Below are 72,089 nucleotides of genomic sequence, written 5' to 3' on the forward strand. Positions count from 1 at the left end.
AGAAATGCACATGATGACATGGCAAAGTGCAACACGCAAGCGAATGACATGGCAAGGACAACGAATAACTAGAAGACACCTGGCGTATCGGTCTCGGGGCATTACAATCTCATCTGGTCTATGACGTTCAAAACGTCTTTGAAGTCCCGATTCTAAGCCATAAAGCATGGCACACTGAACTATTGAGTAGTCATCAAATCGAGCTTGCCAGACGTTCATAACATCAGCATCTGCTCCTGCAGCAGGCCTTTCACCTGTGCATCAACGACATAATTCTTCTGTGCAGCAATGATGATAATCCTCAAGTGACGGACCCAGTCTGTGTAGTTCCTACCATCATCTTTCAATTTAGCTTTCTCTAGGAACGCATTAAAGTTCAAGGGAACGGTAGCACGGGCCATTGATCTACAACATAGATATGCAAAAACTATCAGGACTAAGTTCATGATAAATTAAGTTCAATTAATCATATTACTTAAGAGCTCCCACTTAGATTGACATCCCTCAAGTCATCTAAATGATACGTGATCCAAATCAACTAAACCATGTCTGATCATCACGTGAGATGGAGTAGTCTTCAATGGTGAACATCTCTATGTTGATCATATCTACTATATGATTCACGTTCGACCATTTGGTCTCCAGTGTTCCGAGGCCATGTCTGTACATGCTAGGCTCGTCAAGTTTAACCTGAGTATTCCTCATGTGCAAAACTGTCTTGCACCTATTGTATGTGAATGTAGAGCCTATCACACCCAATCATCATGTGGTGTCTCACACTACAAAAAAAAGACACATCCGTGACATTTTGGGCCGAACGATTTTTTTTCTGTCATACATATGACACTTCTATGATGATAATTGTGACAAAACCCGGTATCATCATAGATGTGGTGGGCTCCTACTTCTATGACAAAAAATCATGACAGAAAATGGGCTTTTCGTCCTAGGCGGGCCGGAGAGGCAGCTACATGACATTCTTTGGGCGGTCCATGATGGAAAAAACCATGGTAGAAGCGAGGGCGAGGAAAATTTCGGGGAGTTCCCGGTTACGGTGGGAGGTCGGGGGCCGAGCGATGCGCGTTTCTCTCATACACGTACGCGCGTGTGTGCGAGGCGTTGGCTCTAACTGAACCCGAGCGAGGCGTTGGGCTCTAACTGAACCCGAACGATTGCACTGCAGGCTACGCGTTACTGAACCCGAGCGATCGATCGATGGCTGTTAACTGAACCCAATCGAGCGATTCCTTCACTACTGCTGCTAACTGAAGCCGATCGATGCTGCCTCTGGGATGAACAGTGAGCGTTGCGGGGGGGGAGGTTGGATGAACAGTGAGCGGTGGCGTTGCCTCTAGATGAATAGGCCCCCATGGTGTGCAGGGCTGGATGAAGAGTAGACGGCGGAGGGGTGGTTGAACAGGACCCCGTGGTGTGGAGGGCTGGATGAACAGTAGATGGTGGAGGGGTGCCCGTGGAGGGGTGGTTGAACAGTAGCCGGTGGAGTAGCGCGGTGGAGGCTGGATGAACATGAGTCCGTGGAGGCTGGAGGAGGTCGACAGTGGAGATGGACAGTATCCCGTGGAGTCCCATTTTGCGGTACGCCACACCCCTTCTGATGAACAGGACCCCGTTTCGAATGTAGGAGGTCCATTTCGTCCGTTTTGCGATACGCCACACCCCTCCCTATCAACAGGACCGCTGTTTCGACCGTAGGAGGTCTGTTTCGTCCATTTTGGGTTACGCCACACCCCTCCCGATCAATAGGACCCCCATTTCGACCGTAGGAGATCCGTTTCGTCCGTTTTGCGGTACGCCAGACCCCTCCCGATGAACAGGATCCCGTTTCGAACGTGGCCGGTCGAACACAAGGCCGTTTCCTCCGTTCTGCGGTACGCCAGGCCTCGTTTCCATTGCCTGTTCCGTCCAAGCCCTCCCGATGAACACGACGATGCATTCCGTTCCGACCCAGCCGGTTGGCTCCCACGCGTTCCCTTGCCTCCCGATGAACACGACACATTCCGTTGCCTCCCCATGAAAACGATGCATTCCGTTGCCTCCCCATGAACACGACGACGACGCTGTTTCTCCATTCCGACCCAGCCATGTCAACGAGCCCTCACCGTACGTATGCGCGAGTAGGCGTTCGAGACCCTGACCGTATGTACACATACGTGGCCGTATTTTCTTTGTTGCACCCTGGCCGTTGTACGTACGTGTACATGCTACGTTCGCGCCTCTACTACGACACGTGCGCGCCTCTACATCCACCAGTATATATGTACGTACACGTTCGCGACCAGAATGACAACGCTACATATGCTTTGAACAGGTGGGTCCCGACTGTCAGGCACTTCCTTGCGTGCGAAGATGTAGCTGGTGGGTCCCAGCAGTCAGGGGTGGAATCGTTTTGTTTTTTTTTTGCCCGGACGCACTTCCTTGCGTGCGAAGGTATAGCTGGTGGGTCCCAGCAGTCAGGGGGGAAACGTTTTTTTTGCCAAATACGGTGGCCCGTCCGGTGGGTCCCTGCTGACAGGTGGAGGAATAGTTATTTTGCGCGTAATAAGGAGGCACTTCCTTGCTGCGGCCGTGGACCCAGCTGTCAGCGTCTCCACGCACAGTACTCTTCCGATGCAAGTCGGTCGTTGACCACATTGACCACGCCGCGTCGAGAGCACCACGGCGGTGGACGACGGCGAGCCCTAGGAAGGGGACGACGCAGAGGTAGGGAAGACTCGGCAGTTGTTTCCCACGCGGAGGGGAGTATGACTGTACGAGGTTTTACTGGTTCGTCTGCCGTCACCGGAGAATAACAGTAGGTGTGTGTGAGTAGAGGGATGGCTAGGCCAGCGATGGGAGTACGGTGGGGCGGTGAGGCCTGCGCGGCAGCACAGTTGGCCGCGGGGAGGAGGGAGCAGGCAGTCCCGCCGGCGCTTGTTTGAGCGGCTGGAGAAGGAAGAGCAGAGATTGAAGAAGCACGACGACCGTTGGATGGACATCCAACAGTCAGTGCTTGTGCGTCAACCTTTGTTTAGGAAAGCCTCAAATCTGTGGAAAACAGCATACAACCCATCTGCCATTATTTCTAATAATTTACAGCCCATTTGCTAATTCTTAAGGTTTTTTGGAGCCCATATTCTTTTTGTTAGCATTGCAGCCCATATTGTGGCCACGGTTAAAAAATTATATGAAATTTTGCATATTTCGGTGCGGTCCGAACTGTTTTGAATGCCGAAATTTCGACTCACATTCAAACTGATTTTAAAAATAAATGTATATCAATATAAAATCCAACAAATTCCCCATGCATAAAAATTAATGTAATTTAAAATCTTGAAATGAAAAAAAGATATTTGAAACTAATTGCCGGTTTGAGGTGTTTTAAAGATGTACAACCCATTTCTCATTACTGATGGGCCATTTTATCGGCCAGCCGAATGAAAGCTCTCCTCGTCTTGAAAGATTTGCAGCCCAACAGGCCTGACAAAGCGACTTACTTGGCAAATCACAAAAAAACTGGGCTGTGGCCGTGGACCCAGTTGTCAGCCTCTCCACGTACAGTATTCTTCCGATGGAAGTCGTTCCTTGACCACGTTGACCATGCCACGCAGAGAGAACCACGGTAGTGGATGGCGACGAGGCCTAGGAAGGGGACGACGCGGAGCTGGGGAAGACGCAACAGTGGAAGCCCACGCGGAGAGGAGTATGAGGGTTCACTGGTTCGGCTGCGGTGTGAGCTGCCGTCGCCGTAGGGCCTGGCCAACGGTGGGAATAGTAGGGGGCGGTGAGGCCTCTGCGGCAGCACAGCCGGCCACGAGAGGCAGGAGCATGCGGCATGACCGGCGCTGCTTTGGGCGGCTGGAGCAAGAAGACCAGAGGTTGAAGAAGCACTACGTCCGTTGGATGGACATCGTACGATCACTGGAGCTAGAATTGTTCATATTGACTAAGTTGACAAAGCCCTTCGTCCCCGTCAACTTAGTAGGCCCACAAGTCAGCCTCCCACCAAGGTGGGTCCCAGCTAGCCGGGGGAGTATTCATTTTTTGTGCATAATAAGGAGGCACTTCCGGTGGGTCTGAGCTGACAGCGGGGGGTACATTTTTTCGCGAAATACGGTGGCTCGTCCAGTGGGTCTCAGCAGTCAGGGGGAAACGATTTTTTTCGCAAATTACTGGTGGCCCATCCGGTGGGTCCCCGCTGTCAGGTGGAGGAATAATTATTTTCCGCGTAATAAGGAGGCACTTCCTTGCGGCTGCCGTGGACCCAGCTGTCAGCCTCTCCATGCACAGTACTCTTCCGATGGAAGTCGGTCATTGACCACATTGACCACGCTACGCCGAGAGCACCAAGGCGGTGGACGACGGCGAGGCCTAGGAAGGGGACGCTGCGAGCCGGGCAAGACGCGGCAGTGGATGCCCACGCAGAGAGGAGTACGAGCGTTCTCTAGTTTGGCTGCGGTGTGAGGCTGCCATCACCGCAGAATAATAGGGGATGTGGGTGAGTGGAGGGATGGCCTGGCCAGTGGTGGGAGTAGTATGGCGGAGGTGAGGCCTCCGCGGTAGCACAGCCGGCCACGGGAGGCAGGAGCAGGCGGCACGACCGGCGCTGCTTTGGGCGGCTGGAGCAAGAAGACCAGAGGTTGAAGAAGCACTATGGCCGTTGGATGGACATCATACGGTCACTGGAGTATTGACTAAGTTGACAAAGCCCTCCGTCCCCGTCAACTTAGTAGGCCCACAAGTCAGCCCAACAATATGGTGGGTCCCAGCTAGTAGGGGGTATTCATTTTTTTGGGCGTAAAAAGGAGGCACTTCCTTGCGTGCGAAGATATAGCTGGTGGGTCCGACCTGTCAGCGGGGGGAACATTTTTTCGCGAAATACAAAGGCCCTTCCTGTGGTCCTAGCTGTCAAGTGAAGGAATCATTATTTTGCGCGTAATAAGGAGGCATTTCCTTGTGTGCGGCCGTGGACCCAGCTGTCAGCCTCTCCACGTACAGTCCACTTTCGATGGATGTCGTTCATTGACCACGTTGACCAGGCCGCGCCGAGAGCACCAGTGCGGTGGACGACAACGATGCCTAGTAGGGGAACGACACGGAGCCAGGGAATACTCGGCAATTGTTTCCCACGCGGAGGAGTACGAGGGTTTACTGGTTCGTCTGCCGTCGCCGTAGAATAACAACATGTGTGGGTGAGTAGAGGGATGGCTAGGCCAGCGATGGGAGTACGGTGGGGCCGTGAGGCCTCCGCGACAGCATAGCCGGCCGTGGGAGGAGGGAGCAGGCAGTCCCGCCGGCGCTTGTTTGAGCGGCTGGAGCATGAAGAGCAGAGATTGAAGAAGCACGACAGCCGTTGGATGGACATCCAACAGTCACCGCTCTCGTGTATTGACTAAGTTGACAAGGCGTTGCGTGTGCGTCAACCTTTTTTTATGAAAGCATACGCGTCAACCTATAGTAGGCGCACAAGTCAGCCTCAAATCTGTGGAAAACATCATACATCCCATCTGCCATTATTTCTAATAATGTACAACCCATTTGCTAATTCTTAAGAATTTTTTGGAGCCCATCTTCTTTTTGTTAGCATTACACCCCATATTGTGGCCACGGTTAAAAAGTATATGAAATTTTGCATATTTCGGTGCAGTCAACTGTTTTAATCCAGAAATATCGATTCACATTCAAAGTATTTTGAAAAATAATTTATATATATATAATCCAAATAATTGTCCACGCATAAAAAATCAATGGAATTTAAGATCTTGTAATGAAAAAAATTGAAACTAATTCCCGGTTTGATGTGTTTTAAAAATGTACAGCCCATTTCTGGGCAAACCGAATGAAACTCTCCTCGTCTTGAAAGATTTGCAGCCCAGCAGGGCCGATAAAGCAAGTAGGCCTTGTTTGGGTATTTCTTAAAAAAATAGAACTGGGCTAGCCATTTTCAGCAAGAAAAAAACACGACTGGGCTCATGATGTGGTAAACATAAATAAAACCCTGGCTAGACGGGCCATAGCCCCCGCACAGCCCCGTTGTTACCCTGATGCGTCGCTAAAACTAGTATAAATAACAACTACTTGTTCCTAAAAAAAACTGCGCACCTTGCTGGGTCCCTGGTGTCAGCCGCTCGTAGTGTAATTCTCTCGTTTATTGACTATGTTGACAATGGCGTGAGCCCCCGATGTCCAACCATTAGGAGGAACCATATTTTTGGGCTTGTACTATAGAGGCACTTGCTTGCGTACTGCCATGACGCTGGTGGGTCCCTACTGTCATCCTCTCCACATACAGTCATCTCCTTGTTCCTCTCGGTTGTTGACGACTTTGACAGCGCAAGAGGGCGGCGCACCGCGCACGGCGAGGGAACCAAGGCCACAAGGCGGAGGACGATGGCGAGGCCTCGGACGGAACGAACAGGAGCCGTTGAAGATGCGTCGGTCTAGTCGCAGGCGGAGGGGAGTACGAGGGTTGACTGGTTCGGGCGTGGGTGCGTGTTGGGGCTGACATCGCCGGATAATAACAGGACGTCTGGGGGAATAGAAGGAGGGACTGGCCAACGTTGGAGGGTACATACGGTAGGGCGGCGGAGGCGCAGCCAGCCATGGGAGGCGGGAGCAGGCGGAGCCGACGAGGTGGTTTGGTTTGGGCGGCTGGAGGAAGAAGACAAGAGATAGAATATACACGATAGATGTTGGATGTCAATCCAACGGCTGGTAGGTAGAATCGTTTGTTGACTGGCTAGTAAGTTGACACCACCTTGGATAGGCTATTTCCTCACGGGTCCCAAATGTCAGAATCCAAATCTGTCACGATCATGCAGCCTTTCCTATGAAAATTTACAGCCCATTTGATGTGCTAGTACGAAATAACTTTGTGGGTGCTGGTGGGGGCTAATCACTTTGCTTCTGTAATGCACAGTGAGCTCAAGCAGCCGGCGAGAGTGATGTTATTTCCCTTGGTTGGGATTTGTTATAGTATTTCACTCTAAATTAAACGAATGGCAAGCCATTTTCCTTGTTTCAAAGAAAATATGATAGTCACAACCGAGTTGAAAAGGGCAGAAACATCTAACTCCAGCTTACAAACTGTACAAAAGCACGAGGGTTAATTGTTCATCAGGTTTACAAAAAAAACCAGATTGAAAAGGGCAACAACATCTAACTCGAGCACTGTTTTCGGCAGGCACAGTCAAATGGATCGGTCAGGTCCGTAGAATGAACATCCTGGGTCGTAAAATTTACTGGATTATGACCACAATATGTTGTAAATAGAAGCCCGGCACGTTCAGAAGCTCTTTTGCCCACCTGGAACTCCTTTTTTTGCTCTTCGACATACCCATCTGTCAATTCAGTAAATATATGGGCTTTTGAATTGATTTTACTATTTACTAGTGTGGATGGGCTGTTTTGTCTTGGGCCCAGAGAAACAATTACTACTAGTAAAGTGGAGACACTCTACAGCTACCCAGAAAAACAATTACTACTAGTACAGTGGAGACAATCTACCGCTTCTGGCTCCTCCTAGGTCATTGAAACGTCTCCCTCTACTGAATGCCGTTATACTTTTGTTCACCAACATGCGGGCTATGCAGCGCGCGGGCCCAAATGCCATCCACCAAATTAGAAGGCAGTATGCAGGCGGAGAGTCACCCCGGTGGTAGCACGGCAGTAATGAGCCGTCGTATCACAAAACCCCACCTCCCCGCAGTCTAAGTTTGATGGACGAAGCAACCATCATTTCACTCTTCGCTAAATCCCCTTCTCCCTCACCGTCTTCAAGAAAGGCAACACTCGCATTTGCCACTGTTCTTCTCTCCGAACGAAGGGAAGGTAAGCGGATCCGTGATGTTGGTATATTTTTGTTCAGAGAAAAAAAGAACTTTTGCAAAGCAGTAACCGATCCTCACTCTCTTTTTTGTTTCATTGTCATTGTGATTCTGTTTTCCTTTAAGTGGTCTCCTAGTATTCGTCAGTTTCATGATGGACCAAGGAGAACCAGGCAAAGATCTGCCGATATTGGAGCAGACGCGGGAGGCTGATCCCCACGAGATAGAGAGCTCCAAGAAGATGGAGGCAACCACCGAGCCGACCCCAGATACGCTCACGGCCCGTTTGAGGTTACAGCCCCCGTGGCACTACAGGAGCAGTTTTCCCCCTTCGAGGATGTCTCCCTCCGCTGAGCTGCCCAAGGTGATTTCCTTCTTTGCCGATCTCGATTGTGGTTTTTCATCTAAGTATGTGGTGATTTTTTTAGAAAAGGAAGTATGTGGTGATTAATAATGCAAAATTTTATTAGCTTCGATGCCATGCTATACATAGTGGTTTAAATAACTTGTGTTTCTTATACTAAAAAGTAATTTAGAATTTGTTTCTGTTTCAATTAGAGCCCTGATGCAGACAAGGATTGTGTGGTTGTACATGTCACTCGCTATGAGGCAGACGACCTGAATATACGCACTGGGAAAACAGAGTTCTTAGCCTGTTGGATCCTGGAAGCCATTTGCGGTTATACCAATGAAGAGTTGTATTCCAGCCTCACTGTTGTCACGCGTGTTGTCCAGGGTGTACTGAAGCACAAGAAGTTCAAAGCTACTCCTTCATTTGTGAGGCATACTGTTCTTGTCAAGCTTACGCAGGAAGATGACATGGCATGCCTCCACAAACAAGTATATCAGGGGCAAGGCCACAAGGTTGTCTTCATGAAGGTTCACAGGATTGAGCTGCTGCGGGACGTCCTCAATGATGTTCATGGCAAGGTCCGTCTTGTGTCCAGCCCAAATTAGATCGAGGCATGAAATAGTTGCCCCATCTAGTGTTTAATAGTAGTTTGGATTGTGTCTAATTATCCGAACCTTGCCTGTTATCGACCCCTCTGGGGCTAGTACTCTGTTTGAACCCGTCTATGGGAACTGCTGCTACTTTTGTGTGCCCGTGAATCATGTGAGAACCATTGTAATTGTTGCCGAAACAGATGCGTCCTCACTAGTTTTTTCATGAATATGGCATGGTAAGACATAAGTTGTCACGGTTTATCATATGAGCAGTGTGTGTTTTGATGAAATAGAGCACTCGTTTGAGAACTGTGCGCCGACGTATACATAAGTACTTGTAAACACTATTGGTGCTACCCCACTTGTAAGCAGTTGTGCAAAACACGACACATTGGCTCAGCTCGCTTCAACACTAGGCTATCGACCAGCTAACAATCAACAATCTGCTGTCTGACATATAAGAAACTATGTATCTTGTTACAGTGGTTCATGCAGTTAATTGAGGCCACAATGTAATAAATTCCAAACGTTCACATGCTAGTCCAGCGCTCATGTGGAACACTCACATTAAACTCGTCTTCATAAAAAACTTGAAAAGTATAAGTTAAGCAATTTTATACATCTCAATGATTCATAGAACATAACAAACATATACTAGTTCACAGCAAAAGACAAAGTTGTGAGAAGGTTTACAAATCAGGAAAAAACAAGCAAGGCTTCTCTGAGCAAAGGGCCTCCCGGCAGGCTTAAATTTCCTGGAGTTCACTCTGGTTTTTTCTTGTTGCCACCATCTAGGGTTAGGTTCTCTTATTCCAGAATAACCAATTATAATTGTGGTCTCAGCCGGAATGCTGAACTGAATCATGCAGTGTACTAACCAGCTGAAATGCTTGTGCATTTCACTAAATTTAAGCACCGCTATTTGCAGAAATAAGCAGACCACAATGCCTCTTGTCCGCGCACCTGTCCAAAAAACCGCCGTGCAGCCCTGCCGGCTAGTCCTCGGTCCATGGATGAACTGGTAGAAAGTGCATTCCAGACTAGGATGCAGTTGTTTTCGCTCGTCCCTGCACTGCAATCAGGAAGTAAAACGTACGAATCAGCTTCTTTTAGATTGCGTTGGTCATTCTACCTTAGTTACTACCAATGTAGGGATACCTTGAAGACGCGAGGTTAGACGATGGCAACAAGGGATATCCATCTCATTTTGCGCAGTTGTAATAAAACTGAGGTGTGTGCTTTTGATTGCGCGGATAGAAATGATACGGAGACAGACATCCCGAAACGATATGGAGACATACATCCCTGTTTGCGCAAATACGAAATACGGTTATTTAAACAGTGACAGATATTACTACTTTCCCCCGTTTCCTCTTAGAACCAAGTCCTAGATTCATGCTACAGCTTTCCCACTTTCTTCCCTGTTTGAACCAACGCTTTGAGTCGACTGTATGAACTAGCTTTACTTCTAATAATAGTCGAAGTCTAGGTGGCTTTGGAACAGCGGACGGAAGTAGAAAAGGATCCACACGAAGGGAGCTGGGGCAGTAGAGCAAGGCAGGTTTTGAAGGAATATATACCTGAGGGTCGTCGGCATGTGGCAAAGACGGCGTCGGAAGGCCGCATCTTGGCCACAATACCGCAGGGAGGAAGAAGGGGTCAGAGGCCCTCCCGAGTCGGCGCTCTCCCGGAGAGAACGGCACGGCCGCCGATCGGGACGCGCGGGCAGCCGTTGGTCTCCTCCCTCGCCGCTGACGACAGCGTGAACGATGCACCTACACCCCTCCCGCGGTCGAGGTTGTCCGACGGGATTTGTGACTGGCCGTGAGCTGAGAGAGAGTGTGGCCACCTATGTGTTGCTTAGATCTGTAGAGCATGAGAGAGTGAACGAGAGGAACCCTAGTAAAGCAAGCGCTAAGGCTCCTGCTTTTATATATAGTGGAGTGATTTTGTTGTACCAGCTTCAAAAAAATGCGCTCCTACGTGTACCCGCGAGTGGGTGTGAGAGAACTAGTGCGTGCAACACTTCTCTTCGTGAGAGTACAATATACTATGCCCAAAGAACGTTTGCCGCAAGAGTAATAGTATAAGTGTGTGACGTGTGAGCTAAAATAAAATGTGCGCGCCGTCTTTTGTTTTTTAGAAGTTCTGAGGGTAGGGTGTGAAGAGCACACATATGTGCGTGACGTCTACCTGCAGATAGACGGTGGGTGCGACGTGCGAGTCTGCGAGAGGACTCAGGAGAGTCATGACTCATGAGGGTGCGTGTGCGTGAGAGAGAGGGGGCCACGGATCAATGCAATGCATGTGTCCGTAAATCATTATCCGACAAAAGTTCGCCACAAGCCTTTTCCTTATGAACACCGTAAGAACCGTTAGACCGGCATCCGACATTGTCAGTTTTACCATGTCATTTAACAGAACAGCCACTCCTCCTACACACAAATCTTCCACGTGAGTGTTAGCAACTGCCGTATGCTCCCTCCGTTCCGAAATGCAGTGCATATAGCTTTATTGAAAATTCGAACCTTGCAAACTTTTACCGAGTTTTCGTGTACCAAATTGCACATGTAGAATACCATATATATATATATATCATTTCATTCATCTTCGAGAGGTAACTATAAAGATGGGTGAGGAGTCTACAAAGAAAGACCATCGTATCACCCGCAGCAATTTCAAGCATCCTTTAGTGTCGAGGAATATCATAGGAACCCTATATGATATGATTTTTATATGATTTTTTCCTTTAGAGCCAATTGGTTCATAGTAATAGATTCATATACTCCACATTTCAAAGGAAATAAACATGATATCATTTCTATAGCTTTAGAGCCACTTGGTTCATATGAATGGATTCCTATACTCCCTTAATTTCAAAGGAAAATAAACATTAGCGTATATTCAATAGAAAAGTTCCTATGATATGAACCAAATTACATCTCTTTTCTAATCCCTCCTCATAGGAATTGAGATACATGTCATCTCTAGATTCAATAGAAAAGTTCCTATGATGTGAACCAAATGACATCTCTTTTCCAATCCCTACTCATAGGAATTGAGATGCTCCATGTCATCTCTTTCCCTACAACTTCCATGTATACATCTTCTATTCCTAAATAGATAGTACAACCCACTAGTAGCTTTTTTCCAAAACATGCAACTATGGCACAAGAACTATATAGTGTGCCAATAACTTTGAAAGATGGTCGCTGGATGAAGCTAAGCCGACAGTGCAGGGATAGGCAAATCCGAGCACTACTGGCCGTTGGATATCATCAACATTCCACCAGATCTGCCACATGTACAATTTAGGAGACTCCATGGTTGAACTTAAGCATAATGCACAAACTTCAAAACACAAGCACTTCTCCTTTGTTCTAGAATCTTCTGTATCATAATTGATTATTTCTTTCTAAATGAATTGCCATTATTTGTTTTTTACTTTATGATTTACAATGCACAACCCCATGAATCTTAACATTTTTATAAAACTAATTGATTTTGAATGAGATGAACTATGAGAACTAAACGAACATCTACATCATGCATATATGACTCAAAGCTTTACATGTTGTAGTGTGTATTTATTCATAATTTGGTTTCGAAATCTTATGCGTTCAACACATGTGTACCTTACTAGTTTTGAGTAGAGTAGCAAATTTCACACGGCCCCGGGTATATCAAAATGCAGGGCCCATGCATCATTGCCTTTCGGTCGAACTTACGTCCACAATTGTTTGTACGTACTATATCTCCACTGGTCCCTGAACCCAAAATGCTGCCTCGTTCCCGTAAAACCAAGCGGCCCACACATATTTAAGGCGTCGACTCGAATCCGTTTACTATGACGTGGCCCCGCACGCCGTAGTACTCCTACAAACCCTACCGCCGCACTCATCATCGGTTTTCTTCAAGAGAACGAGGGAGAAGCCAATTTGTAGAGGAGGCGCTTTAAAAAAAGGATCTGTAGTGGAGAGCCCTACCCTAGGGTGCCCTAGGTAGCTGTTGCACGCATTATTGTTTTCTCTTTTCTTTACGCTCTTGTGCACTAGAGTGAAATGATGGTTGCTTCGTCCGTCCAGCTTAATGCGGGAAAGGTGGGGCTTTGTGATTTGACCCCTCATCGCTCATTTTCTACTACTGCGGCGCTACGACCGAGGTGCCTCCAATTCCAACCACTGCTCCGAACTGTAATTTGGTGCATCACACGTGGAACAAGACGGTGGATGAGCCACATGTCGGCCAAAGGGGTCCTGTTAAGTGTGTCGCCATTTCGTGTGCGGACTGACCCTGCTTGAGTTGCTATGCCAACACGACAGGAGCAGCCTACCACTTGGTTTTGCTCCTTGGTGAATCCCGACTATATTGATCTAAAAAGATACGTGCTGAACTACCCTCTCCATCTCGTTTTTTTATTTTTAGGCGTCTCGGTTTGTAGGGCCTGCACGTAGTTCTAGGTCATCCATTTGACTAACTAAATATGAGTTACTATGTCACAAAAAGTATATCATTGGATTCTTTAGCGGATGTAGTTGTATTTAAAAGTCGAGGGTGGGGCTTTTCCTGCGCGGTAGGCGGGGCAGTTCCGCCTAGTCGGTTCGACAGAGACGCGAGAAGACGAGGGAGTAGGCTGCTGCAAATGTAGGGCTGTGTGATTTGACAGCGAGTTACTGCTGGACATGTGGGGCCCCGTGATTTGACTTGCCATTATAATTTTAACTGCGGCGCTACGACCGGTGTGAGTCTCCCGATTCCTGACCACCTCCATACAGGTGCCTCTCCCAATGCTCCACCATGTAGTAGAGGCTGGCTCTTGCATGAGAGCCCACTTCTCCACTTTTTCCTTGCCTCTCTTTCCTCCACATATGCAAAAATGCCATGTAAAGCGCACTATTGCACTTACTTTTACTTGCTCCTATAGGTGCTTAAGCTTGCCACATAGGCATAAAGTCTGATGTGGCAAGTTAATCAAGAAGAGACAGACTAGTTTGGTGACCCAAGGAAGAAACAGTGGTAAGTGCGTGTACCTAGGTGAAAAGACAATTTTGAGTCTATTGCTAATTAAATGAAGCAAACTTAGCGACACCATTTCATTGGAAGAGGTCACTTCTTGGCAAATGCAATAAATACTAGTACTCCCTGTGTCCCATAATAAAAGAACGTTTTTGGCACTACACTAGTGTCAAAAACGTTCTTATATTATGGGACGGAGGGAGTACGAAGAAAGAGATAGAGAGGAGTAAGAAAATACACTAATAGCCAACCTTATAGCCAACCTTGTTGTAGTATGAGTGACTAAGTGATGACTATGTATGACATGCCAACATCAGATAGCCTAACGCACCATGTTAAATCTCCAAGGGCGCGACCGTGCGAGCGACGTGACGGTCGTGGTAGGCGCGACACCATGATACAGGCTGCTGGCAGCCCTTGGATCTGAGATCAAACAGTCGCATGCTAAGTTGCTGAAAATTTGCAGAATAACCCTCCAGGATAGGATATTCACCCATAGGTCTAGCATCACGCCATGCAACCGTTCGATCTCAGATCCAAGGGCTCTCGGAAGCCCGTATCATGGGAGAATGGAAAGCCACTACCCTGCCGTTTGCACGCTAGCAGTTCGCTCCTACTCATCCCTGCACGTCATTCAATACTATGGCGGTTCGCTCCTAGTCGTCCCGTCCATTCACATTACGGCAGTTCCACTAATCCTAACCCTCCTCCCAAATCCATGGCGTCCCAAATCTCCATGATCGGCAGTGAGTACAAGGTTAGAACCATCACCGGTGATCAGTTCGACATCATCTACACCCGTTCTTCCGCGACGGTGAAAGGATGCCTTTCTCGCTTCGGCCGCATGTTCGAAAACTCAGATGATGAGTAGGTCGCTGGGCTAGATGTTGAGTACACCACAGTCCTAGGACGAGAGAAGGATCTAAAGGACGAAGAGAGGAAGAAGCCCGTCGTGATCCAGGATTGCATACATAATGTTTGCTTGGTCTACCACATATGCCATGCCGATGTTGAGTGCCAGGATTTTAAGAACTTCCCCAAGGACAAAACAATGAAATTCGTTACTTTACACTTTAAGAACAACAAAGAAGTCCTGGGTCGGATAGGCCTCGTTGTAGGCAACCCCTTCGACCTCCTGAAGAATCGGCTGGTGCCCTCTCGTCAGCCTTCAATGCTGACCCTGGCAGGAGCCTTGGTTCATCCTTAGTACCGTAAACTGGAGAAACCTCATTACACGTTTCATCGTCATGCATGGCAGCGGAATGTACTAGATAGACCACATCCACTACACTGCAATGGAAGGCAACCTTTGTTTCAATATCTACAAGGGTTGGATGAAGAGCAACAACCAAGTGTGCGGTTCAAGCAAAGAAGTATCGACCAAGAGGAAGAGGGACAAGGACGAAGTCGAGGACGTGGATGAGGACTCCGAGTAAGGTGGCAGTGTCATTGCTCATGGTGGTTCTAAACTTCTAATGCAATGTCTACCAGATTAGTTGCATAGTTTAATTTCAGGTGTGCTTAGTTTAATTTGAGGGGTATGTTGTGCTGAGCCCCCAGCAGAACTATGTTATGTTTCTTCTTGTTAATTTAACTCTTCAGTATGTACATACTACTAGTATTTCTTTAATAGAATTTAGCACCCCAATTAAGCACGTACTAGCTTTTTTAATAGTAATATATGCATAATTTGGCGACGAGCGCTCTCTATATGTACAACCTTGTTTTTAATTTCAATTTTTGCTCCATGGCGCAATCCATTGATAGTACTACTGTACAAAAGTATACATTTTTTTAAAGGCCAGAGTACTGTTCATCACATATATAGCCAGTTAAATTCTCAACCTAGAACGACGTGCATGCCATGTAGTAAACCGATACGGAGGACATATAGTAAAAATGAGGTGATTTTACTGAGCGATCGGCGGGGGAGCATGGCCTGTCATGCAGTCCCACGTGTCATGATGTACCAAGGCGATGCGCGTGTCCCTCTTGAGGCAGAAGCAATACTACGTGGTTTGAGATGATGGTGAACCGAAGTGTCAAATAATGGTTGCTTCGTTCGTCTGGGAAGGTGCGACATTGTGATTTGACGTCTCATTGCTCATTACTACTACTAGGCCGATACGAGTGGGGTGTGTCCCCCTGCTGTTCTGCACTGTTATTTGGTGCTTGACACGTCGACCCGGTTGCTATATGTCCCACATGTCGGCGACAGGAAGTACATAATTCATGAATGGGAGCGTCGACGGAGGAGTATACTACAGAATTCATGAAAGGGAGCGACTTAGTTTTGGAAAAATCTGTTTTTACGGAGTACGTACCCACTAGGGTTTATAGGGCTCATCTAAAAAACATTCGTTTTTCCGTTTGATAAGTCTCAATTCTACTATACTAGTAGTAGTACCATTACATGTTGGATTTCGAGGTGCGTTAGATCACCCGACGCAAGCAGTGTCAAGAGGAAACTAACCAATGCATGTACAAGTTCATGGAAATTTAGTGGCCATTCATGCATTCGTTCTAATTAATGCATCGGTAAACATAACTTCCTGAGAAAAACAAGCGTACTAATTACTTATGCAAACTACGAAATTAATTCGACCACTCACCGTCTACCTTGGTTGGGAGATTTTGAAATTGAGCCATAAACTGGAAAGGAGGGAGTAGTAACTTTTGTCTCGATTACTATTTGTGTCCTTGTATAGATGCAAAATGTATTTTTTTATAGTGGCCTTGTATAAGTAAATGGAGGGAGTACTAACCAAAGTATGTAGTAGGGACGAGGAGTAAATGGAGGGAGTAGTAAAATTTTCTCCTCGTGCAGCGAGCCACCGCGCGCGTTGGCGAGGGAGCAGGCGTAAAGGCGTATAGTAGTACTAGTAGTAGTAGTAGTAGTATTGATAAGCAAGCTTCACCTCATCCTGTGAGACAGCGCGCCCATGGGCGGGGGAGACGGTGTACTAAGCAAGCTTCTCCTCGTTCTGCGAGTTGAGGGGACAGATCAAAAGTACTCCAGTGTATAGAGCCTTGCCTCTAAGGTAGGCCCCACATGGTTTGCCTCTTTTTTTAATTTAACATAACGCGTCCAGTCACAATTTGTTTGTTCACCCGTGGTAGACGATCCTCCCTCCACCAAGTGGACAACCAGTGCACGTGCCAAATTACCACGTGGGCTGCCTTTTTCGTACAAAAATGAGCTCCACTGTGTACCCGCGCGGGTGTGGTTGGGAAAGAGACGGGAGTACGTGCACCGTGCGTGCACCTCTTCTCTTCGTGCACGTCCCCCACCTACGTGGGTGTGTGAGAGAGAGATACAAACCTAGACATAATGCGCCGTCCATCCCCATGCCTCCGTCCAGTCCGACTACCAGTCACCACCACGCCCCACTCCTCCTCACTTATCTCTCATCTTTCTCCCTCCATTTTTATATACAAGGGGCCACTATCAAAATTACAATTTGCAGATATACAAGGCCACTAACACTAATCGATCCAATATTAATGGTGTTTGCCTCGTGGTACTAGCAAAGGAGGACATTAATTATCCCTTGCATGCATGCGGGAGTTTGTAAAAAAAAGCATCTTGATGTTCCGTGCAATGCACGGGCATCTTGCTAGTCCATGAAAACAACAAATGGAAAAATTCCACGGCGAACGAGGGATTTGAATCTGTTGGGAGGGGTTGTTTGGATCTTGCCCGGGGTAGCCAAAATATTGGCGACCCTTTTGTCCACCGGTGCCTTTGCCACCGATGAAAGAGGAATGCTCGGGTGCTCATGCTGTCATGCATCCTCCAGCGTGCACGTTGGAGACGAGGTCGCACGAGCTATGTTTTTTGTCCCACAATGCCGCCCGAGCCGCCCGCAGACCGACCGGCGACCCACAAATTACGCCATCCAACCGTAGCCGCACACATTATGACAACAACTCAGCCAACCGGAAGAAATTCACGCAAACACGTAGACAAACTGATATTTCATATAAACAACGACGGAAATCATATAAAATACCGGATTTTCATACAAACATGACGGATTTCATTACATTCAAATGAACTACGCAGTGCTAGTTCTCGACAGCACAGGTATATAATACCTAGCCTAAATGGTCGCCCGCCGATCGATTTGTGTTCCTCATGTCCGGTAGCACGATCACCGGACTGCCGGCAGCCCCGGAGGTATATGCTTCAGCGCAAAGGACGGCTCTCTTCCCCACTGCCCAACTAATATCATTGGCTGGTGCCGAAGTTGATGGTGGCCGACACCGGTTCGAGTTCATCATCGACCACTACTTCGCCATGGCCGGCACCGGCTTGAGTTCATCCTAACATTCCCCTCTTCCATGGAGCCCATCCAGGGTCGATGAAGGTCCTCGCAACAAAAGGATCCGGCAAGACACCTGATGTGTACGTCGGCGTCGCCTCCGTGGTGGCCTTCATGGGACCCAAGCGGCGGAGGCCTCCTGTGTTCTACTTCTTCTCGATGATGGCAGCGGATGCGGAGGCGCTGGCCACTGACTCGTCGCTCTCCGCGCACCCGGCTTCTGTCGCTGCTTGCATGGCGCGGCCACCGGCATGGGAGTCTCGGCCACAGAAACGAGAGACGCGGTATGAGGCGGCGACGTGGACGGCAGCAACGACGCTCGTGCGCCGCTCCTCGTCGAGCTGGCCTAGAGTGGCGAGTTGCTGAACCGCGCGCCGGCTTGGGGCGGCAACTGGCTCCGTCGGGCGAGGGGAGGGAGGTGGATCAGCGAGCTGCATAGCTCGTATCCAGCGGGCTACCCAGCCGGCTTGGATGCAGAATAACTACTCTTCATAAGCCATTGTAAGAGTGGACAAAATGGTGGAGGAGATAGGGGAGCGGCGGAGGTGTGTGATTCTTGGCCGGCGTTTAGCCTCATTTAAATAGGAGATTAAATAGACAGCGGACGGGAGGAGCTCGGCCAGCGTTGCGTTTAACGCCGACCCGGTCATGAACGGACGTGTGTCCAGAGTGGGTTTCTCGGCTTCCACATGGGCGGGTTTCATGGAGGCGTTTGAATGCGGCACGAAGGCGTGTTTAGCCGGGCATGCCGCGAGTGGCGCCCTCGACTCTAACCTAGGACACCGCACCGTTCTTCCACTGACGTGTTGGCTCTTTAGGTGCATGGCCTGCATGTCAGCGACCCAACGCAGGCAGCGCACAACAGAGGAACCTTTGGTGGGCCAGGGCAGTCAAAAGCGGGCATTTCATAAACGGATGATTGTTCATTGAGTGTGATGTCATCTTCTTCATGTAGATAAGCCTACTATGTTGATAGCCCGTTCAATACATTGTGATTCATAAAGACCACTGTAAACATCAATGTTCTGCTTATCATAGATAAGATTGATTAATACCCGTAACAATCCATGTCCTTAACAAAGGGTGCATGCACGTATAGGTTGAGCGTGTGTCTTCCATCCTGTGTTGTGTGCATGCAGGCGTGCGAGTGTTGCGTGCGTGCAAGGGTACGTTTCAGTGTTGCATGCATGGGTGCATACGCGTGTGTGTTCGTGAGTGCATGTGTACGTGCCAGTGTTGCACGCCAGCATGTGTGCGTGTGTACGTGTCAGTGTTGCACGTCTACATGCGTGCGTGTCTTGCGTGTGTGCATGTGTACGTGCGGGGTGAGGCTACACGTCAGTCGACTGACTTTTTCATCTCTGGTCATTAGATTTTCCAGCCGGTGGATAGAAAATCAAGGGCCTCCAGTTTATCATCAAACTCCACCCCCCTGAGCCGCCAGCCACCACCGGCCGAACCGCTAGCCCCCGCCGCCCGCGGCCGTCCCGCCCTCCCCGAAACCACTCCCCACGGCCGGTCCCCGCCGCACCGGCCATCCCTCAAGCCCCCCCCCCCCCCCCCCGTCGAGCTTTTTCTTCGGGGATCCCCACCCCACCTCCCAATGAATGCCCCCCAACCGCCGGTGACTGCCAACCAGAGGTCTCACGACTTCGAATACCCACCGGCCACTAATTTATTACCATTTCTGTCCTTCATATACGCACTGACGGGTGGGCCCTATGGTAATGTGCGCTGCTGAATGTGGACCGTTTGACTGGTCAATTGATCATTTTATCAACAAATTACGGAGCTGTATGGTGAGCCAGTGACCGTATGATCACCCTACGGGCTGACTGTATGATCATTTTATTAACACAGTATAGACTCAAACTACCATTTCTTTCTTTCATATACGGGCTGACAGGTGGGCCCCACGGTTACGCGCCCCGATGGTGCAACACTAGTTGCTCCGCGTGGAACGTTTGACTGGTCAATTGATTGTGTCATCAACAAAATACGGAGTTGTACGGGGTGAGCCAGTGACCGTATAATCATGATATGTATTTGTTTAACACGGTACAGACACAAGGGCTCATATATACGCGCAAGCACTCACCGCTATAAGAGCACACATGCGAACCCTACCCCTATGAGCACCTTCGAGAGAGTGGGCCAACATATATGATCTTGAGATTTTATGAAGTCACCATAGGTGCCTCGTAGTCGAGTGGAACGTCTCCTCCCACTGAACTTACATCGCCGGAAAATACTGAAATTAACACAAGATAAATGCGAGCACCGGGACTTTAACCTTGGTGGGCTCGAGAAACCACTGTCCTCTAACCATCGAACCGCATGTTGGTTAGCACGACAAAATGTATGTGGTGACCGTGATGAGCTTATTCTGAAGTCCAGTGACCATATCGTGCTTTCGCTTCAAATACAATGACCGTAAGTGTCGTCAACAAAATACGGAGCACGCATCAAATGCAAAGTCAGTCAATGTCATCAATAAACACTACAAAAAATACACTTCCGTGATGATACGTGTTTGTCACAGTAGGTCTTGTGTTTTGTCATGCATGTACATCCATGACAAATTTATGACAGAATCAAGATAGTTATACATGTGCTGTCGTAGAAGTGTTCCATGACATTACCAAAATTATCATCACGGAAGTGTCCACTTCCATGACGATAAATCGCGCGTAACAGAAGTGCTTTCGTCAGGGTGACCGACATGTGGCATCCACCGTAATGGAACGCCGTTAAGCTATCGGGTCGGGTTTTGGATCCGATAACCCATTAACAGCCCCGACCAATGGGGATTTTCCACGTGTAAAATCATCATTGGCTGGAGGAAACACGTGTCGGCTCATCGTCGGGACAGATGTCATCCACTCATTGGACAGAAGGCGCCTATGATACGTTGACACGTGGCACGGCCCAACAGAGGCCCATTCCTGTGAAAAGGCCGGCCTATTTGACTTGGTCAAAAGGTGGCGGGCCGGCCCATGGAAAGCCTGTTAACGGCCTATTCACATATAGCCCATTTACAGCCCGCTAACCCAAGGCCCGTTATGCCCTATCCGAATTAGGCCCAGTAGCGTCATCTGCGCCATCCAATATGATTCCAGCCCGTTTTCACTTCTGGCCCATGTATGGCCCATGACGTCTTTCGGCCCATATGAGGCCCTATGTAACTCTTGGCCTATTAACGGCCCGTGGTGAAACTGGCCCATAATGAACAGTGTATCACTTTACACCCATTAACGGCCCATGGTGAAACTGGCCCGTAATGAATAGTGTATCACTTTATACACATTAACGGCCCGTTATTCCGTTGGGCCATCTCCAGCCCATGTTATCTTTCGGCCTTCTCAGAGCCCATTTATTCTTGGGCTCATTTCCAGCATTCATTTACTTATGGCCCGTTACTTTCATTTTCTGCTTGTGGGCCAAATTCAGCCCGTGGTTACAGTCGGCCCGTTTGTGGTCCGTTAATACGTTGGGCCGTTTTCATAGCTTCATCAAATACGGCCTATTAACGATGGCCCGTTATGGTCGGCCCATGAACGGACGAATCCAACTCTAGCCCGTTTACGGCAAGAATGCGGTCTGTTTGGCCCATGTTTGGCCAATCGATCATACGACCCGTATAAGGCCCATTGATGATACGGCCCGTAGAAGGCTCATTGATGATATGACCCGTAGAAGGCCCATTGTTTCTACGGCCCGTAGAAGGCCCACTGTTTCTACGGCCCATAGAAGGCCCACTGTTTATACGGCCCGTAGAAGGCCCACTATTTCTACGGCCCGTAGGAGGCCCAATGTCACTACAATAAATATTAGCCCATGGTTATTGTGGCCTAGTTTTAAAAAATAGGTTATTGCAGCCACTAGCAAACCGTGGAAAAAGAATTGCACTGACTACAAGCAAACAAATAAACAAGACAACAAGGAAATAAATAAGCAAGCAACTTACACTAGGCTATCACGGCTATTACACATATTACATCCACTGGGCATCAAAGTTCGCCACCAGTGCAAATATAGGGAACACAGCAGCATATAAACACCACAACAAAACAAGTCCAGAACTAAAACCACTTCAGAAGAGCTTAAGAAACAATATCCTGGGTACCCATAATGCTGGCAAGATGCTTAGCAAGCTTATTAACTTTCTCTTGTTTGGCGCTTAAGTCCTCCAGCGCTTGCTGTTGCACCAGAAAGTATGCATCTGAATTATGCAGGGACTTCCTCAGTCCTTCGGCTTCCTATCGCATAACATCTGATCGATGTCTTTCAACTTGAAGTTGAGAGTCAAGAAGCCGAACTGATTCAGGCAATGAGTTCGAAGAGCTGGTGCCAGCAGTGGTAGCCAGTAACTCGAACACTACATCAAGATAGGACTTTGGGGTTGTCTTAGTGTCTTCAATATAGTTTTTATCAGCTTTCTTGGAGACCAACAGGGATGTCTCACTATCTTGAACCTTATCTGCATTACTTCCTTTACCATTGCATAACAGGGTACTCTTCTCCAATATTTTATCCGCGTTCTAAAAGAGAAACAAACAAACACATCCCAGGTTTAGAATGTAGTATATAAAACTCATTTTGGTAAACCAGTTCAGTAGTAAGGTGGACAGGATAACATCATGAAACAAACATATATCTATGTAGTATGGTCACTGTATGGTCTATATCATTCTATTTTATGTTGCCAAATCAAGATAGATACAGTTCGAATCATATCTATTTAAGACAAAGCAGCATAGACATAATATAAATGTGGGAAACTACACAGCAATAACCACACTTGTAATGTGCATGGCATGAGAACATAACTGTTTATTCAATTGAAACTGAAATCAACATAGAGCAAGTTACAACAGCAAACAGCCAAACACGTTGAAGAAACAGGTTTAAAACATACCTGTTGCGCCATTGGAGTTTCAATTGCATCCTTCAAATTTGAAATTAGTTGGTATCAGTAAATACAGTGATGCAAGAGCAAAGTAGTATGAACCATAGCTACGGAACCTGACCTGAGAACATTTCTTCTTCTGCTTTAAGCGTTGACTTCGGGTTCGGAGTGGTGGTCCTCATGATTTGGGCACTGCAGTTGCCTTACTAACTGCTCGTGTTTGGGTGCTCTGTGGTGGAGACGGTGCTGTGTCAACGGGAACTGGGTGTCTATCTGCTAGGGTTGGGGTTAGAAGAGGTGTAGCTGGTTCTCTGTCCAACTGGGTAGGGGTACAATCTGCATGAGTGTGGGTTATGTGTGGTGGGGCTGGTTCTTGGGCAAGTACAGCCGTGGTTCTATCTGCATCGACAGGTCGCACGATCTTTTTTGAAGACCGTGTTTTTACTCCCACAGATACTGCCATCACTCCCTCCAATTGAAATGGCTGATAAACAAGAAAATTAATTGAATGTACATACATTGTAAGATAGACAGGTGCAATGGATAGTAGGGAAGAAAACAGGGCATGAAATAATTCACATTTATGTTGTCTAAGCAAACAGAATAGCAGGACATAATTTCACATATATGATGGCTAATTAAATAGGATAGCATGACACAATTTCACATGTATGATGGCTAACTAAACAGGATAGAATGACATACTTCAAAATATGATGAATATGTAAACAGGATGATATGATATAACTATCGATGTGTCTATTAAAGTGGTTGGCATGCCATAATCACAAACATGCCGTCGATGTAAACATGATGGCATGATATAATTCACGGATAGAATGACATAATTTAAATATGATGACTATGTAAACAGGATGAGATGATATAACTATATTATGTCTTTAGAAAATGGGTTGGCATGCCATAATTCAGATACATGCTGTCTATGTAAACATCATGGCATGACATAATTCAAATATATGATTTATATACTAAGGAAGTGAGCAGAGGGCAATCGCATATATGATGTGTCAACTAAGGAGATGGCATTCAATATTGTGTATATGATGTAAAAACTAAGCATTGCAATACAACATATGCATTATATGAGTAATATAACCCTGCCAAGTTTGAGCATACACCTCAGGGGGATAATAGGACTGGTCATCTGTCTCTGAATCCTCCTCTAAAGAGCTATGTGTAACTAGCAAGATATCTGCTTCAGCAGGTAGCATTGTCTGCTCTGAAGACCTTGTTTTCACTCCAGATTTCTCCATCACCAATTCAAATGGATGATGCACAGGAAGAGCAGTTGAATATACAAACATTGTTGACAAAAGCAATGAGAAATACAAGAAAAGGACGGCATGATATAATTCACATATATGACGCTTGCCTAAACAGCATGGCATTGCATAATTCACATACATAATGCCTTGCAACAAGATAACATTGCATAATTCACATATATAATGTCTTGCAACAAGATGGCATTGCATAATTCACATATATGGTAATTAGACACTAAACAGGTGGCATTCACACAAAGCATATCTAAACTAAGCAAATGACATAGCAATGCAAGATACCATACGTACGATATGAGCAACATAACCCTTCCAAGTTAGGGCATGCACCTCGGGGGGGGGGGATATGACTGGTCATCTGTCTCTGAATCCTCCTCTGAGGAGGTATCGGTAACCAGCAAGACATGCGCTTCGTCAGATAGCATTGTCTGCTCTGAAGACCTTGTTTCCACTCCAGATTTTTCCATGACCATGCCAAATGGCTGATGCATAGGAAGAGTAATTGAATGTACTAAAATTTTTGACAAATTTAACACGTAATAAAAAATGATGACATGATATAATTCACATATAAGATGACTGGCTAACCAGGGTGGCATTGCAAAATTCACATATATGATGCCTGGCTAGACAAGATGGCATTGCATGATTCACATATACGATAAAGAAACTAAACAAATGGCATTGACACAAAGCATGTCTAAACTAAGCAGATGACATCTTTAATGTATACAGTAAGCAATGCAAGGCACCATATGCATGATATTACCAACATCAGCATGCCAAGTTAGAGCGAAGACCTCATGGGGTAAATAGGAGTGGTCTTCTCCTTCTGAATCCCCCTCATAACAGTTATCTTCCTCTTGATTACGATCTGAAATGGGTGGAGGGGGGCTGCCTTTGCACCCACCATGGAACGACGTCTGCATGAAATTTTATTGGCACGCAAGGCTCGTCTCTTTTGCTCTACATGATCAGTTCCATTGTGTACAATAGCTGGCATGCATAGGAATAAAACATAGTGAGATTATGTAAGGAGTGCATGCACAAATCCAGAGTGATGGTAGAAAAGTGTGGATAGACCCAAAACCAATGATAACAGGAAGATAATAGCTTTAGTTAAAAAATACAGATAATGGCTCCTTTAATGTTTGTTTGCACCCAACATGAAACTCATAGTAGACACCGGAGATTAACTAGATAGTAGACATATAGCACTGATTGCTGCCCCAATATGTACCCCACAACCATTTAAAAACTCAAGTTTCAGCATTAGTTTGGACCTGACTCGGAGTCTAAAGGTGAACACGATGATAATGTAGCATGTCATCATATTAAGCGACGCGTAACGTAAGCAGACACGGAAGAGTGCGACCTCTCTTGCGGACCCGTGTAGTCCTCAAGGTCATCTGCTCAGTTGATGATGGTAATGCAGTTGACGTGGCTGCCGGTGGCGGGGAAGAAGATCTAAGGCGGCGAAAGACAGTCTGGAGAGCGGATCCCTGCTGTGGTGAACCCTTCCGTCGTTGGAGCAGCTGAGCTAGGGTGGAACACAACACCGCAGGAGCAGGACAAACCACACAAGGTTTTCTTTGACACATATCTGTAACAAAAGTAATTGAGTAAGGGCTTGCTTGAATTTGAGGATTCTAACAATGCAGGGATAGGAAATAGACAGGAATAGAATAGGAATGCATGTGCAAAATAGAGAATTTAAAAACACAGGATTTCTGCCAATCTGGGTGTTTGATTCACAACAATTGGAAGATCACAGGATGCAAAAAAGCATGGTGAGATTAAGTCAAACCACAAGAAAATGTACGGTTATAATGCTATTATGCTACTATCTCTTAGTCTTGTGCTTGATGTATAGGAATATGAAAAGGCGGAGAAGTGGAAATTAGAATTCCTACGGTTTTTCTTTCAAGGAGACACTAAAGGAACAAATCCTACAGTTTTCCTTTGCTCCATTCCTTTGCACCAAATTTATGAAAAGTAGTACCATAGGAAACTTTCTAATTCCGATGTTTTTCATTCACTTTTCCTTTCAAGCACTGGCGATTCTAGTAGGCAGGCTTGAGCAAGGAAAATCCTACACTAAAAAAATGTTTTTGTGCTACTTCTATTACTTTGGACCCAGGCCACTGCCATACTAGCTCAACTCCCAGGCCCATCGACAAATGCACAGCTCAAACGTGCAGAGATAAATAATGATGGCGTTCAAGAGAGTCCATCACGGATAGCTAAGTTGCCTGGTACCTCACTGCTTGTCATATAGTAGGATAAAATAATCGTATTTCCCGTTACTACGAGTGCTCAGTGGACAATATATATATATATATATATATATATATATATATATATATATATATAACATGTAGAATAAAAAAAGAGATGCAACAAGTGTACAACCTCTTTGGTGAAGCCATGTCGATCTCAGCGTGATTGGGTTGGCCGGTGAGGATGCTTCGGCTGACTTGGCTATTGAAGGAGGGGAAGAAGATCTTAGGCGTCTAGAGATGGAGCCCGAGGTACTGCTCCACTGTGATGGAGGGTTTCGTCATTGGAGCAGCTCCGGTGAGTTGTACGACGCCGAGGCTGAAGTAGGACAAGAGAGACAACGAACAACGTTAACCTGAGTGGAATTCTAATAGCATCTCCAATACATGACGTAAAATACATAACCACAAAGTGCTAGATGTAAAATACATCAGCCGCTCATCTCTGAATTTAACTGTCAAAACTGAATTTAACTGTCGAAACTGAACTTAAATGTCGAAACTGAACTTAACTATCGAAACTGAATTTTGCTGTCAAAACTGAATTTTGCTGTCGAAACTAAACGCACTAGCAAGGTGAGGCTACACGTTGGTCGACTGACTTTTTCATCTCTGGTTAGTCAATTTTGGAGCCGTTGGATACGAAATCAAGGGCCTGCGGTTCATTTTCAACCTCCACCCCCCTGAGCCGGCTAAACAGAAGCCTCCCGCCGCCCGCGGCCGGCGGTGCACCGCCCTGCCTGCCCCGAAAACACTCCCCACCGCCGGTCCGCCGCCGCCCCGGCCATCCCTCTAGCCCCCCCGTGCCGAGCTTTTTCTCCGGCGATCCCCACGCCACCGCCCCGCCAACGCCCCGCCACCGCTGGCGACCACCGCCCCCATCCTGAACCCTAAGATAGATAGTGGGGTACCTCTTCGGCGAGCCCCCCTCCCCGCTGCGGCTGGTTCTTCGTTCACCCCGCCGGCATCGGAGTGAAGTGTAGCTAAATCGGAGCAGCATCGCAAGCAAGAGCAAGAGCGAGAGCAGCAGCGCGAGCAAGAGCAATAGCAAGAGCAGACCAGGCAGGGGACCGAGAGCAAGAGCAGAGCAGCAGTGCGAGCGAGAGCTAAAGCAGCAGCAGGTCTTACTGATGTGGACGTCATCGCCAAGGGAGCGACACCATGGAGGAAGTGGCCGGCGACGCCGACGTGGATGGAGCCGCGCCGTGTCGGCTCGGGACCGAGCGCCGGCAGCACCGTGAGATCGAATCAAGAAGAAAATGCGGCGATTAGTGTACAACCTCTTTGGTGGTGCCGATTAGGCTGCAGCTTCATTCGAGGAAATGGTGATGATGATGCTATTTCGGTGGTGCAGGTGAAGACGGCGGTGTGGGAATGGAGGTGGCGCAAAAGACGAGGGGAACGTCGAGGCAGCTCCTTGGAGGTGGAGGACGGGGTGGCTGAACCGGCGGGACGATGAGATCGACGACGGAACCTCATCCGGTATGGTGGATGAGGGACGTCGAGGTGTTGCTGTGGACGATGTCATCGGGGAAGAGGCTCCGGTTGGGTGGCAGACGGAGCAGGGTGTGGGGTTTCGTCGCGGGTTTTCGCGGCCTTAGTGTATGAATGGGTGGGCGGATGGGATGGCAGTGGGGAACCATGGCTTAGAGACGCGCTTGTCCGAAATGTGGGGTAAGTTACGAAAGTACCCCCACCGATTTGAGGCGGTTCTTTCGGTTCAGGGGTACCACGGGCATTTCGCGTGTCGGGATTTCACAGGAGGTGGGAGTTTTCGCGCAAGTTGTAATTTCGGAATAGCAAGGCGCGGGTTGGGATGGAGGGAGTTGTCAGAGCACAACGAGACAAAGATATATCTTAAATATTTCGGGCTAACAAGGCACGGGTTGAAGAGGCGGGAGTTTCGCAGCACGATAGACAGAGGCGCTAGCTTGAATTTTCGGCATAACAAGGCGCGGCTTGAAATTTCGGAAGAACAAGCTTAACGTGTACCAAAAAAAGCACAATTTGCACCTCAACACGCACAACACACACACAAACACCATTTAGACTAGAGTAAGGTACACGTGCATTGCACACATGAGATTTGGCAACCAAATTATGAATAAATATCACATTATAGCACGATATATGCATGATGTAGATGTTTGTTTAATTCTTATAGTTCATTTCATTCAAAATCATCTAGTTTTTATAAGAAAGCTAATCTATTTTAAGATTCATGGAATTGTGCGTCGTAAGACATAAAGTAAAAAACAAATAATGGCAAATCATGTAGAAAAACATTTGGGCAATTCTGATACGGAAGATTCTAGAACAAATAAGAAGTGCTTGTGTTTTGATGTTTGTGCATTATGCTTAAGTTCAACCATGGAGTCTTCTAGATTATACATGTGGCGAAATCTGGTGGAATCTAGATGATATCCAACGGCCTGTAGTGCTCAAATTTGCCATCTTTGGACCATCGGATTCGCCTCATCCAATGACCATCTTTCAAAGTTAAAGTTACCCGCACACAATATAAAAAAACATAAAATATAATATATATAGGGGTATAGATATAGATATGTGATGCAAAAGCCGCCCATCATCTCCAATTAGAATAGTATGTCCATGCACGGATGCGACGTGTCCAAATGATGTCTGCCATCGGTATCTCAAATTCAAATCAGTCTGACCTTGTTCAATGTGTATACATTACAACATGCTCGTTTCCAAACCACACCGCGCAGATCTCCATTATATTCATGCATGCATGGGTTTCAAACATCAGGATCTCTTATTCAAATATTTGAATTCAACTTTACATTGATTGTGACCTCACCTATTCAGTTATTCTTTTACACCCACATAGTAGTCTTCTCTTTATAATTGTACCACTAACTTTCTCTCGTGCATGAATGCACACACACTACCAGTCGGCATTATCCATCGCACGCATGCAATCTTTTTCTTCAGGTCGGTCTCCCATGAAGGCACACACCAACACACACCCCCCTCTCCATCATATCGGGCATTCTTTATCTCTCACGCATGCATGTGCAACGATCGATGTTCCTCTATGTATTTGTGTATATAGCTAGATCTTTCATAGTTTTCCACACAAACCGATCAATCGATATATCCAGTGAGGTCTCACCCTCTTTCCCACGTCCACATCGATCAATCTATACCTCTCCATATAGGATTAACATATATAGCTAATACACCGACATTAATTATGTATCCAACGTCCCCCTCTTATCATCCATGCCTTCCGCTTCATCTCTCAGACGCGTGCACAATGGTGAAGACAGGGGCAGTAAGGGCCCTGCCCCCTCCCCCCTAACATCACTATATATCAAGGCTAATATGATCATTAGACAATTGCTGCTAAAAATGGTTTAAGTTCATGAATTGACCCTCCTCGTAAAGTATTAGCAATGCTTGGCCCCTAGCTCATTTATTTTTCATGGCTCCGCCACTGCGCGCATCAGCGCACGTGTTCGCCCCCTCTCTCTAAATATCGATCTCGCACTTGTGCATTCCTTCATAGTATCCCTCCACTCGGCCCCTCGCACCATCTTCTAGCCCCCCACCAGATTTTGCCACATGTACAATCTAGCAGACTCCATGGTTGAACTTAAGCATAATGCACAAACCTCAAAACAAAAGTGGTTCTCTTTTGTTCTAGAATCTTCCGTATCATAACTGCCCAAACTTTTTTCTAGTTGAATTGGCATTATTTGTTTTTACTTTATGCTTTACAATGCACAATTCCATGAATCATAAAATAGATTAAGGGCTTCTTTGATTCAAAGGATTCTCAAAGGAATTTTGGAGGATTCTAATCATTAGGAATTTTTCCTATCTTGGTTGTTTGATTCGTAGGATTGTAAACCATAGGAATTTTTCCATATGATTCATTTGCACTACATTTCATAGGAAACATCCCATCCACTCAAACCTCTTTGAAAGAATTCTGAGTTTTTTCTATGCACAATCAAACACTCGTACAATCCTGTAGGATTCAAGACGACATTCCACTATAATCCCATGTTTTCCTATTCCCGCGTTCTTAGCTTTTTTATAAAAACTAATTGATTTTGAATGAGATGAACTATAAGAATTAAATGAAGGGCTACATCAGGCATATATGACTCAGAGCTTACATGCTATAGTGTGGTATTTATTCATAATTTGGTTGCAAAATCTGATGCGTGCAATGCACGTGTACCTTACTATTACTTCGAGTATGTGCAAAACACGTAAATTAGAATACCAATGGCACGCTACACAGTGTCTCTCTTACAGTTCATGAAGCCACATGGCACATGTGTAGGCGTTGTCGCGACCTCCTTGCGTGGATTGATCACAGTGACGTGCTGCTAGTTCCAGAAGAATGTACTCGTCCTCCCTGAGCCATACTGGCGGTACATGCACGAAGCGAAGATGTGCACGCACGCACTCATTCCTCGCACGCACACGTGGGTACATGGGCGGACGTAATTTTGTACCAAGATCCACCCGATGTGATAATTTGACGCGTGCAAAGTCGTTCACTTCATTGATGGTCAATTAATACAGCGCATGCAAATTGAGTGGACGTGAGGGCGGAAGAAAGACATTATTACTCCACTGCGCGCATGGGAGTAGTTAAATCATGGGTTGCTAGTAGTACTTCCATTGGTCTCCTTTGTATTTTGTGCCAATTTTTGACAGTAACATAATATTTACGCATTTGAGTAGTGTAGTACTAGAAATTTATGTTCCGCTAAACTCATCAGGAGCCGTTTCGGGCCTCGAAACCAAAACCATCAATTAATCTTTACCTTGTTCCCATCACATTCGAAAGCTTGCTCACACCTACTAGTAGTACGTACCAAACCTGAACGTGTTCCCACTATGCAGGTATTAGTACTAGTGCTAGTAATTAGGTTATAAAAAGGGGAACTACCTAATTGAAAATCACTCTACCTTTGCTCCTCATAAGTGCTTCTTCTTCATCCGTCGTTGCCATGGCCGCTGAGCAGAGCTCTAGTTCGAGAACTACTCGTAACAAGGGAGCGGCAACCAATGCTGCAGAAAAAAAGAGAGGGCTTGCTCCCACGCAGAGACCTTGAAAGATCTCTCACGGGAAGGCGATGGCTCCCAGGAGCGCCCTAGCCGCGGAGGCGAACATGCCGAGCCGGCGGAGCTGGAGTCGTTATCCCTTGACGGCATGCCCGATCAGCTCAATAAGCAAAAGGAGTTCATCCAAGGCTTGATGGAGTTGCTGAAGGAGAGCCTCACGACATTCCCGCTGAGCTCAATCAACAGGGGGAGTTGACCGCCAGCTTGGTGATGCTACTGAAGAAGATCATTGCCTCAGAGAAGAAGGCGACCGGCGAAATCCTGCGACTTCGGGAGGACAATGCGAAGCTCTGCCACGAGATCGACCTGTTGAAGGAGAAGAACGCCGGCTGGAAGAAGCTGCATGAGAATAGTAGTTCCTCGATGAAGATGTTGCAGGCCCTCGCCATGGAACAGAAGGAAGAGTTGGCGAAGCTCCACATCGAGCACCCGGCTGCTGTCAAGGTACATAATATGGCCGTGGAACAGATGATGAAGGCTCGCGTCGTGAAATGTCGCGTCATGGACACAATGATGAAGATGGCGGAGGAGACGCGCAAGGAGATGGAGGTCGTGGAGGCGATGAAGAAGCAGTTACGACTCCACGGTGAATTAGATCATTTGGGGTGATAATCTTCCTTCTTCTTTTGCTCCTGTGTTTCATCTTTTGCTTTGGGTGTTTTGCTGCACGTCGCACGTTCTCTGCGAGGCATGAATAGAACAATATTTTTTTAGGGAATGAATAGAACAATCCTAACAATGAGATGACTAGCAAATTAGATCATTTTTATCGCCATATGGCACTGGGCTGCCGTGTTTCGTGCTCCTACGTTGCAGTACTACTCCAGTGGAAAACTTGAGTATACCGCACGGTTCTTTGCTCCTCCTCGATCAGGTCGTCGGCGCATTTATATGAGCGGTCAAATCACAAGGCCCCGCCTTCTAGCAGTAATGAGCTGTCAAATCACAAAGGCCCTCGCCTCTCGTGAAACCGACAAAGCTAGACTGCCCCGCCCTCTAGCCGTTTAAAAAATGTATACTTTTGTACAACAGTAGTATCGATGGATTGCGCCATGGAGCAAAACTTGAAATTAAAAAAAGGTGGTACATATAGAGAGCGCTCGTCGCCAAATTATGCATATAGTACTATTGAAAAGGCTAGTCACAATAATGGTGTCCAGCACAACCAAACCCCTCAAATAAAGAGGGTGCTTGGATACATTTTAGTCCCATGACTAAAAGTAGTGGGACTAAAACATGCTAGGCTCACCCATGCTTGGATCCAAATACTAAAAAGGCTAAAATCAAGTTAATGAGCATTTATTATCCTCCAAACCCTACAAGCCAGAACTTGCCTGTGTTAAAGGAGAGGAGTTAAATGAGTGGAGAGAGGACTAATCCACATTTTAGTAGGGGTACCCCTGTCTAAATTTTTTTAGTCTCAAGACTAGTTTTAGCCCCTCTTTAGTCAGGGGTGCTTGGAACTTTAGCCTCTTAAAGAGACTATTTTTAGTCAGACTAAAATAAGTCCCTTGGATCCAAGCACCCTCCAAGCATCCTGGAATTCTTTGACAAAACTAAGCACCCTGAAATTCTTTGACAACTAAACTGCTGGCTATATGATGTTGGCCATATATATTGTACGTATATAATGTGAAGAAACGAGTGGTAGTACTATACCAACTAAAAGATGAAATGTAAGAAATACTAGTATGTACGTACTGAAGAGTTAAAGTAACGAGAAGAAACATAACATAGTTCTGCTGGGGGCTCAGCACAACACACCCCTCAAATTAAATTAAGCACACCTGAAATTAAACTTTGCAACTATTCCGGTAGACACTGCATTAGAACCACCATGAGCAACGACACTGCCACCTTACTCGGAGTCCTCGTCCACGTCCTCGACTTCGTCCCTATCCCTCTTCCTCTTGGCCGATACTTCTTTGCTTGAACCGCACACTTGGCTGTTGCACTTCATCCAACCCTTGTAGATATTGAAGCAAAGGTAGCCATCCATTGCAGCATAGTGGATGTGGTCTATATCTAGTACATTCTGCTGCCATGCATGACGATGAAACGTGTAATGAGGTTTATCCAGTTTACCGTACGAAGGATGAACCATGGCTCCTGCCAGGGTGAGCATTGAAGGCTGACGAGAGGACACCAGCCGATTCTTCTGGAGGTCGAAGGTGTTGCCAACAATGAGGCCTATCTGATGCAGGACTTCTTTATCGTTACCAAAGTCTACAGTAACGAATTTCACTGTTTTGTCCTTGAGGAAGTTCTTAAAATCCTGGCAATCAACGTCGGCATGGCATATGTGGTAGACCAAGCAAACGTTATGTACGCAAACCTGGATCACGACGGGCTTCTTCCTCTCTTCGTCCTTTAGATGCTTCTCTCGTCCCAGGACTGTGGTGTACTCAACATCTAGCCCAGCGACCCACTCATCATCTGAGTTTTCAAACATGCGTCTGAAGCGAGAAAGGCATCCTTTCACCGTCGCGGAAGAACGGGTGTAGATGACGTCAAACTCATCGCCGGTGATGGTTCTAACCTTGTACTACCCGCCGATCGTGGAGATTTGGGACGCCATGGATTTTGGAGGAGGGTTAGGATTAGTGGAACTGCCGTAATGTGAATGGACGGGACGACTAGGAGCGAACCGCCATAGTATTGAAGGACGTGCGGGGACGAGTAGGAGCGAACTGCCAGCGTGCGAACGGCAGGGTAGTGGCTTTCCATTCTCCCATGATACGGGCTTCTGAGAGCCCTTGGATCTGAGATCGAATAGTTGCATGGCGTGATTCTAGACCTATGGGTGAATATCCTATCCTGGAGGGTTATTCTGCAAATTTTCAGCAACTTAGCATGCGACCGTTTGATCTTAGATCCAAGGGCTGCCAGCAGCCCGTATCATGGTCGCGCCTACCACGACCGTCGTGTCGCTCGCGCGGTCGCGCCCTTGGAGATTTGACACGGTGCGTTAGGCTATCTGATGTTGGCATGTCATACATAGTCATCACTTAGTCACTCATACTACAACAAGGTTGGCTTTAAGTGTATTTTTTACTCCTCTCTATCTCTTTCTTCGTACTCAAGGACGAAACGGTGCTAAGCGTGTGTATTTATTGCCTTTGCCAAGGAGTGACCTCTTCCAATGAAATGGTGTTGCTAAGTTTGCTTCATTTAATTAGCTATAGACTCAAAATTGTCTTTTCACCTAGGTACATGCGCTTAGCACCGTTTCTTCCTTGGGTCACCAAACTAGTCTCTCTCTTCTTGATTAACTTGCCACATCAGACTTTATGCCTATGTGGCAAGCTTAAGCACCTGTAGGAGCAAGTAAAAGTAACTACAATAGTGCGCTTTACATGGCATTTTTTCATATGTGGAGGAAAGAGATGCAAGGAAAAAGTGGAGAAGTGGGCTCTCATGCAAGAGCCAGCCTCTACTACATGGTGGAGCATTGGGAGAGGCACCTGCATGGAGGTGGTCAGAAATCTGGGAGACGCACGCCGGTCGTAGCGCCACAGTTAAAATGATAATGGAAAGTCAAATCACGGGGCCCCACTTGTCCAGCAGTAACTCGCTGTCAAATCACACAGCCCTACGTTTGCAGCAGCCTACTCCCTCGTCTTCTCGCATCTCTGTCGAACCGACTAGGCGGAACTGCCCCGCCGCCTATTGCGCAGGAAAAGCCCCAACCTTGACTTTTAAATAGTATACAGTATACTAATTTTGTATCCATGGATTGCGCCCGTGCCATGGAGCAAAGCGACTAGAGAACGGAGGAGAGACGGTGGTCTTGCAATAGAGAAGAGGGAGAGGCGAGACGGTGGTTTTGGAATGGAGATGATGGAAAGGAGAAGAGGTGGTTTTGCAATGGAGACACTACTAGGGAAAAGGCTAGCAGCACCGCAGGTTTTAGACCTATTAGTAGCGCGGGGTGGTGCGCTACTGATAAGGTGCTACAGCTAACGAATAGCAGTAGCGTGCCTCCACCCACGCTATGGCTAAATCGACTTAGTAGCAGCGAGTTCCAGGAGGAGCGCTGCTGGTAATTAGTAGTAGCGCTTCTCTCTGCCCGCGCTGCTACTATTATTTCGTATTTTATTTCTTTTTTATTTCATGTTGTATTCGTACACCTTTACACAAATTTTCATACAACAGGAATTTACAAATTGTTTTTACATCATAATGAGTTATTACATCACGGGGTGAAAGAACCGTGTGGACTAGTTTCAAGTGGACGGACATCCACTTGAAACTAATCCGCGGTTCTTTCACCCAATGATATTATAAATATCATCATCATCATCATCATCATATCATTAACAACTTATCATCATCATATCATTGGTCACTAGTCGTAATCACAAGTACTCCTCACATCTTCAACTATAACACATTGTATCACATAATAAACATATTGTACCTCATAGGACCTACTACATTCTCTTAGGACCTACTATATTCTTTAAGGTAAAATAGCAATAAACAAGATAGCCCCTCGCTCTCCATTATGGAGAATGCAAATTATCCTGTCTCCAATTCTTGCCTTTCGCTTAATGTTGCTTCCAAGAACCTCCTTACGAATGTCCAAACATTTTTTCCACTCTTTGATTAGCATGTGTTCACCGGTTTCAGAAATTTGATATGCACAGGTGAGATCCGTAGGATGACCTGGCTGTAGGTTCAGAACTTCAAGGCGACCATTGTAATACATCAGATGAGGCACACAATCCATCGGGATTTTCTATTGAAAAACATAGTAATAACTTCGTAGTTAGCAATGATGTACTAGTTTTAGAAGTATGCAAAAGATGCACGGATGTCCCATAGAAGTTATCGTGGTTCAACACGTGCACTAGTGGCACGTATTCACCATAATTTGGAGGAGTTCGATAATAGGTATTGTAATTCTCAAAAAAAGTACAATATGCAATCAGATGATTTTTCTCCTTATAAGTTAATTCGGAGCCATCATTGTAGTGGGTTTTGTCTACCATCTTCTACACATTCTTTGAAGATTCAAAATAAGCTGTCAATGGAAATAAGCTGTCAACTATTTTGAAATAAACAATATAAATTAGTTAATAACTATGTTTGAGAAACTCACATTGCGGTAGAATCGGAAGCGTATCAACAAGGACCCAAATGTCCATATTGTCTTGCTCGATGTCAGGATCACCAAGATCCATGCTGACAATCATACCCTCATAAAAACCATACATTTTGCAAATTGCTTCCCAATTTTGGCAACCAAAATGGGTTACGCTCTGAGAATTGTACAGATTTACTTCAAAATCGATATCATGATGGGTCCTTAGGTGTATTTTCTTTGTTTGAAAATTTTCATGGTCTTCAAAACCCATCCTCTCCAAGACATAGCGTCTTGCATGGCATGGGATAAGCTAGTCGAATTGTAAAAGATGAAAATTAGACGTTGAAATAGTTGAAGTCATGCTTAATTACGAAAAAAACACTTGTCGTTGTTGCGTACCATTTCAACATCGAAGGTCTCCTCGAGCTTAATGCTGAAGCGCCGATCTTCATCCAACTGAACGAACCTGTCGCACATACCTCGATCATCATGGCACCAACTGCACTCCCCCGGGAGACTGTCATCGTCCGAGTACGACATTTCCTACGTTCATAATTCAAAGATTAAACTTGTACATATTCTAGCACAAGTCATGCCAGAATTCATGGAAAAATCTGGCATGACCTTTGCTATAAAAGGACATATCGAGCGCCTGAAATTTGCCAGAACGGAAATTAATCAACACTCCAGCAAAACATAGGCCACTCGGAGGTGTAACCAAAACATGAAATAATTGCTTAAACTAAAAAATAACACCAAATATGGCATGTTCAACTAGTTCTATTAATTCAACTAGTTCTATTAATTCAACTAGTTCTTACTAAATATAAACTTAGTATAAAAAGAAAAAAAACTGGTTCTTTCTAAAAATGAAGTAGTTCAACTAGTTATTAATTTACTTACTATACTAGTTCAACTAAAACTTAACTAGTTCAACTAAAACTAAACTAGTTCTATTAATTCAACTAGTTCTTACTAAATATAAACTTACTATAAATAGAAAGAAACTAGCACATCTACTACTACTAATTAACATCTAACTACTACATCTACTACTAATTAACATGTACTACTTCTAATTTTACAGCTAGTTTACCATCACTACTAGTAATTAATATCCACTACTTCTAAAAATCATTATCTATGAACCCTAAAGTAACATCTACTACTACCAAAATCATCTACTAACTAAGCAAAGAGAGAGGGGGTTGGGGAGGGGTGGGGGGCTTACAGAGGGATAGACGGTGGTGGGGAGGTGCTCGGCGATGGAGGGGCGGCGAGGGCGGGCTTGGGATCGGGAGGGCGGCGGTCCTGGGCGGCGGGCTCGGCGGGCTCGGTCGAGGGCAGCGGCGGTGAGGTCGAGGGCGGCGACAGTGTGGTCGAGAGCGACGACGGTGAGGTTGAGGGAGGGTGGCGGCGGCGGCAGTGAGGGCGCAGGCGCGCTCGGGCTCGGGCGGCGGCGACAGGGAGTAGGGGAACAGGGCGGTGGGGGGGGAAAGGAGGACTTAGCGAAATTTTGATGCGGGGGGTGGTTAACTCGAACTAGCAGTAGCACACGTACAGAAGATGCGCTATAGCTAACTTATCTACAGCGTGTTTTGGGGAAAACCGCTACTGCTAATGGAAGCAGTTATTTCTTTTGTTTAGTAAAAACATCAAAAATATACATTGGTCATCATTGATCTTTTTGTGTATAATCTAAATAGTCAACATGAATCCTCACTGTACCTGTATAGGTACAGGCGAGGATTCATATTGCAACCACAAATCATACACATATAGTTCAATGAAGACCAAGTGCTCGAGATAGGTTGAGAAGCAACATATTTAAGGTGGTAAACACCTTGTTCGCTTAGCAGTATGGGACTAAACTTAATTAGTTGCGGTCATACTTACCAACAACGAGTTTTGAGCAAAACCGCTGCTACTAAGTTCTTTAGCAGTAGCGCGTCCACGGGAAGGGCGCTACTACTATATCTTTCCTGGAGGCAACACCGTGGCAATTATAGTAGTAGCGCTCTTTTCACCTAGAGCGCTACTGCTACTTAGTCATTAGCATCGCTCTTTTCTAAAGCTCGTTGCTGCTAATTAGCAGTAGCGTCTGTTTTTAGACCGCGCTGCTGCTAAGATTCTATGTATAAGGTTTTCCCTAGTAGTGAGAAGAGGGAGAGGAGCGTGCGGCAGCGATTTAGGATTGGACGAGAGGGCCAGCGCGCTCTAACTGGATCAAAATCAAAATCAATTTACCCTTCAATTAAGAAAGCGACCCCACATTAACTAGTCTCCCTTTTATTCTGGGTCATAATTGTCCATGATTTTCGCACATAAAATATATGTTATACGTTGTATACAAGGCCACTATCAAAATTACAATTTGCAACTATACAAGGCCACTAACATTAATCGAGGAAAAATTGATGGCGTTTGCCTCGTACTAGCACCCGAGGACATTAATATCCCTTGTGTGCATGCGGGAGTGAGAAGGCTAGCTTGCATTCCCAACATTAATCAACCAATGAGGAGTAAGAGGGTTGGCTTGTTGTGCTTGGGAGAGAAAAACTACATTAATTAACACGACAATCAAGGTGACAAGCTAGCTTGCAACATTGACTTAAACATAGCATTGATTTTTACCTTGGTACCTATAATATGAGTTTGTGGCCTTGTATACAAAAATGGAGGGAGTATAATTTGAAAGTACATTCAGATACGAACCAAATTTTACAATTTTTGGTGACATGCATTCACATTTTGCTTGTCAAATACAGTACGTGGTCAAACTTTGACCCAAAATACGCGAAACAACAAAAAAATACTTCCAAGACCAGCGCCGCTCTTCCGCTCTTCTCCTCTTAAACCACCGCCCCTCCTCTCCTGTTCCAATCTAAATGCAGCGCCGCTCCTCTCCTGTTCTAATCCAAAACCAGCGCTGCTCCTCTCCTCTTCCATTCAAAAACCACCGCCGGCAAGTGAAGGTGATGTGGAGAAGTAGATCGATGGAGGAGTACAACCGATACATGAGGATCGCAGACGGCGACCTTGTGAAGCTAGCTAGGATGTTGGAGATGTAGTCTTGGTTTGACAACAAGGACCAACTAGCGACGACGGCGACATCCATGGCCAAATATCTGCAATAGAGCGAAAAGGCGGCGATACTCCCGGAGGGAGTCGCGCCGGAGTACATAGAGCTGCTCCTCTGGCCCATGGAGCAAACAGATTCACCGAATCCGATCGTGAGGGAGCGGTGGTGGGAGTATCGATTCCAGATGGAGCATCCACCAGAGATTGAAGGATCGAGCATCTACAGGGTGCCGTTTGTGAGGGTGTCCTGCCAGAGCGAGCCGGTGGAGTCTTCGTCGACCCAACCCAACTGCAAGAGGAGAAAAGCAGTTGGCCCGACGACGCTTCCCCGCCATCGTCTCCCTTGCCGTTCACATCGTCTCACGGGGCGGCTGTCTGCCGCCGAGGAATAGGAGGGGGCTGCCCCCCCAGCCCAATAGTCGGGAAGGTTGTGAATTGTCAGGAGGAGCTTAGGGTTGTCAGTATTTGCAGGTTGTGAATTGTGTTTTGTGTTGTGTATTTTGAGAGTACTTTCAGATATGAATGTCTTTTGAATTTCAGATTTGCAGTATTGAGCATATAAAGTATTTTATGAATTCTAGACATCTATTTTTAGCACTTAAAAAATGTAGTTTCATAGGAGTATAAAAGTGCAGACAATGTGATTCTCAGACAAGAAACTGCATGTTTCAGTTTCAGATAAGAAACTGCAACTTTCAGAGGCATAGCATTTATATTAACATGGCCTTTTCAAATAGGGTTAACATCATGTCGGAAGTTTTATTCATGGTCGAAAATGGAACTACCAGCCAGTTAACATCATGCTGATCAACATTCATGCATAGCACATCTTCATATGATGCACAGTCAAAATGCCCACACAATGTCGAGTGTGGAAACACACAGAAAACGAGGGACGAAGTTTTGGCAAGTGTTGGACGTGGTTTTGGGCTGCCCCATCTAGGCTTTCATTTTTAACATGCACAGCCCACGACCGCGGATGGGAGGTCCATAGGCCTGTTTGTATTTTCTTAGGGCCGTCATGTATCGACCGACCTATGGACCTCCCTTCCGAGGTTTTATTTTTGGCGGCCCAATTTATGTATTTTTTTGAAGAAAACGCAGAGGTCTGTTCTCTTTTTCTATATAAGAATAGGAACGCCAGGTCCAACTTATGTTTCCCTTCTAACGATATTATATATATTTAAATTATTTTATATGTTGACTGTTTAGTTCACATACTACCTCCTTTTCGATTTATAGGGCTTATCTCAAGATTCTAGTTTTTTCATTTTATAAGGCTCAATTTGGTTGTTTTCCATCACATGTTCAGATTCCAGGGTGCATTAAATCATTGCATGCAAGTATTAAGAGAAAATTGACCAATGCATGTACTTTATGCATGCATGCATTGATAAACATAATTTTTTGAGGAAAACAAGTGCATTAATTAGGTGCTTTTGCAAACTACAAAAGGTATTCCACCATTCATCATCTACCTTGGTTGGTGAGATTTTTGAATTGAGCCCTATAAATCGAAAAGGAGGGAGTAACTGGAAAATAGATCTCGCCGCCGCCCCCCGCCTCCTGACTCCGGGCGCGCCTGCCCCCCTGAGCAAGTCCGCTCACTCGCCCCATGGAGTCGCCGGACATATCCCCGGGGGAATGGCTGGAAGACAGGCAGATGTACAAGATGCATCTCCCACATGTCTACAAAGCCTTCTCGCGGATGCTCCAGCCGCTCGACTCCGTTGCGCCGGCGGTGCTGCGGGAGACTCGAGGGAGGAGTTGGAGGGAGCGGGCGATGCGGATCCGCGACGACACTCTCTCCTGGACCCAGTGCAGGCGCGAATGGAGGGAAGCAAAGGAGGAAGCTGCGAGGGAGGAAGCCGAGGAGGGACCGAATCCGTTCTCTCACTCGCGCAGGTATGCTCGGATGTGCAAGGATCATGTGGATTGGGAGCTGCTGAATCTAGCCCTGCGGATCTAATTCGAAGGAGATTTCTCGGAGAAGCACAGGATACCCCACCCCAGTGAGCCACCGATTGCGTTCGTTCAATGGGCGAAAGGAGAAGTGAATTCAGGAGATCCACGCCGTGCTGCGAGATGGGAATGCTTGACTGGACTCCTGCCCACCAGCACGCCACCGGAGCCGGAGCAGGTGGATCCCCTACCTTACCTCTCCCACAAACATGCAGAAGATTGAAATTAGGCTTCCAATCTACTTCAATTGATCTGTCTGGTGGTTATTTCTGCTTCCTGAGAGACAACATCTGGCTGGAGGATGAGAAGGGACCAGGAACTCCGATGAATTTCCCCTATCACAATGGGGGGGAGCACCGGTTGGGCAGTGGGACGGCCCACCTCCACCCAAAATGGGGGCACAATTTGGGCAGGCTCCTGTAATTTCCCAAGATCAATTTGGCTACAGATGGAACATAGGGGATGGGAGCAGAACCAGGTTCTGGGAAGATACTTGGTTTGGCACATCCCCCCTAGAAGTGTAATTTTGGCCTATTTACTCTGTCCGCAATGAGCTTAACAAAAGTGTCAATGAAGTTTGGGACGGTCAATGCCTAAAACTCTCTTTTAGAAGGAACTTTAGTGATAGTCTCATGGAACAATGGTTCCAGTTGGAGGAAATTGCCAAAAGGATTACCTTTACTGCCGAGCCGGATGCCCTGATTTGGCAGCTGGACAATAAAGGGAAGTATTCTTCCAGCTCCCTCTATCATGTTATCAACTTTAGAGGGGTTCAACCCGTGTTTATCCCTGCTGTCTGGAAATTGAGAGTTCCCCCTAAAATTCATGTATTTCTCTGGCTTCTCTCCAAAAACAAATTGATGACTAGGGATAACCTTAGGAAGAGACACATCATCAAACCCTTGCTTGTGTTTACTGCTTGGAACAAGAGTCTTGTTCTCACCTATTTTTTGAATGTATAGTTGCTAAACATCTCTGGGCCCACATTGAGGAATATTTCTCTAGTCAGATTGGCTCATCCTTCGAATCTGTCGCCAGATTCTGGATTGCTACCAAAAAGTGCTCAGTTTTAAACACTGTTAGCTCAGCTGTCCTTTGGTGCCTCTGGAAATATAGAAATCCTATGATTTTCAGTAACACCTCCTGGATTTCCATTCCGTAGGTCTTGAGGTTGATCAGGAACATGGTGAGGAACTGGGCGATTCTATCCTCCGGATCGGACAAGGACAAGTTGACGAGCTTCGTGGAAACCCTAACAAGATCCCTCCAGAAACCGTTGGCGATCACTTGTGCCTGAACAAGGCTCGACCTGCTCTGGGGCTGGACTTGTGGGCTTGTGTCAAGATCTCTAATGAAGATGATGGGCACCTGGCGCTGAAAAAGAGGGACATCCACCATGCTACGCCTTCCAGCCTGGTGTCTCCGCTTGCTTACTTGTCGCCGCAGGCTGACACGGCCCCTCGGCTGAAGACCATGAAGGCTTCGCTGGACCCTCCTTGTGTCATTTGAGTTCTCTATCTGCTCTGCCTTTGGCATCGCTCGGGTGATTTGTGTTATTCAGAGAACTTGTTCATCCAACCCCTCTAGTTTGTAGCTTTTCTACCTTTACTTTCGAACTGCTCTTTGACCTGCTGTATCAGAATATGTTGTGGTTTCGTTCTCAGCAATGGAACCGGGGAGATGCTCCCTGTTTTTCTAAAAAAATATTTTATATGTTATTATATATTATTTTTATTGTCATCATATATTTAACAGATACTTACATATGTAAGAAAACAATATCCCACATCTTATTAACTTATAAAAATAATTTCTTAACAAATAAAATCCTGGATTGTTTTGGCACGAAAATCCTAGTGATTGTGTACAAAAGCTTGGTAATATTTAAGGAAAAATGTAATAATATCACTTATTATTTAAATATATTTATAACAAAATGCTTAGCCCCTTTTTATTTTTTGATAACATTGCTGGCCCAACCCAACATTTTAATTAGAATCAGCCCAGCAAAATCATGTATTTCGAGAAAGTGCAAATGGCCTGTAATTTTTTAGGAAATAAAATAAACGGGCCACATGGACGCTACATTATTTGTTCACCCAGCCCAGCTAATGGTTGTAATTCAAAAAAAAGATCAAATTGACTGTAAATTCTACCGCGCAAAAAAGACTGTAAATTCTGAAAAAATAGGTTGAATACGTGCCACATTTTTGGAGGCTGAAATGTGGGCCAATAGGTCGAAACCAATGCAAGTCGTTTTCAATTTAGTCAAGAAATGTTTCTGACATGTTAGCCGTTGGATTTACATCCAACGACTGGCATCCATCTTCAATCTCTCGTCTTCTTCCTCCAGCGCCGCCGGGACCACCTCTCGCCTCCTGCTACTAGCAGCTCTGCTTAGCATGCTTCGCTATGAAGCGCTACTCCACCGTTGTCCAGGCCATCCCTCCACCCGTCCACACCTCCTGTTCTTCTCCACCGACTGCCGAATCACACCGCACTAGAACTAGTTAAGCCTTGTACACCTCTCTGTCTGCAACTCTACTCCCGCGTCTTCCCATCTCCGGCTCATTGCTGTCCAGGGCCTCACGTCGTCCACCACCTTGGATGCACTCAGCGCGGCGTGGTCAATGTGGTCAACGAACGACACCATCGGAAGTAGACTATGCGTGGAGAGGCTGACAGCTGGGTCCACGGCCGCACACAAGGAAATGCCTCCTTATTACGCGCAAAATAATGATTCCTCCACCTGACATCTGGGACCCACCAGAAGGGCCTCTGTATTTCGTGAAATAAAGTGCCCCCGCTGACTTATTGGACCCACTAGCTATATTCGCACGCAAGGAAGTGCCTCCTTATTATGCACAAAAAATGAATATTCCCCCTGCCAGCTGGAAGCCAGCATAGTGGGAGGCTGACTTGTGGGCCTACCAAGTTGACGGGGACAGAGGGCTTTGTCAACTTAGTTAATATGAATGATTCTAGCTCTTGTTACCGTATGATGTTCATCCAACGACCATAATGCTTCTTCAACCTCTGGTCTTCTTGCTCCAGCTGCCCAAACCAGCGCCGGTCGTGCCGCGTGCTCCTGCCTCCCGTGGCCGGCTGTGGTGCCGCGAAGGCCTCACCGCCCCTACTACTCCCACCGCTGGCCAGGCCATCCCTCTACTCAACCACACCCCCTGTTATTCTACAGCGACAGCAGCCTCACACCGCAGCCGAACCAGTGAACCCTCGTACTCCTCTTCGCGTGGGCATCCACTGCTGCGTCATCCCTGGCTCTGAGTCGTCCCCTTCCTTGTCCTCGCCGTCGTCCACCGCCCTGGTGCTCTCGGCACGGCATGGTCAACGTGGTCAACGACCGACTTCCATCGGAAGAGTACTGTACATGGAGAGGCCGACAGCTGGGTCCATGACAGCCGCAAGGAAGTGCCTCCTTATTACATGGAAAATAGTTATTCCTCCACCTGACAGCAAGGACCCACCAGACGGGCCACCAGTATTTTGCGAAAAAAATTGTTTCTCCCTGACTGCTGGGACCCACCAGATGGGCCACCGTATTTCGCGAAAAAAACGTTCCACCCGCTATCAGCTCGGACCCACCGGAAGTGCCTCCTTATTACGCACAAAAAAATGAATACTCCTCCGGCTAGCTGGGACCCACCTTGCTGGGAGGCTGACTTGTGGGCCTACTAAGCTGACGGAGATGAAGGGCTTTGTCAACTTAGTCAATATGAACAATTCTAGCTCCATTGACTGTATGATGTCCATCCAACGGAGGTAGTGCTTCTTCAACCTCTGGTCTTCTTCTTCCAGCCGCCCAAAGCAGCGCCGGTCGTGCCGCATGCTCCTGCCTCTCGTGGCCGGCTGTGCTGCCGCAGAGGCCTCACCGCCGCCTACTATTCCCACCGCTGGCCAGGCCCTGCGGCGACGACATCCTCACACCGCAGCCGAACTAGTGAACCCTCGTAGTCCTCTCTGCGTGGGCTTCCACTGCCGCGTCGTCCCCTTCCTAGGCATCGCCGTCGTCCACCGCCGTGGTGCTCTCCGCGCGGCGTGGTCAACATGGTCAAGGAACGACTTCCATCGGAAGAGTACTGTATGTGGAGAGGCTGACAGCTGGGTCCACGACCATAGCCCAGTTTTTTTGTGATTTGCCAAGTAAGTCGCTTTGTCAGGCCCGTTGGGCTGCAAATCTTTCAAGACGAGGAGATCTTTCATTCGGCTGGCCGAGAAAATGGCCCATCAATAATGAGAAATGGGTACATTTTTAAAACACATCAAATCGGCAATTAGTTTCAAATATTTTTTTTTTCATTTCAAGATTTTAAATTACATTAATTTTTATGCATGGAGAATTTGTTGGATTTTATATTGATATACATTTATTTTTAAAATCAGTTTGAATGTGAGTCGAAATTTCGGGATTAAAAACAGTTCGGACCGCACCGAAATATGCAAAAATTCGTATAATTTTTTAACCTTTCCACAATATGGGCTGTAATGCTAACAAAAAGAATATGGGCTCCAAAAAAAACCTTAAGAATTAGCAAATTGGCTGTAAATTATTAGAAATAATGGCAGATGGGCTGTATGCTGTTTTCCACAGATTTGAGGCTTTCCTAAAAAAAGTTTGACGCACAAGCACTGACTGTTGGATTTCCATCCAACGGCCGTCGTGCTTCTTAAATTTCTACTCGTCCTGCTCCAGCCGTTCAAACAAGCGCCGGTGGGACTACCTGCTCCCTCCTCCTCGCGGCCGGCTGTGCTGCCGCGCAGGCCTCACCGCCCGACCGTACTCCCATCGCTGGCCTAGCCATCCCTCTACTCATCCACACCTACTGTTATTCTCCGGCGATGGTAGACGAACCAGTAAACCCTCGTATAGTCGTACTCCACTCCGCGTGGGAAACAGCTGCTCAGTCTTCCCTGCCTTCGTGTCGTCCCCTTCCTAGGCCTCACCGTCGTCCACCGCCCTGGTGCTCTCGGCGCGACGTGGTCAATGTGGTCAAGGAACGACTTCCATCGGACGTGGACTGTATGTGGAGAGGCTGACAGCTGGGTCCACGGCTGCAGCAAGGAAGTGCCTCCTTATTATGCGGAAAATAATGATTCCTCCACCTGATAGCTGGGACCCACTGGACGGGCCACTGTATTTCACGAAAAAAACGTTTCCCCCTGACTGCTGGGACCCACCAGCTACATCTTCGCACGCAAGGAAGTGCGTCCGGGCAAAAAAAAATGATTCGCCCCCTGACTGCTGGGACCGACCAGCTACATCTTCGCAGGCAAGGAAGTGCCTGACAGTCGGGACCCACCTGGTCGAAGCGTATGTAGCGTTGTCATTCTGGTCGCGAATGTGTACGTACATACTGGTCGATGTAGAGGCGCACACGTGTCGTAGTAGAGGCGCACACGTAGCATTTACACGTACGTACAACGGCCAGGGTGCAAGAAAGAAAATATGGCCACGTATGTGTACATACGGGCGGAGCCTCGATCGCCTACTCGTGCATGCGTACGGCCAGGGCTCGTGTACATGGCTGGGTTGGAACGGAGAAACATCATCGTCGTCGTGTTCATGGGGAGACAACGGAATGTGTCATGTTCATGGGGAGGCAACGGAATGTGTCGTGTTCATGGGGAGGCAACGGAATGCGTCGTGTTCATCGGGAGGGCTTGGATGGAACAGGCGATGGAAACGAGGCCTGGCGTACCGCAGAACGGAGGAAACAGCCTTGTGTTCGACCGGCCACGTTCGAAACGAGATCCTGTTCATCGGGAGGGGTCTGGCGTACCGCAAAACAGAGCAAACGGACCTCCTACGGTCGAAACAGGGGTCCTATTGATCGGCAGGGATGTGGCGTACCGCAAAACGGAGGAAACGGACTTGTGTTGGAGCGCTACGGTCGAAACGGGGGTCCTGTTCATTGGGAGGGGTGTGGCGTACCGCAAAACGGGACTCCACGGGATACTCTTCACCTCCACCGTCGACCTCCTCCAGCCTCCATGGGCACCTGTTCATCCAGCCTCCACGGGCTCCTGTTCATCCAGCCTCCAACGCGCTCTACTCCACCGGCTACTGTTCAACCACCCCTCCACCGTCTACTGTTCATCCAGCCCTCCACACCACGGGGTCCTGTTCAACCACCCCTCCACCGTCTACTGTTCATCCAGCCCTCCACACCACGGGGTCCTGTTCATCCACCCCTCCACGGGCACCCCTCCACCGTCTACTGTTTATCCAGCCCTACACCACACCACGAGGTCCTGTTCATCCAGAGGCAACGCCACCGCTCATTGTTCATCCCATCGATCGGCTTCAGTTAGCAGCAGTAGCGAAGGAATCGCTCGATCGGGTTCAGTTAACAGCCATCGATCGATCGCTCGGGTTCAGTAACGCATAGCCTACATTGCAATCGCTCGGGTTCAGTTAGAGCCCAACGTCTCGCTCGGGTTCAGTTAGAGCCAACGCCTCGCACACACGCGCATACGTGTATGAGAGAAACGCACATCGCTCGGCCCCCGACCTCCCACCGTAATCGGGAACTCCCCAAAATTTTCCTCCCCCTTGCTTCTACCACGGGTTTTCCGTCATGGACGGCCCAAAGAATGTCATGCAGCTGCGTCTCCGGCTCGCCCAGGACGAAAAGCCCATTTTCTGTCATGATTTCTTGTCATGGAAGTAGGAGCCCACCACATCTATGATGATACCGGGTTTTGTCACAATTATCGTCATAGAAGTGTCATATGTATGACATAAATTTTTTTCATTCGGCCCAAAATGTCATGGATGTGTCTTTTTTTTGTAGTGAAAATATGGAGACGTATCATGAGCTAGATACCATTGTACTATTGTATATGCTTATTTTCTTAGTGGCCGATTGCGTGTGTGGTGTGGTGGGCACATAATTTCTAGTTGTGGTGGGTCAACATGAAGACTCATGGGTCGGTTCCATCCTGCGCCACATATAGGTTGGACCGAGACATGTTATACGAAGACCCATGTGGAGGACTCGGCATACAGCATGAAGCTACCAGAGTCGCGGAGGACTCTATCCCCACTGGTGTTAAGCCGACTATATATGATTTGTAACCCTAGGCCCTTAGTATGTTATACAAGCTTGGGGGCTAGTTCGTCGATGGTATACACACACACGCAGAATGCCTGGTATTCACGTGTACTTTGTACACACCCCTATCACTAATATACAGTACCAAGAGTAGGCTCTTTCTTCAACTGCAAGGGTCCGATCCGAACTAGGGTAAAACTTTGCCTCATATTACCATCCAGCCTAACAGCCAGGGATATCCTACCGAATGATATGATGAAATCATATCTGCCAACTACTAAGAGAGAGGTGTGTCGGGGTGGGGGGCAATGTGTGCGAGAGAGGCCTAGAGATAATGTGCATGCGGGAGACACGTAGGCACATATATGTGCGTATAGAGGGCTAGTAGAGACCGTGCATGTGTATATATGCATGGGAGAGAAATAGTTATTTCCAATTGAGATTAGTGAAAAGAGTGGTACATAGTAGTCAGAGAGAGAGAGAGAGAAACAGAGAGAGCATGTGCATGAGACATCCCGACACCCTGAGGGAGATTGTGAGCATGTGTGAAAGAGAAATGTCGACCCATATAAAGTGTGTGCACTTATGCGTTAGATAGAGAGATATATAATGCGTTTGTGAGAACGGGGCGAGGCATAGTGCATCTATGTGTAAAAGGTGGTTCTACGCATTAAATTAAAATATAAATGGCATTATTATTTTTGGATGAGATCATGAATTTTGCAAATTGTGTATGGACAAAAATCAGTCTATCAGACACCCATACTCTATTGAATTCTAGCATGTGCATGTGTTTATTTCATATTATCGATCCATAGAGTGGGAGCGGTTTGAAATATAGGCAATGGATGCTTTTGCAATTCATATATAAACATTAATTAGTGCACTCCATGTTGTTAGTGTGAAGCACTTTATACATTTGTCACTTGCATGGATACATTCCAAATTGCTAGCTACGAAATAGAATACATGTCGAATTCAACATAAAGGGGGTTTCGAAGATTTGAATTCATAGGAAGTGCATTCATCTATTTGAACCCGAGATAATGTCATTTGTAAATTAGATGTAAAAGGGGGCATCGATCTTTGTTGTGAGTTTGAACATGCTATATATATTCATACACATATCTAACTTTTTATTTTGCAACCAAGGAGATTATATCTAGAACCATGCATGAACAGAGGTAAGTTGCATATTTTTTAATATATACTCATGTACAATGTATAATGTACCCCCTCCATTCCAAAATAATCGTAGCTTTAGGATTTTCAAGAGTAAAGATTTGTGAAGTTTGACAAATCCTGAAAGTTCAATTCAAGAGAACCGAAAACGTTAATGCTTCTGCTCCAAATATTGAACGAAGCGCCAAATATGCCTCTGGTCACCCGTAACCGCGCAAGACTAATGTTTTGATGGTAGGAAATTACTATCCTGACTCTGGATCGTGTAGCCTATCGGCCTGATGTCCAAAGGTCTAAACCGGGGTAGGTTTGTAACTTCACCAAGACGCCAGTCTCAACCGCCTCCGAGAAGCATTCATACGCCATGGCCGACTACCCATGCGCTCGGCCGAAATCTATCCCGCCCACATTTGGGACACCTGACATGACTGTCCTACCCCCAACACGCAATATGTCCGAAATTTTAGATGGGGGCAAAGTTTGTAACTTTTCCCAAATTTCAAACAAGTGTGTCTCAAACCGAAACATTGTTCCCCGCCTCCCTCCGTTTCCCCATTCATACTTTGTGGGCGCGAAAACGCCCTCTCCACCAGCACTACAAGAAATATGTCAACTAGTGACCTTCTGTTAGTGACCCTAGAAGAATTGGTCATAGATCTATGACCATTTGAGACCAATTGGTCAAAAGCTGTTCGGGGGGCTCCAAAACCTAAATCATTGCGACCATTTTGGTTAGAAAGGTCGTAATTTCCTTACACAAAATGGTCATAAAGTAGACAACGCTAGTCTGCTGCCTTATTTCTAGTTTTTAACGACCAATATAGATGGTCATAACCTTGTAAATCGTGGTGGGTTGCTATGACTAGGCGCCACCTCATCAGTTTTGCCTATGTTTTATGTCCATGTCGCAGTTTTTGCCCTTTGTTGTGAAGCAACCTATATTTATTTTATTCCAAAAATTCTCATAATTCTTTTGGATCATATCTTCATCAAATATGTCAAAAACCTTCCTTGCCTAGTTCAAAAATATTTCAACAATATTCATTTTCCTATTCTGTTCAGAGCAGCACTTTGTGAAGGAAGTACCACTTTGGCATGTCCAAATACTATCCATTTTCTACAGTGCTTTCCTATGCCCAAATAACCATCCTCCAACAAATGCCAGCTCAATCCATTCATTATTTTGAGCCCAGCTTTAACATTCGTATTTATATCCAGTGTGGTACTTTGCAAAGCAAGTACCACCTAGGCTCCTCCTTTTGAGCTGAAATTTTTTGAAGACGGTCTTCTTAGTAACTGATCATCCTCTGCCAAAACTCACGCCCATTAGCCATGTACATTTCCCGTACCGCTAATCAAACACTTGGCTGCTAATTCATGTTTGAGCATCGATCGGTCTCCTCGTGAGAATCTTATGTTGTAATTTTCTTCCTCGCACCTACCTGGGGAGTGCCCAACCAACTAGACATGCATAGGCCACCCAGAACACATGGCAACGCCACGGTCACGCGGTGACCATGCGGCGGGCATGCGAGTTTACGCGCTCTAGAGTTGGGGCCCTCGGCCACTGCCCAAACCTCGACGTATCGCCACCAAACCATGTATTTATGATTAAATAGGTACTTATGTAACTAGAAATGATTTTTGGAAAAATTAAATAGCAAACTATGAGGTAGCTGCAGTTCAAATTTGACCCGCTTCCTACTTAATCGGCGGAAATTTGTCTTTTTGATGAGAGGTGGATCAAATTTTTTTACACCCAACCATTTTGTCAATTGTGCATTAAATATGTGCTAGTATTTTAGAAAATTGATTTGGTCCAATTTTGCAACAAATATATGGTAGGTCCTTCACAAAAAACCTCCTTTTGGGCACTCGAAAAATGGAAAATGGTTTTTTCGTCCAAAGAAAATGAAAACTTCCTTAGGCAACATTGTTTGGAATTCCAAGATGAACCCTTGTGCATAATATGATATCATTTCAACAAACTATGCCATGAATGTGGCCATAAGATTGATCATTTGGCTTGAAAACCCTAAATCTTCACGCGTGATAGCTCATTTCTGAGAACACTTTTTTAAAATAATTGCCGTATTACAAGTTTATTATTTTTCCTGGAAACTTGCTCACATATAATGACACAATGCGAAGGTTTCCCAATTTTTTTTTAAATTTTTTGAATATTTTATTCCTGTTTCAAAATGCGGTCAAAACGGTAGGAATGACCGTTCCTAGCTAGTTGTTGAATCTTGCAAAACTTTTGATGTTTCTCTGATTAAATAGATACTTATGTACCTAGAAATAATTTTTGGAAAAAATAAAGAGCAAACCATGAGGCAGCTACAGTTCAAATTTGACCCGCTTCCTAATGAATCGGCGGAAATTTGTCTTTTTCACCACAGGTGGATCAAAATTTTTGACACCCAACCATTTGGTTAATTGTGCATCAAATATGGCCTAGTATTTTAGAAAATTGATTCGGTCCAATTTTGCAACAAATATATGGTAGGTCCTTCACAAAAAAACCTCCTTTTGGGCACTCAAAAAATGGAAAATGGTTTTTTTGTCCAAAGAAAATGAAAACTTCCTTAGGCAACATTGTTTGGATCTCCAAGATGCACCCTTGTGAACAATATGAGATCATTTGAACAAACTATGCCATGAATGTGGCCATAATATTGATCATTTGACTTGAAAACCCTGAATCTTCACGCATGATAGCTCATTTCTGAGAACAACTTTTTTAAAATAATTGTCGTATTACAAGTTTATTATTTTTCCTGAAAACTTGCTCACATATAATGACACAATGCGATGGTTTCCCAATTTTTTGATTTTTTTTTTGAAATTTTTATGCCCATTTCAAAATGCGGTCAAAACGGCGGGAATGACCGTTCCTAGCTAGTTGTTGAATCTTGCAAAACTTTTGATGTTTCTCTGATTAAATAGATACTTATGTACCTAGAAATAATTTTTGGAAAAAATAAAGAGCAAACCATGAGGCAGCTACAGTTCAAATTTGACCCGCTTCCTAATGAATCGGCGGAAATTTGTCTTTTTCACCACAGGTGGATCAAAATTTTTGACACCCAACCATTTGGTTAATTGTGCATCAAATATGGCCTAGTATTTTAGAAAATTGATTCGGTCCAATTTTGCAACAAATATATGGTAGGTCCTTCACAAAAAAAACTCATTTTCGGGCACTCAGAAAATGGAAAATGAATTTTCCGTGCAAAGAAAATGAAAACTCCCTTAGGCAACATTGTTTGGAATTCCAAGATGCACCCTTGTGCACAATATGAGATCATTTGAACAAACTATGCCATGAATGTGGCCATAAGATTGATCATTTGGCTTGAAAACCCTGAATCTTCACGCGTGATACTCATTTTTGAGAACACTTTTTTAAAATAATTGCTGTATTACAAGTTTATTATTTTTCCTGGAAACTTGGTCACATATAATGACACAATGCGAAGGTTAACCAATTTTTTTGTTTTTTTTAATTTTTTGTGCCCCTTTCAAAATGCGGTCAAAACGACGGGCTTGACCGTTCCTAGCTAGTGGTTGAATCTTGGAAAACTTTTGATGTTTCTCTCATTAAATAGATACCTATGTACCTAGAAATGATTTTTGGAAAAAATAAAAAGCAAACTATGAGGCAGCTGTAGTTCAAATTTGATCAGCTTCCAACTGAATTGGTGGAAATTTGTCTTTTTCATGAGAGGTGTATCAAAGCTTTTGACACCCAACCATTTGGTCAATTGTGAATTAAATATGGCCTATTGTTTTAGAAAAATATTTTGGTTCAATTTTGCAACAAATATTTGGTAGGTCATTCACAAAAAACTTAATCTGGGAACTCGAAAAAAACTATGACGGGCATTTCTAAGGACACTTCTTTTAAATATACTAGACGATACCCCGCACGTTGTTGCAGGAATATTTGCATTATATTTCGATGATATTTGATTTGTATGGAATGTGAATAGTAATACTATGAAAACAAAAAAATTGTAAATTCAGATGCTTTATTGTGTTTGATTAATGTATTGTAAAATATTTATTAAATATCTCATTTATGTTTGCATGTTGAGATGGACATTTTCTTATGCATGAATACATGTTGTGGTGGTCCTTTTGCCATGCATGTTGCTTGATGATGTGGCATGCTTGCATGTTGACATAAATATGTCAGTGGGGCTAGCTATTTAGATATAGAAGATTAGTCTTATTACTAGTTTATTATTTTTTTCTTCTTAAAACCAAGTCACATTTGATGACACGACAAGAAGGATTTTCATTTTTTCAATTTGTTTGAATTTCTCAGGTCAAGAAAATAGCTAGATCTAACAAATTATTTTTAAATCTACTGCGACCAATTTAAATGGTCATGATATTGTAATTGCGTTCTGATTGGTCCAAAGACAACGCACACAGATCATGCATGAACACCGTTGGATCCTTCTGGATCCAACGGCAGCCCTCGCCCCTCGCCGCCCCATCAACCCCACCTCAGCCGAAACCCTAGCACTGTCCTTTCGACATCTTCCATCCACCCCCGCCTCCTTTCTTTCTTTCTCGCGACCCCGATCAGGATCCCCTTGTACTCTCCCTCTCCTCTCGCGACCCCGACCCCGATCCCAACCCTGTCGCCAGCGATCTCCTCCCCCCGCCGCCCCCTCCTTATCTTCCTCTCGTTCAAGCCAAGATCACGCCAAGGAGGTCATTCGATCGCCTATCCCTTGTTGTCGCCGGCGGCGGCCCCCTCCTCCCCTCGCGCTGTACTTGTCGCCGCACCTCCCACGCCCGATCCCGGCGAGGACATAGCAGCCGGCGCCCTCGTGCGCGACGGCGGCAGCGAGGTTGGCGCCCTCGTGGAGCCACACGCCATGCTGGCGGCGGGGTCTGGCCAGCGATGCCGAGATCTGCTGCGGCGCGACACCAACGCGGTCCACCACAACCGCCTGCAGCTTCCGCACGCCCAGCGACGGGTACGAGGTCACCGTGCCCAGGTCCACCCTCTGCTCCCGATCCCAGCCCCCTCCCCTCACCTCCGCCGGATCACCGCTCCTGTGAGCCTAACGCCGGTCATGTTCCCTGCAGGTCGGAGGTGCATCGGGACGGGGACTGCCACCGGGCGGTGCAGTGCCGCACCGACTGCAAGGACTCGTGGCCCGGCCAGTGGGACATCTCCAGCGCCGGCCACGTCTCCGTCGTGGACTCCTCCCTCTCCTTTGCGCGGTGAGTGAGCTCGCCGGCCTCGCGCTCCTGTTGCTTGCTGTAGCGAACTCAGATGAATGCTGCATGGGGAATCTTACTCCTGTCACAAATATTCAACTTATGGGATCTGTCGAATTCTGAACTAGATCAAGCAGCAATAATTGGTTGTTTCATCAGGATCGGACTGTCTAATTCTGCTACTATGTGTCAAAAGTAGAATGGCAATCTCTATTATCCAGTATGACCTTATAACAGTTTGGAATGATCTGTTTTGATTTACGAACACTTACTAGCCGTAGTAGTCAGTGCTTAGCTCTGTATGGTGGTCGTTGCTTCGTTGAATTGCTTGGCGTTGCTGTAGCCCTAGTAGCCTGTGCTACTGTTTCCACAATCGATGCTTACGGCCACTGCACGCAGTCTATTTTAATCCTTAGCATCCACTTCATATTCTTCTAGTACTGATATTTTTCTCTGAATTCATAATTTTTCGCAGAGAAGCTGCAACCTGCAGAACGCAAGAAAGGGCTGATGTGTGTTGCGTCCTCGCCATTTCTGGACATCAAGGTTGGACAGACCTACCAGATGTCCTGCTTCATTCGATTGTTACTCTCTTGGGCTCCTTCTCTGACCTTCTTGCCTTCGCGGTGTGCCGGTTCTTGTCATCGTCCTGTGTGAGCTGCCAACAGCTCATCCATCCCACCAACCCCGATAATTTTTATATATGCTTGCTATGGGTTTCCATTTTTATATATGATTGCAATGGGTTTCCATTCAAAGCTATAAGGTCGTTAACTGCTATCTTATTCAGTTTTTTTCTTCCATGTATCTGTCAAGCTTAGTCATGTTTACACACAGCTTCAGTACATGGCATTGTATATGTTTTTCTCAGTAAATGCAAGACATTGTATTCAATACTAATCCCCTAAGTATGCTATGAGCATGTGAATAGCTCAATCCTGTTGTCTTTGTGCTTAGTGCTTACTGCCTAGGTGTTCTCAGTTTTCGAAGGGTTTTGGGAGTACTTGCCTGTTGCAAATGCATGGGCCTGTTGTTAGATGCATGAGTCTGACACTCCAGCGATTTCTAACTTAGACACTTGTATTTATGAAACTTTACCAACAATTTTCTTTGCAACGGCATTATGCTCATGAGGCAGGACTATACAAGTGAATTGTCATAGTAAGGTCCTTCCATGGATTTCATGTGGCTCATTGACTTGTAAGATGTAGCTCCAACATTGAATATATTTTGAATGTTTCCAAAGATACTCTCTGTTACGTTTACTTCAATATATACATGCATGTTACTTCAATATATACATGCATCAGCCGTGGATCATGGATCAGCCGTGCAGGAGGTGGAGCTCCGCATGGATCACGACTTGGTCGTCGTGGGGGCCTGGACCATCAAACTCGCGGGCGAGATGGACGGCCTCGGCAACGGAGGCGCGCGTGAGATCCTGGGGTTGACCAATCCACGGGGCGCCAGATCTTCCCTCGGGGTCGCCTGCTGTAGTCATACTGTCGCTAGATCTCCTCCCCCCTCTCTCTATGTTTTTTCTGTCAATAGCTAGTTGCATACGTTGGAGCTGGCTGTACCTGGAACTTAATCTGCATTTATTCAACTGGATCAAGTACAAGTACATTAGTTTGTAATCTGCTATTAATACATATCCCAGTCATAAATTTCCTGAAGTAGTGCATGTATATATTTGGGTGCTGGTTAATTAGAAAATGGATGTGATTTCTAACTTGATTGTTGTTGGCTACAAGATATATCTCTGTTGGTTCATCTTGCTGTAGAATATGCCCCTGTTCATTCATTTATGTGTATTGCTATTTACCTCTGGTGGGATGTGTGAAGCACTCATCTACAAACTTGCTTGTTATACTCATGTTCCTGATGATATTGGTGTACAATCAATCTGGTTATTTCTTCTTATTCTGCTACTAGCTGTTGTGTACTCCTAGTGTTGTAGTTTCTGTGTAGTAATATAGAAATATTAATGCTCAAATTCGTCATGGGGGCCTGGACCATCAAACTCGCGGGCGAGATGGACGGCCTCGGCAACGGAGGCGCGCATGAGATCCTGGGGTTGACCAATCCACGGGGCGCCAGATCTTCCCTCGGGGTCGCCTGTTGTAGTCATACTGTCGCTGGATCTCTCTCTATGTTTTTCTGTCAATAGCTAGTAGCATATGTTGGAGCTGGCTGTACCTGGAACTTAATCTGCATTTATTCAACTAGATCAAGTACAAGTACATTAGTTCGTAATCTGCTATTAATACATATCCTAGTCATAAATTTCCTGAAGTAGTGCATGTATATATTTAGGTGCTGGTTAATTAGAAAATGGATGTGATTTCTAACTTGATTGTTGTTGGCTACAAGATATATCTCTGTTGGTTCATCTTGCTGTAGAATATGCCCCTGTTCATTCATTTATGTGTATTGCTATTTACCTCTGGTGACATGTGTGAAGCACTCATCTACAAACTTGCTTGTTATACTCATGTTCCTGATGATATTGGTGTACAATCAATCTGGTTATTTCTTCTTGTTCTGCTACTAGTTGTTGTGTACTCCTAGTGCTGTAGATTCTGTGTAGTAATACAGAAATATTAATGCTCAAATATGATGATGTGGCCTGCAGTGCACTTGCTTCGACATCGACCCGTCCATCATCATCGCCTTCGAGGACGACGAGGACACGGCAGACGCCGTCGGCCTCGGCGGCGGCTTCCACCACTACCACATCGTCGTCACCTACCAGTTCCACGACGGCGTCTGGGCCGTCGAGTCCCTCTGCAGCTGGTGCCGCTGCCTCCTCGTTTCCTATTTCAGGTAGTACATCCTTCTTGCTCGAATCTACTATTTGATCTGCCTGCACATCTCCCACTCTGGCGCAGAATTGATGGGTTCTTCCTTGATTCTGGAAAGCTGCAAAAATTTGAATTTTCTAGGGGCACTCTCAGCCTACTTGCCACAATTTCTTCTTGTCCATTTGGCTCTGGCATTAATTACTAGGACGAGATTTTAGTTTCCTGTCATCCTCGAGTCTAAGATCCCCATGCCCATTTATATGTTCTCTATGGTGAATTACTTCTATGGTGTGTGTCAAAATTTGAATTAGATCTGAAGTTTGCAGCTCCAATTTTCCTGGAGACCACATTATCCTTACTTTAATGGTCAACTTGTTCAGAGTAGAGTTGAATCTTGTAGACCACATGATACTATTGTGATAATGGAGAGTTGGTGTCCATTTCTCCGTGGAGATTTGAGTTTTCTCTTTTCGTTTATTCTATGTGGTGTTAGTCCGATGGTCTATTGCTAGATGGCTGTATGGATAACTCAACTTTGTTTATTCTTTGAGGGCTTGCTTGGTACCAATTGTTATGTGCTTCATTGTGTAGTGCTGATTTTGCAGCACTGATACGAACTTACAACAATATTACATTGTAGTGTTTTCTGCATGTTGTCGTATCACTAGTTCCATGCTGCCTTCACATTTGAGTCTATTAGTTGTTTTTGTTTTTATCCTTGATTAGTATCAATTGTTGTATTGTAGACTTAAATTGTGGTGGTTCCTCTTTTACAGAAGCTCAAGTGTGAAGTCGTGAAGTGTGAAGCAAGTGTGAAGCCGTGAAGTGTGAAGCCAAGTGTGAAGCCGTGAAGCCCAACTCATTGTAGCATATCTGTGTTGTAAAGATTGTAATAGATTTATTTAGTGGTATATTTGATGAATTTTATGCGTTCTTTGTTTTATTTGAAATATTGATTATGTATATTATTTGAAAACTTGTGGAATGGAAACTTGTCCAGTGAGGCCACTTATGAATATAATCTGTCAAATTTGTACATTTCTGACATGTGGGACAAATTTGAGAGATGAACATGACAGGTTGGACCCATCTGAGTAGTGGGACCAGCTTGAATACATAATACTTGAAAATAGAAAATCAAAATAGAAAATCAGTAGACTAAAAGGCCATGGCCCAAAAATAAAAAGGCTGCAATGTTGGGCTTGGTCCATGAAGCTGACAAAAAATTCATAGGGAAAAAAATATAAATGGGCTGAATTAACGGGCTCGGCCCATATAAACACCGAATTGGATCGGGCTGATTCTTGTGCTACATCAGATTGCCACGTCGGATGCCTACGTGGCCTAGGGAGGCTGCTAGTGACCCAAACAAAACAGTAGGAATATTTTGGTCGTAAACGTCTACGATCTTCTCACAGAGAAGGTCGTTAATTTTAGTTTACGACCGTCAGCTTTTGACCATCTGTTTTTGGTCACAAAAAGGTCACAAATGGAAAATAATGACCATTCAGTGACCAATAGTCAAGGTCACAAGTTGACATATTTCTTGTAGTGCAGCCGCGAAACCCCAGCCTCCTCCGTCCTCCACCCCATAGTGGCCAATCCACCGTCGCTCTCCTCCATCATGCCGGAGCCGGTACCCTGACGTCGTCGTCCAACGCAATCGCAACCGCAACACCCTCAATGACTTAGCAGCTGAAGCCAAGGCAGAGATACCTCCACGACGCCGATGCCGACGTGCGCCATACCAGAACCACTCCGACCACGCCGTCCTGCGCCTCACTGCTGCGGCTCCACTGTCGCAACCATCCACCGCACCGGAGCTGTTCCTGCTACGCCGTTGTTTGCCGCCTCGGATCTGCTTCCCCGCCGCCGACAAACGGCCACCGTACCACACTCAACAACTTGGCCATGGGTTCGTCCAAGGCTGCACCGTCCTCCACAACTTCTGGTTTCCGGCGAACAACAAGAAGATCGGCGGAAAAACAGAAGGAGGACACAGCACTGCCAGCAGAAAGAGGTACTCCTCTTCCCTTATTCGTGCAAATCTTACGTCTCCGCTCACATCGTATTCATCCCACGAAAGAAACTAGTTGAGCGATTCTTACTGCATCTTCTTCGTGATACTAATTGCACAAGGTTTGCTCCCTTTTACTATTTCACCTTTGCTAGAGGTCAGTAGCCCGCCTGGATTTCAATTCACGGTCAGTCGACCCACAATTAAAAGAAGCAGCACCTGCTTAGGCGTGCGGAGCACCTAGTCCGCCTGTTCCCAGGGAAGCGGCGCATCGGTGTCTATCATAGGGGTGTGGGGCGCAGGAGCTGCTTGCGCCCGATCTGGAGGTCGGTGGGGCTTCAATGGATGGCTGGGGGGCGGTGCCAAGCACGACGGTGCGGTGAGGTTGAGGGGAGGGCGCAGGAAGGGGAGGAATACTGGGCCGGTGGTCGCTGGCATTTCGAGGAAGATCGTCAACACTGACTGGCTGGAGGTAGATGAAGGCGATCTGCCCGTTCTTTGTACATCAGACGGTGCAGAAAAAATGGACTGACCTATTTGCTTTCAGTCGACTGCTATTTTCATAGGATCCTGTAGTAATTTAGTGTGCCATGCATGTTGTAGAGCTATCATATGTCTCCCGTCATTTATTTCTCACTGACCTGCTATCTGCTACCTTTACACTATACTAATTGTGCACACACTTCACCCATACTCACACTATTGTTTTTTATGCATGGGTATTTTAGACTCTGACGCAGTGTTGATGAATGCAGAAAAGAAAAGACAGAAGTCGCTCCAGTGTAATTCTAAGATAAGCACTAAGCATTTCAGCGCTCTAATGGGTGCAGTGTCAGCAGTTGGAGACAGTAAACGTAGCTCTGCAGTTGATGATCTCAATTGCCACACACAACCATCCCAGGTGCTTTCTTTAACTTTGCGCTGTCAAATGTGGTTGCATGTTGCATATGGTGTCTAGCTTGTATTGCTTCCAATTTTGTTAAATTGCATCTGCTTACTTTACACATTATACCTTTGATAATGACATGCCTTCCTGTTTTTGATACATACTACATATGTCTATTAACCATGTTCGTACATCAAACTAATGCTCTTTTGTATCCCTCGTCAATCACTTATGATGAGACAGTCACCCGAGTGGGTTACTGTGAGACGCCCTACTCGTTTAAAGAGTGCAGTGTCATCCTCCCCACATGATTCTCAAGAAACAGCAAGGCTAAATGAAGATAGTCAACGTAGCTCTCTAGTTGATCGCCGCAATTCCCCCACACCACCATCGCAGGTGCTTTCTCTTACTTGGTAGTGTGATATGTGGTTGCATGTTGCATATGGTGTCTACCTTGTAATGCTTCTAATTAGGGTAAATTGCATCTGCTTAGTTAACACATTATACCTGTGAATATGACACGCCTTCCTGTTTTTGGTACATACTACGTGTTTCTATTAACCATGTTCTTACATCAAACTAATTTTCATGTGTATCCCTCATCAATGCTCCTAATTTGTTAAATTGCATCTCCTTAGCTTACACATTATACATGTGAATATGACACGCCTTCCTGTTTTTGGTACATACTACATCTGCCTATCACACCATGTTCTTACATCAAATTACTGTTCTTGTGTATCCTGCTTCTATCGCTTATGATGAGACAGTCACGCGCATGGGTTAATATGAGACGCAATACTCTTATAAAGAATGCAATTTCATCCTCTCCACATGATTCTCAAGAAACAGCAAGCCTAAATGAAGATATTGAACGTAGCTCTATACCTGAAGACCACACTTCCCCTACACCACCATCACAGGTGCTTGCTCTAACTTCGCACTGTGATATGTGGTTGCATGTTTCATACGGTGTGTAGCTTGTAATGCTTCTAATTAGGGTAAATTGCATCTGCTTACTTTACACACTATACCTGTGAATATGACATGCCTTCCTATTTTTAGTACACACTACATCTATGTGTTAACCTTATTCTTACATGAAACTACCTCTCTTCTGTATCCTGCATCAATCACTTACGATGAGTCACCTTTATTCGTTGCATATTGCATATTATTTCTAGCCTGTTGCCATGTATTGCTTCTAATTTGGTCAAATACATTTGTCAGGGCACCCTTTTAATTTGGCAGAGTGATATTGGTTTCATCTTTCATATGTTTTCTGGCTTGCATCGATTCTAACAAGTTCAAGCACCTTGTGCTTAGTTTACACTTTATACATCATACATGTCAATATGTCACGCCGTCCTGTTTTTCATACATATTCCATCCTCCTATCATGCGGCTTCCTTGCATGAAAGTAGTGTTCGTCAGTATCATGCATCAATGAGTTCTGAAGAGCAAATTTTATTCCTTTTTCTTGTGGGTTTGACTTGACAAGGCAAAATCACGAAAAAGGAAGGAAAAGATTAAGGAAGGCGATGATGGTGGTCCTCTGCAGCAACGTAAACGGAGCATCTGTACCGATTCTCCTTGTACTGATAGTGCATTACAAGGTCCAAGTCTCCGCTCCCCTACTCCACCATCCAAGGTGCTTGCTCTAACTTGGCAGCGTGATATCTGGTTGCATGTTGCATATGGTGTCTAGCTCGTATTGCTCCTAATTAGTGTAAACTGCATCTGCTTAGCTTACACATGATACATGTGAATATGACACGCTTTCCTGTTTTTGGTACATACTATACCTGTCTATCACACCATGTTCTTACATGAAACTACTCTTCTTGTGTATCCTGCATCAGTCACTTATGATGGGACACCTTTAAGTTGGCAGTGTGATATTGGTTTGCATATTGAATATGATTTCTAGCATGTATTGCTTCTAGTTTGATGAACGCCACCTATGATGAGACAGTTTTAACTTGGCAGAGTGATATTAATTGCACCTTCCATATGGTGTCTTGTAGTGTTTCTAATTTGTTGAAGTGCCTTCTGCTTAGTTACCACATCATAGGTGTGAATATGTCAAGCCGTCCATTTTTTCGTACATATTCCATCCACGTATCATGACTTTGCCTTTCATCAGAGTAGTGTTCGTCAGTATCATGCATGAATGAGTTTTGAAGAGCGAATGATATTCCTTTTTCTTGTTAGTATGACCTCACAATGCAAAATCAATAAAGCTGAAGGAAATTGGCAAGGCATTGGATGATGGTGGTCCTTCCGAGCAACTGAAACGGAGGTTCTCTACAGATTCTACTCCGCCACCCTCCCAACAAGATTTGCAAGACAACGCAAGGCTAGACAGTCAACGTAGCTGTGTAGATGATGAGCACATCTCCCCTACTCCACCATCACAGGTGCTTGCTCTAACTTGGCACTATTATATGTGGTTGCATGTTTCATATGATGTCTAGCTTGTATTGCTTCTAACTTTGTTGAATTGCATCTGCTTACTTTACACATAATGCCTGTGAATATGACATGTGTTCCTGTTTCTACATCAGACTACTATTCTTGCATATCCCACATCAGTCACTTATGATAAGGCACCTTTAAGTCGCCACTGTGATATTGGTTGTCTTGCATATGATTTCTAGCATGTACTGCTTCTAATTTGTTGAAATGCCATAGAGTTTGAACTTGGCAGAGTGATATTGGTTGCATCTTTCATATGGTGTCTAGCTTGCAGTGCTTATTATTTGTTGAAATGCCTTCTGCTTAATTACCACATCATAGGTGTGAATATGTCACACCATCCTATTTTTCATACATATTCCATCCTCGCATCATGTGTTTTCCTTTCATCCGAGTAGTGTTCATCTATCATGCATGAATGAGTTCTGAAGAGCGAATTTTATTCCTTTTTCTTATCAGCTTGACTTCACAATGCAAAATCATTACAACTGAAGGAAATTAGTCCGGCAGTGGATGATGGTGGTTGAGGGAGTCCTGGATTAGGGGTGTTCGGATAGCGGGACTATACCTTCAGCCGGACTCCTGGACTATGAAGATATAAGATTGAAGACTTCGTCCCGTGTTCGGAAGGGACTTTCCTTGGCGTGGAAGGCAAGCTTGGCGATACGGATATTCAGATCTCCTACCATTGTAATCGACTCTATGTAACCCTAACCCTCTCCGCTGTCTATATAAACCGGAGGGTTTTAGTCTGTAGGACAACATAGACATACAATCATACCATAGGCTAGCTTCTAGGGTTTAGCCTCACTGATCTCGTGGTAGATCTACTCTTGTACTACCCATATCATCAATATTAATCAAGCAGGACGTAGGGTTTTACCTCCATCAAGAGGGCCCGAACCTGGGTAAACATCGTGTCCCATGCCTCCTGTTACCATCGATCCTAGACGCACAGTTCGGGACCCCCTACCCGAGATTCACCGGTTTTTACACCGACATTGGTGCTTTCATTGAGAGTTCCTCTGTGTCGTCGCCGTCAGGCTCGATGGCTCCTACGATCATCAATAGCGATGCAGTCCAGGGTGAGACCTTCCTCCCCGGACAGATCTTCGTCTTCGGCGGCTTCGCACTGCGGGCCAATTCACTTGGCCATCTGGAGCAGATCGAAAGCTAAGCCCCTGGCCGTCAGGTTAATTTTGGAAGTTTAAACTACACGGCTGACATCCGCGGGGACTTGATCTTCGACGGATTCGAGCCACTGCCGAGCGTGCTGCACTGTCACGACGAGCATGATCTAACTCTGCCGTTGAACAGTGCCCTGGAGGCCGCACCCGCACCGGCTCCGACCCATAGTCCGGAGCCAATTGCGCCGATCGAGGATGGGCGATTGGACGCCACCTCGGGGGCTGCGATCCCAACGGCGATTGAGCCAAACACCAGCCCCGTACTCTGCGAGACTCGTGACTCCAAGGAGCTGGACTCCTTTCCGGACTCCGAACCCTCCGCGCCCCTGCCAATCGAATCCGATTGGGCGCCGATCATGGAGTTCACTGCCGCAGACATCTTTCAGCACTCGCCTTTCGGCGATATCCTGAAGTTACTGAAGTCTCTCTCCTTATCAGGAGAGCCCTGGCCGGACTACGGTCAGCAAGGTTGGGGTACAGACGATGAAGAAATTCAAAGCCCACCCACCACCCACTTTGTAGCCACTGTCGACGACTTAACCAACATGCTCGACTTCGACTCCGAAGACATCGACGGTATGGACGCCGATGAAGGAGATGATGAAGCACCAGCGCCTACCAGGCCCTGGAAGGCCACCTCGTCATATGACATATACATGGTGGACACCCCAAAAGAAGGAGATGGCAGTGGAACAGCGGAGGATGACCCCTCCAAGAAACAGCCTAAGCGCCGGCGTCAGCAGCGCCGCTCAAAATCCCGCCAAAACAAACATGGCGATTCCAGCACGGGAGATAATAATACCCCGGAAAGCACCGAAGAAAATCCCCTCCAGCAAGATGTAGCACAGGAGGATGGAGAAACCAGCCCTCATGAGGGAGTGGCTGACAGAGAGGTCAAGGACGATAATTATATGCCTCCCTCCGAAGACGAGGCAAGCCTCGACGACGACTAATTCGTCGTGCCAGAGGATCCCATCGAACAAAAACGTTTTCAACGCAGACTTATGGACACGACAAGAAGCCTCAAGAAAAAACAGCAACAGCTCAGAGCTGATCAAGATTTGTTGGTTGATAGATGGACTGAAGTCCTTGCGGCCGAAGAGCATAAACTCGAACGCCCCTCCAAGAGCTACCCAAAGCGCAGGTTGCTACCCCGATTAGAGGAGGATGCACATGATACGGCCGAACGGCCACCTCGTGGCCGCGACAGAGAGGCCTCCCGGCCCTCCACACAAGCCGCACCTCGTACCAAGGCATGGGAATATGCGCCGGACTTACGAGATATGTTGGAGGACAAGACAAGGCAAACACGATCGATCTACGGATCGCGTGGGCACCCCACGGCTCGAGACGGTAATCGTCACGCCGGCCACAAATTCGGCAGGGCCGAGCATAGTAGACACAGCTCATTGGAGCTACGTCATGATATCGCCCATTACAGAGGCGCCGCACACCCACTATGCTTTACAGACAAAATAATGGATCATCAAATCCCACAGGGTTTCAAACCCGTAAACATCGAATCATATGATGGCACAATAGATCCTGTGGTATGGCTCGAGGACTATCTCCTTCATATCCACATGGCCCGCGGCGACGATTTCCACGCCATCAAATATCTCCCACTCAAGCTTAAAGGACCAGCTCGGCATTGGCTTAACAGCCTGCTAACAGGATCAATCAGTTATTGGGAGGACCTGGAAGGCGCATTCCTCGACAATTTCCAGGGCACTTATGTACGACCCCCGGACGCCGATGAACTAAGCCACGTAATTCAGCACCCAGATGAATCGGCTAGGCAATTCTGGACACGGTTCCTAACAAAGAAAAATCAAATAGTCGACTGTCCGGACACTGAGGCCCTAGCAGCCTTCAAGGACAATATTCGTGACGAGTGGCTGGCCCGACACCTCGGACAAGAAAAGCCGAAATCTATGGCAGCACTCACGACACTCATGACCCGCTTTTGCGCGGGAGAAGACAGCTGGCTTGCTCGTAGCAACAACATGACCAAGAACCCTGGTAATTCGGACACCAGGGACATTAGTGGTAGGTCGCGTCGCAACAAGCAGAAGCGCCGCATTAACGGCGACAATGCTGAGGATACAACAGTTAATGCCGGATTCAGAGGCTCTAAATCCGGTCAGCGGAAAAAGCCATTCAAAAGGAATCCTAGGGGCCCGTTCAGCTTGGACCGAATACTCGATCGCTTGTGCCAATACATGGCAGCCCCGAAAAGCCGGCCAATCACACCAACAAGGATTGTTGGGTGTTCAAGCAGGAAGGCAAATTAAACACCGACAATGAAGACAAGGGGCTGCATAGCGATGACGACGAGGAGCCCCGGCCGCCGAACAACAATGGACAGAAGGGTTTTCCCCCACAAGTGCGGACGGTGAACATGATATACGCAACCCAAGTCCCCAAAAGGGAGCGGAATCGCGCGTTAAGGGACGCATATGCGGTAGAGCCAGTCGCCCCAGAGTTCAACCCATGGTCCTCCTGCCCGATCACCTTTGATCGAAGGGACCATCCCACTAGCATCCGTCATGGCGGTTTCGACGCATTGGTTCTAGACCCAATTATTGACGGATTTCATCTCACTAGAGTCCTTATGGACGGCGGCAGCAGCCTGAACCTGCTTTACCAGGATACAGTGCGGAAAATGGGCATAGATCCCTTGAGGATTAGGCCCACCAAAACGACCTTTAAAGACGTAATACCAGGTGTAGAGGCCAACTGTACAGGCTCGGTCACACTTGAAGTGGTCTTCGGATCTCCGGATAATTTCCGAAGCAAGGAGTTGATCTTCGACATAGTCCCATTCCGCAGTGGCTATCACCCACTGCTCGGACGAACCGCATTCGCCAAGTTCAATGCGGTACCGCACTACGCATACCTTAAGCTCAAGATGCCAGGCCCTTGTGGAGTAATTACGGTCAATGGAAACACCGAACGCTCCCTCCGAATGGAGGAGCACACGGCGGCCCTTGCGGCGGAAGTACAAAGCAGCCTTTGCAGGCAATTCTCCAGTCCAGCCATTAAACATCCAGACACCGTCAAGCGCGCCCGGGGTAACCCACAACAAGACCGCCTGGCACGTTCCGAGCAGGCGTAGCAATCCGGCCCCAACCCCAACCCTCGCAAAAAGGCGACACCAGTACTTCGCGTACATAACTACGCTCTAGAAATACCATGGGCATAGGGGGAGGGGCACCATCACGGAACGCCCAAAACACGGCTTAAACCGCACCAGGGGCTGCAAATTTTGTACTTTTCTCTTACTTCCAGGACTCTACTCTTCGGAAGGCCTGTTCGGCAGTTCAATTGCCGCACAAGCGATGCAAGAACCAGGGAAGCAGACAAGCCATGCCGCATTACGAAACTCTCAGGTGGTCTCTATCACGAGCAGTATACCTGTTTTGCATACTATTCCGCAGCTTGCCCCTGGAGCAGACATGTTAAATAGTCCAACTTTTTGTTTATCGCATTGCTTGTATCGTTCTGCTTTGATCGCAGCTATTTTTAATAAACAATGCACAACTTTTGTCTATTTTTGCATTACCTCTTTATAAATATATGTTCCTTAACAACATGTTGCTCCCGTACAATTTGGTATGGACAAAACACACCAGGGGCTTCAGTATCCCTCAATATGGTGTAAGAAGTCCGAACACTTTCACAAGTGCGGCACCTCGAACTTATAGCATTATATGCATCGGCTCCGAATCATTTCTTGGGTCAATAGTTGGGTTTGCCCGGCTCCTATGTTTTGGTGCCTTACGTTTTGCTATATCGGCTAAGGTAGCACTAGGAGAACCACTGCGATTGTGCCCCAGTTGAGCTGGGCCGAGCACCTCAGTGGAGAAAGCTAAAACTGACTGTCATGATGAAGCGAGAGCTGGTCGCTGTCCCAGAGGTTTTTTCGAGTCTCTAAAGACTTATGCCGCTTAGGGCGAGGAGTCGGCGCTGTCCGGCCAAGGCGTGGGTAGCGCCCCGAACTCGGTGTTCCGAATACTAGGGGCTTCGCCAAAATTTAAAATTATAGAATTCTATGGCAAAGTGTGAGTGTTCACGCATTATAGTCCGATTGCCTTGTTCGTTGGGCTGAGCGCCTCCCTCGAAGGACCCAAATATGGGAAAAGGAGCGCCCAGGTTCATCCCCGAACACCCCAGCACTAGCGGCACGAGGGCAGAAGCCTTTGACTCACCATCTCTCAGTATTGATAAACAGCCGCACAGAAGGTAATATTTTAAATTCAAATAGCATTGCTCCGCGCATATGAACAAGTTTCGAGCGCACAGGAAAAAAACGAGCGAGTTTTACTTAACAATTACATCCCTAGTACATTCATCCGCCACAAGGTGGGCACCCTTCAGAACATCCTTATAGTAATTTTTGGGCTTGCGATGCTCTTTCCCCGGCGGTGGCCCGTCCGTCACAAGCTTCTCAGCATCCAGCCTGCCCCAGTGCACCTTAACACGGGCAAAGGCCCTACGGGCACCTTCAATGCAGACGGAGCGCTTGATGACTTCGAGCCTTGGACAGGCCTCCACCAGCCGCCGCACCAGCCCGAAATAACTCCCAGGCAGAGCCTCTCCAGGCCACAGCCGAACTAGGAGGCCCTTCGTGGCCTGTTCGGCCGCCCTGTGGAGCTCGACCAGTTGCTTCAGCTGGTCGCTCAGGGGCACGGGGTGTTCGGTCTCAGCATACTGAGACCAGAACACCTTCTCTGTCGAGCTACCCTCTGCGGCTCGATAGAATGCGGCGGCATCGGACAAACTCCGGGGAAGATCTGCAAATGCTCCTGGAGAGCTCCGGATTTGGGTAAGTATCAAGTAGCTCACATTTATATGTTTGCTTTGCATAAAGAATGCCTTACCCGCCGCTATCTTCTTCACCTCATCCAACTCCTGGAGGGTCTTCTGGGATTCGGTCTTGGCAGACTTGGCATTTTCAATAGCCGCCGCGAGCTCAGACGCTCGCGTCTTCGAGTCAAGCTCCAAACTCTCATGTTTCTTCATGAGAACCTGGAGCTCTTGCTGCACCTTGCCAACCTCGGCCTCATACTTCTCCCGCTCGGTGCGCTCCGCGGCCGCACTCTTCTCGGCCTCGAGCAGCGCTTTCTTAAGGGTCTCCACCTCAGACGTGGCCCCTACAATAGCCATGTTAATCCTGTCATTTCTTGCAATTGCACCTTTTTTATATATATTCAAACAAGGTATTTCTTACCCTCCTTCTCCTCGAGCTGCTTCTTTGAACGCCCGAGCTCCTGCTCGGACTTCTCGAGGCTCTCCTTTAGCACGTCCACTTCCGCAGTCAGTGCGGCGGACGCCAGAAAAGAAGCCTACATACGCATATTGACTCCTTTGATTAGACTCCTGCGAATTCTTTGATCCTCTATTCGGCTTTTGTTCCCGAATGCCCAACAGAGTATCAGGGGCTACTGTCTATGCGGTAATATTATTTACACATTGTTTACTTACCTCAAAGCCTGTCAAAAGGCTTGTACAAGCTTCAGTCAGTCCGCTCTTAGCGGACTGAACCTTCTGGACCACCACACTCATAATAGTGCGGTGCTCCTCGTCGATGGAGGCGCCTTGGAGCGCCTCCAACATATTGTCCGGCGCCTCCGGTTGGACGGGGGCCGCCGGCACGATGGACTTTCTCCTCTTGGGAGGAGGTCCCCAGCCGGACTCCGGAACCTCTGAAGGTTCCGGAGCGGTGTCCAGCCTAGAGCCGGACTTGGAGCCCTGGGGGGTTCCATCCCCTTTACTCCTTGAGTCTGGGAGGTCGCCTTGCGGCGCCTCCAGGACCACCTCCTCCCTGCTTGGAGCCTATTGGGACAACACCTCAGTGTCGTCCGTAGGACGGGGGGAGGAAGCCATCGGAAGCGAGTTCACATCTGAAGAGTTCAGTGAGCCACTCGATGACGCGTCGAGCCGGTCTTTGGGTGGGCTGCATACACATATTCGACATAAGGGAAAGTTGTGCAATAAACGAATACTATGAATCACTCTTGTATTCGGATACTTACGATTTTGCCAGGGGCTTGATCCTGGGCTGCCACTCCTCTCCACCGTCGTCGGCGTCGGTGGAGTAGTCCGGAGGAAGGGTTTTTCCCTTCTTGGACCCTCTGGCCTCCTCAGAGAGGGCGGCCTTCCTTTTCTTCTCTCCTCCCGCTGGAGGGAGAGAGGTTTCTTCTTCTTCCTCCTCGTCTTCATGAGAGGAAGGCGCTTCGGGACCGTCAGATGATGAATCCGACACCTCCGGGCGCCAGGCAGTCTTTCGAGTCCCCGTGGCCCTTTTCGCGGCCTTCTTCTCCGGCACCACATAGGGTGCCGGAACCACCAGCTTCGCCAAGCGAGCGTCTGGTGGGCCTTCGGGCAAAGGAGCCAGACAGTTGATCTGTCCGGACGTCACCTGCCAATCCTGTCAAAGGTAAGGGAGCTTAGATCCCGCATGGAGTCAAACTATGATAGCCTAATATCCTGTAGAAGGAAATATAACAGCTTACCGCATGAGCGTGATGCTGCGTACTGAATCCGCGATCCTCGGTAGCAGATGTGGGAGCCTCGGCGCCCTTGAAAAGCATACTCCAGGTTGTGCCGAAGAGCCTGTTTAGAGTTCGATGCTGTGCCGAGTCGAACTCCCATAGGTTGAAGGCCCGTTGTTGATACGGGAGGATCAGGCGGATGAGCATCACCTGGACTACGTTGACAAGCTTGAGCTTCTTGTCCACCAGGGTTTGGATGCATGTTTGGAGTCCGGTCAGTTCTCCTTTTTTACGCCAAGTCAGGCCCGTCTCCTTCCAGGAGGTGAGCCGCGTAGGGGGGCCGGAACAAAACTCAGGGGGTGCGACCCATTCGGCGTCGCGCGGCTCGGTGACGTAAAACCACCACGATTGCCACCCCTTCAGGGTCTCCACAAAGGAGCCCTCAAGCCACAGGACGTTGGCCATCTTGCCCACCATGGCACCGCCGCACTCCGCCTGGCTGCCGCGCACCACCTTTGGCTTGATGTTGAAAGTCTTGAGCCATAGGCCGAAATGGGGGCGGATGCGGAGGGAGGCCTCACACACGACGATAAACGCCGAGATGTTGAGGATGAAGTTCGGGGCCAGACCGTGGAAATCTAGGCCGTAGTAGAACATGAGCCCCCGGACAAATGGATGCAGAGGGAAGCCCAGTCCGCAGAGGAAATGAGGGAGGAATACTACCCTCTCATGGGGCCTAGGGGTGGGGATGAGCTGCCCCTTTTCGGGAAGCCGGTGCGCGATGTCGCTAGACAGGTATCCGGCCTTCCTTAGCTTTTTGATGTGTCCCTCCGTGACGGAGGAGACCATCCACTTGCCTCCCGCTCCGGACAT

The 72,089-nt window shown here is 46.7% G+C and overlaps 1 protein-coding gene across 1 annotated transcript; it reads left to right on the plus strand.

The window, feature by feature from the left end:
* The first annotated feature begins 18,148 nt into the window (after positions 1 to 18,148).
* On the plus strand, positions 18,149 to 59,154 carry LOC147991514 (uncharacterized). The gene is made up of 7 exons (XM_087538704.1): positions 18,149 to 18,331; positions 54,937 to 55,121; positions 55,213 to 55,350; positions 55,823 to 56,000; positions 56,684 to 56,840; positions 57,983 to 58,173; positions 58,928 to 59,154. Exons 1-7 carry the CDS (start codon positions 18,149 to 18,151, stop codon positions 58,973 to 58,975), a joined length of 1,080 nt encoding a protein of 359 aa, XP_087394830.1. The 3' UTR covers positions 58,976 to 59,154.
* Positions 59,155 to 72,089: the final 12,935 nt, after the last annotated feature.

This window comes from Triticum urartu, chromosome 1A (assembly GCF_056163025.1).
Source record: "Triticum urartu cultivar PI428250 chromosome 1A, HENAU_Tu73, whole genome shotgun sequence".
Classification (NCBI taxonomy): domain Eukaryota; kingdom Viridiplantae; phylum Streptophyta; class Magnoliopsida; order Poales; family Poaceae; genus Triticum; species Triticum urartu.

What these genes read in the sequence shown, in the direction of transcription:
- LOC147991514 (XM_087538704.1), top strand. Translation starts at nt 18,149, where the DNA reads ATGAAGGTCCTCGCAACAAAAGGATCCGGCAAGACACCTGATGTGTAC. An exon ending in TACGAGGTCACCGTGCCCAG is followed by an intron (nt 55,122 to 55,212) that starts GTCCACCCTCTG and finishes TGTTCCCTGCAG; the next exon opens with GTCGGAGGTGCATCGGGACG. An exon ending in TTCCCTCGGGGTCGCCTGCT is followed by an intron (nt 56,841 to 57,982) that starts GTAGTCATACTG and finishes TGTGGCCTGCAG; the next exon opens with TGCACTTGCTTCGACATCGA.